Source organism: Pagrus pagrus (genome assembly GCF_965226575.1).
Source record: "Pagrus pagrus genome assembly, chromosome: 15".
NCBI lineage: Eukaryota > Metazoa > Chordata > Actinopteri > Spariformes > Sparidae > Pagrus > Pagrus pagrus.
The window spans coordinates 28910296-28981370 of record NC_140199.1 but is presented as its reverse complement, the minus strand read 5'-3'; the positions used below and the strand labels follow the sequence as shown (position 1 = coordinate 28981370).

Sequence of the window (71075 nt, the reverse complement as noted above, 5' to 3'; positions counted from 1 at the left end):
TGTTTTGTGTGTCTTGCCTTGTACATTTGTGTATCCTATGGCTGCTGTCCTCATGAGGATTCACCCATTGCTATAACATTTGAAAACAGGGTTTTCAATGAAAATCATATATTCAAATAGATAACTTATTTGTCACTCCTAAATTTCTTTTAACTATCAAATAGGGTTAGAATACACAACTAGAGGAATGGTGGTCTGCATGAGAAGAGTGGCCTGGAATGGCATCAAATTCCCGGCCTGAATTATTGTCCCAGTCCGCCACTGCCAATAGTCACTGCCGGGTGGAAAACTGGCAGTTGATTAGCATTGTGGACATATGTGAAATCGGCAAACTTGTTTATTTCTGTTGTCATTTTCAGCTGTAATGTGTAAAGATATACAGTAAAACAAGGCAGTTGGACCCATCTGATGTTTCTGTTGTGCTTATTCTATGTGCTATATTGCTTTACAGGTGGCTTACACAACACCTGACATCTCATTCCAACTGCTAGTTTGGTTAGAGGTGCATTTTGTAAGATCTGGACATAATTTTAGTTTAAAACATTCAAAAAATGAACCCACCCTATCATCAGAGTGTGAAGAAGTAACAATTCTGGCGCTATTTGAGGATATAAAATTGTTGGATTTGTATTCAACTGTTCCTTGCTTTCTTCCTGAAAGAGGGCAGATGACACTCTCATGTATGTATTTTGAGTACTGACATGATCTGAATGAAATAATGAATAAATCCTGTCAGTAATATTAAAATTGAAGATCTTACTAATCATATCTTACTTGTACAGAGGGCTTTACAGAAAACATTCAAAACACCATATAGATCAATTCCAGTCCAACCACCCCCAGTGATTAATTACAACCCTGCCCTTTATTCTCATCTGCAGCTGGTCTCATCAACAAGGCTCCCCAAAGGACATCTATCTCTATACATTACATCAGCTGACATCTTTGACCATCATCCCATGACATATATTCTCTATACTGTGAACTTTTGCACATCCCATGATAGAGGTTTGCACAAGACTGTGTGGCTTTGTGAGTCTTAAACATATATACCTGCTATAGTATTTCCTTTTGTTTTTACTATAATTTTTATGTTCTATATTTTTGTAAAAAAAAATGACAACTAGTTAGTGGTCCATTACGTCCATGGCACACCAGACATTCTCACACAACAGCAAACATTCTAATGTTGGCAGTTGTCTCAGAATGTCTGTTAAAGGTGCGTTCACACCGGACCTTTTATTTTTGTCGCTGGCGACAAGTTTACATATTAAGTTAATGCAAACGAGCGACTGAGCGATTAATCGCTCAGGCGAAATGTCGCTGGGGCTCTGAGCGACAGCGTCCGAGCGACGGAGCGAAAAAACGCTCTGTCGCTCGAGTTGAGAAACCCCAACTCTCTGGCCGTCAGTCGCTTGTCGCTCAGCGCTGACTGGCTGCCGTAATCTATATGTAGGCCTAATTATGACAACTACTGAAACCATGTAAACGTAATACAACTCCACCGGTCCGGAAGAGCAAAGCCGGCTTTACGTTGACACACACACACCAGAGACAAATGGCCAGGCGCTCTGGGATGGAGCGCCTGTAGTTGGTGTCCAACCGGGCAATTCCTGCCTCCGATTCTCGCCAACAGCTCGTCAAACTGGGCCGTTGTCAGCCGCGTATACCGTTGAAAACGGGAAGAAATGAGCGCCTCCGAGCGACGTGAAATTCACTGGAATCGCTTGAATGACGTTATCAGAGCGATCTGTTGAATTGTGCCGACGAGCGACTGCAGCTGAGCAACAGAGCGATTTTTTTGGAGCGACATGAGCGACAGCGACAAAAATAAAAGGTCCGGTGTGAACGCACCTTAAGAATGCCTTTCAAGACCAACTGCCACGGCACACTGGTCAAACAAATCAAAACAAAACAGTTGTCTTCAAAATGACCTCAAGGAGTGAAGAAAAAATGTACTGAAAGAATCATTCCCTGTATTATTGTTTAAAAGTGGCAAACAGGCAAGAATTATTGGAAATATCATAAAATCTGGTGGTTATCAACCCTCATTGTTAGTGATAGCTTCGAGTGTTTTGGCGACTCTCTTAATCAGTTCTAGGGCTGCACAATATTATAAAAAAATGCTTTTTTTGACAGATATTACAATTGCAATATAATGTTTTGTGGCAATGTTTTATTGCATCACAATTTAAATTTTCTGTCATGGCCAGAGTTGTTGCTTTATTTCTTTCCTGTTTTATTTTGAAATTCTCTTGTCATCGTGTCTTGCTTTTTACTTCCTTCCTATGTCCTTTTCCCTCCTTTTTTCCTGTTCACCTGTGTTTCACATGTAAATTAGTCCCTGTCTATCTAAGCCTGTATTTTCCTCTTACTCTTGGTCAGTGCGTCTGTTCTGTTATCCCCACTTCAGTCCTGTGTCTCCTGTGTTTCTTGTGTACCTCGGCTTCCTGCCTGTGTTCCCAGTGTTTCTTTGGTTCGTACTTTATTTTTGGTTTTTGAATTTTTGTAGTTCTTCTTATTCTCAGATTGTTCAATTTACCCCTTTTGTTTTTGCTGCCTTTAGTGGCCAGCTTTTTGTGCTTGGACTTTGTATTTTGTGTTTATTGGACTTTGGTTTGCAGCTTTATTTTAAGCTTTGTTCTTTACCCTGCCTGCCTCCTGAGCGTCATGCGTTTGGTTTTCTGCATCTCTACATCTGGAAAACAACATTAGTACTGCAGTACTTTATTATAATGCTGTTTTACACACATTTTACCCTCATCAAAGAATTGCAGCTTCTAGGATTTTCAATACTGCACTTGCCATATTGAAAATATTATTTTTGATCAATTGTGTAGCCTTAATACGGTCACAGTCCAAATATGACCCACAATGGTATTTAGGCAGTGTGAATTAATTTAAAACTAATAATGGCCATGTGTGAGCTGTGTTGCTATAGATATGCATACTTTATGCCTACTGTTTCGGTTACTGTCTGTGTGAAAGCATGGCACACTGACCAAACTTCATCAAACATAGACAGAGATTTACATGTCAAAACATTCTAAAACAAACACAGACAGCTATGGCACACCAAACAAACATCTCTGTTTGTTGGAGAATGTTTGATTTGTATGCTATGGGCTTTAAGCTCATCTGGTAACATGTCAGACATGATGGGGTGCTCCTGCTTTTGTAGCCTTTGATGTTCTAGATTGCCTGCCACATACTGTTTTGTTTTTGGTGTTGTTGGCGTTGAGGTCCCTCCAGTCTCTGCTGATGTCTCCTCTTTGCCTTCTTGATTTCCACTTTCAGTCTAGTTCTGGCAGTGTTGTGTGCTTCTCTGTCACTTGAGTAGAAGGCAGCTTTTTTGGCTCTGGATAGTGCCCCCACTGCTCCATTCAGCCAAGCTTTCCAGTAGGGGAAGGATTTTATACTCTTTGCGATTACCACATGTTCTGATGTATGATGTCATTGTTGATGTACAGTATGTTCCTCAAGAGTGATTTGGTTCTCCTCGGTGTCAGCATTTCTGAACACGTGCCAGCCTACAGTATGCACTCTAAACAGTCACGTAGCTTTATTTGTCTGCACTTTTTAAAAAACATTTTAACTGATGGATTGACCCTTTTACAATCTGAGTAAGCAGGCAGAAGAAGCAGGAATATATGGTCAAGGGTTTTTCTTCCCCTGCCATGGAATTTTGACATGCTGGTGGAATTTAGGTAAAACCATTCAGAATCCTGATTTAAATCACTAGCTACAACAAAAATGGCCTCATATGATTTCTGTGAGTTTTTTGAATATGCATCTAGAGAATGTGAACAGCAATGACAAACACACTGGTGAATTCTCTAAGCAGATAATACAGTAGACATCTTACCATTAAAAACTATTAATGATCTAAACACAGAGGCGGTCGCCCTTCGTCTCACTGCAGTTTTGTGTTCTCTTGGCTCGGAACACAGTCTGTCCGGAACGTTGTGATTGGAACCAGGTCGCCTGGGCACAACCGTTTCATGAATCTCCATTCCTGAGTGATCCCAGGGCTTATTTCATCCATCTTATTTAGCTAAAACTGGACATTACCCAAGAGGTACAGTGTAGTGGAAGAGCCTTAGGTCCAAGCTGGGTTAGCTTAGCTTTTTTCCCAGCTCTCCTCTTGGGTTGATCACACAACTTCCGGTGACATTTGGTCTGGCTGGTCTCACTGGCAGCTCGAAAGAGGCTGTGGGCAGTGATCATCCCAAGGTCCTCTGCACTTAATCCAATCCCTGTACTTCCTTTTCTAATGCTGAGTGTATTTTTTGTTTTGAGTAATGCAAGCTTCAGTGAGGGCAAACAATGACAAATTGAAAAGAAAAATGCTGTGAAATTTGAGGGAGCATTGTTGCGCTGCACAGATCTGTTGAATGGAATCTGATTCCAATCTGGAACTGCCTTTGTGACCTGACTTCCAAGTAAAAGGCTCACAGGCTTTTTCCGAGAAGTAGAAAGAGGCTTTCCAATGTGCCACAATTCAGTGGTTCCTACACAGCTACTGTACATTATAACACGATGCTATGTGGTTGTCAGAGAAACTTGAAGGTTATGACACCACATATAATAGGAAAAACAGCACCACTCACCTTGTGCTAAATAACTTACAAATGTCTCGGTATGAGGGTCAATTACACTGAATAATGACTTACAGTGTGTTCAAAAGACAACAGGAAAGCAACAAGTGAGAGATGTAATGAGGCACCACTTTTAACAGTACATGCAAACATTCTCTCTCTCTCAACCCTACTGGTCGAGGCGGATGGCCTCCCACCACTGAGTCCAGTTCTGCTCGAGGTTTCTGCCTATGCCTAAAAGGCAGTTTTGTCTCACCACTGTTGCCAAGTGCTTGCTCATGGGGAAATTAGTAAATTAATTAAAAAGTGTGGTCTAGAACTGCTCAATTTGGAAAGTGTTGTGAGATGACTTTTGTTGTGAATTGGCGCTATACAAATAAAGATGATTGATTGATGGTTTGGTTGGTTGGTTGGTTGATTGATTGATTGATTGATTGATTAGCCCTTTTCACATAGGGACGCATTATCGCCGCAAAGAAGGCTCGCCTCTACACCGTCTTGTTTGTTCACACTGAACCAGGCAGTCCCGGCTTAAAGCCACTCCAGTGTGTCATTTCATACCAAAAGAGGCGTGAAGGTACACATCATAACGTTGAGATCTGTGTGGGTTTTTTTGTAGCATGTTTGCCCCGTTTTCCACCTGTTAATCTAAACATGTATCTGCTGACTGACTGTCGCTGTGATTTTTTTCAACACAAGGAAGGTGACAAAGACATTGTTAGTTAAAGTTTATTGCTTTGAATGATGTCACATAATCACCACCATTCAACTGCAGGAGCTGCCTGGTTCTGCTGCTGGCGACAGATGCTGTTTTTTGGGCAGAAAAAAATAAATAAAATAAAGCTTTTTTTTGGGTAAACTGTGTGAATATTATTTCTTGTATAGTCATTTATATCTAGCTATTAATTTACACATCATGATAAGCTGGATGCTTTTCCATAATGATTGTCCAACTAAAAAGCACTTGGAGACTGATCGGAAGAAAAGGGTTGGTGGGACAGACAAGATGACACTTTTCCACATATAAATGTGTTTTTTTCCTCATATAAGTTGCCAAAGACACTACCATTTACCACATTACTGTTGTTTGGTCCTGTAACGTTGCTTTGTGGGTTGAAGTGTGGTACATTTCTCTTTTATTTGATGAGTGAAGGATCTGTTTAGTCTGTTTGGATCTGGATTTTCCATTCACACTGATGCTATCTTGCCTCAACACAAATGGTGACTCGGAGTATTGGTGCATGATTCCTGAAAGGGCAGTGTGAATGGGACTATTGATTCACTATAAAATTACATCTGCAGACTTTGAGCAGACAGACCAAAGTGAACTGCAGTGAGGGAATAGGAACAAAAGAAGAAATTTTGTACTAGGTAGAAATGATCTGGCTGTTTAATGTTCCACTCTGTTCACCTGCTAGTCTCTAAATGTGTCCGCCTGCTGTTTGGTGCAGGTCATGTAGTGCTGCTACTGGAAATGAAGCTGATGAGCACGGTAAGATTGAGCCAAAATGTAAAGTTGAAGGCCAGAAAAACCAAAATAATGACCTCAATTAAATGAGGCTAAAATGCTCCATTGAGTTGATAGGAACTGCAGTCGGATTGATAATTCACTTTAGGTTCATCGATGAAACAACCCCCTTCACAAAGTCATTTAATCCTTTGTTGAAATGAAAATATTGCCAGTGCAGCTTTGAAAAGGATTATTCCATTGGAAATAAATTTACTTACATGCACCACTGACTAGCTCCCCTGCAAGAAATGTTGCATCTTATTTTACTATGCAGTAGTATTTTATATTTCTTTTGTTTAGCCAATGATAATATTGATGAAATTGAAAAAGTGACATGAACCGATCCTGGTATTCAAATCTGCAAACTACTGGGCAATACAGTAGCTTGGGTGCTGAAGTTGTAACATAACATTATAGTAATTCAAAGCATGTGGCTGGTTGGAGCCAGGCCCACAGAATCAGGAGCTTCTGAAGTAATAAGCACCCGGAGTCACATCAGATTCTGCTCTGATCAGGAGCCATTTACTGACAGAGGAGAGCTCAGATATTTTATCAATTTTTGGGATTAAAAGGTGGATTTGTCTTCCATCCATTTATCAACCTGGACCCAACAGTCTCTTATCTCCTGTTGCTGAGTGACCCTGAGTCTTATTTCATTAATTTGATTTTCCTATGACGCAAACTGTGTTAGCTTAGCTCTGGTCCCAGCTCTCTTTGCTCTCCCTGGGGTGATTGTAACGCCTGTGCCGACATTTAGTCCTGCTGGTCTGGCTGGCCGGTACAGAGATGAGATTGGCAGAGATCATCTCAAGGTCTGCAGCAGTGGCGGGGAGGGGGCGCAGTATGTAAAACTCATTTGTCAGATGCGCTAGTCTATTTAAATAAGTTAAAATAAAAATACTCTGCTTGGAACAGTAATATTTGTCTGATATGGTTACCATGTTAAAATGACCCTCATAAAAACTCAACACAGAGCCCTGCTTATCCAACCATCAGTCAGAAACCTAAGCATTCTTCATTTACTACCATAAATGACAAGAAGAACAGCAGCAAAAAATGACATTCAAGAAGTTGAAAAACAGCAAATGTTTGACATTTTTGCTTGAGAAATGATTAAAATGACTTAAAACAAAGTCAGCACTCCTGATTTTTTCAACGATGTGCTACCTCAAAACTGAGAGTTCATTCTGTCCTGTCTTAGATGTTCCTTTAGACAAAGCAGCACTCTGCAGATGTTCTTGTACTGCTGCATGCTACAAAATCGAACAGTCTTCTGAAAACACTCATATTTTCTGAGCATTCACTTTCATCATGTCCATGCAGGGCTAGCTCAAACGTACTTTACAGTCTATTATTTCAGACAAGATGTAGCTGTTTTTACCAACCATCTCTTTGTCTTCAGATCCCTATCCTGTAGCCTCCTTCAAGCTGAGCAGCAATGTTTACTTTGCCAAACGTGCCAAGACGCACAGCACTTCCCATGTGGCTCTTAGATTGTTCATGCCTTTTCACTTTTTCTGCAAAGTGCTTTAAATCAGTCAAACTTGACTGGGTCCATGCTGGATCTGTTCCTGCTGTTTGAAAAAGGAGGCAGGGAAAGCAAAATAAAGTGTTGACCTCACTGAATGCAGTTAGCCACGATTTCTTAGCAAACCAGCCTCATGAAAAAGACCGGGTGAACTGTCTTCCTCTGTCTTGTGCTTGTTGTTTTATCACGATGTCCGGCTGGTCATGTCCGAGCTCTTTCACTCCGAGCTTTCCCTGCAGTGTTCTCTTCTCAGACGGCGTTGTTTCAGTGACTTAACTGAACTTTCTTTCTCCATTTCGATCTATTCTCCGCATCTCACTGTATCATAAAAGGCTCCTCCAACTATACGAACTTTTACGTTATCTGCTCCTTCGTCAACTCCTTTTCATGCTTTTTAACACGGCCTTGGGGCGGTGATGGTCAGTGCCCAGCAAGCTCCTGTCTCTTGTATTACAGCGAGTGAAAAGCGCACTTATGACGAGAATATGGCCAAAGATCTTTGCGCCCGAGGCCGGAAATATGCCCCCCTTTCAGTAACTTTACACAACATAGAACATTTTAATCTACGTTTTTATTGCAGATTATACATGTGACTCATTAACTGTATAATATTTAGGCTGCTCATTTAAAAATATTAAGTCTTAATCAATGAAGGTCTATATGATTCTTCTTCATGTAGGACGGTTGGGGCGGCGCCCTAGTGCCCCCTATTGATGAGCTACCACTGGTCTACAGCATTAAATCCAATCTGTACACTTCCTTTTGTGACTGTGACAAGTGTATTTCTGTCACAAGTAATGCGTACTTCAACAGTAAATGCGAAAAAAATAGCAGATTAAAATGAAAATGTTGCACACTTGAGGAGCTAATGTTACCTACACATATTCCTGCACCACAGTCAATATGATAAATACACAGGTGGAACCCTTGTTTTGGAGGGGTTTCCACTCTGCTCACATCCCAATTACTGAATACTGGAATTAATTGTTCATTGAGGGAACAGTTTTCCACAGGCCTGGGATGCCTAGAGGATGAATTCTGATGATTCGTAGCACTATGGGGCTTAAAGTTGCTGGATCAGTGTGCTAGAAGAGGGTTGCTTCTTTATTGAGACTTGTTAACACACTCATCCCCAGATCCACTGTATGGCACAAAAAGAACAAGGCCAAAATACACATTAATAACAAGACAGGATATAGCCTTTCATTCACCTCCAAAGAGCTTAAAAACTGGACTGTGTGATGAGAGAAAATGTGTTGGTGGTCCACAGCTATGACACCCCTGCATGTCCATACACACACAGACATACACACACTCCCACCAAAGCCCCTTACTTACAAAAACCCTGACCTTCCATCTAATTGGGCAGAGGATGAAGGCAGAGAATGGGTGAGGGTGGATGTGGGGGTGGAGAGGGGGCAGGAGGCGTAAATGTGGCCCTTTTTTTCTTTATGGGGGGATTCCCAAGACACAGTGGGGAGGATTGGGTTCTTTGGGTCTGCTACCAAAGAAGCCTCAGTTTTCTGTTACTGGCAAGTCCCTGCATTTCTGCTGTGATTAGTCTGCCAGAAGAGGCAGAACAGACCACAAAATTGTTTGATTCTTTACAAATCTTTACTCTGTGCCACAATGGTATATGTTTTCTTTTGATCATTTTCTATATGTTGGATTTAGTTCCATTTCTTCTTTTTACAGCAAAAACCAGGAGGGGACAAAGTAGTTTGATCCTTTACATAAGTAAAAGTTGCAGTGCTAAACTGTAGGGCTTCCAACTTTTACTGTTGTAAACATACAAAGTATTTTCAGAAAAAAATATATTTCAATCAATTTCATTAATACTGTAAGTATTGACAGTGCAAGTATTCATTATACTTTGTTTGACTGGTTACAGTGGAGCAGGCTAATTCTGCAAATACTGTATCTATTTTGTATCTATGCATCATATTTTATAAGCTGATCATGTAAGTAAAATCTTGATCTGCAAATTAAGTAGGGCAGATAATTGTGATGGATAAAACACCTTGAATTGTAATGGAAGTGCACTCTAAGAAATAAAACATCACATTTACTTAATATAGTTATGTCAACCGGTCCCACGAAAGTAGGTTGAATAAATGGGAAGAATACTAGAAAACTAATCATTACTACATGCTTTTAAGCAAATCTCACCAAACCGTCTTAATTAAATGCTACATGCTGACTTTACTAAACACAATTATGTTGAATTTACTATACACACTTATGTTGAATATATTTGACACAAATGAGTTGTATTTATGTTGTAGGGTTTTGTTGATTGTACTTGTCAATGTGAGCAATTCAAATAAAAACCACTTCAGTCAATTCACTTCACCTGACTTTAATAACACTGGGCAAAAGCCCCAAGAAGTAAAGCTTGACATTTACTGACTTTTCTGAACAGCCTTGCAACCTAGTGAGGCATTTCCAGGATGACAGGAAAAAAAATTGTAAACAAAACTGTACACTATACTATGTGGTGCTTAGCACAATTTAGAGCCCGAGGTGATGTCGCCAAATTGTTTTTTTTGCAACCAACCATCTAAAACCCTAAAGATATTACATCAACAAAGAAAAACAGAACATCGCCAAATTCTCACAACTGAGAAATAGCAAATATTTGGCACATTTGAGAGATGACTGACTTCTCTGCCGCAACTTTGATTTACTTAACTATTAGAGGTAAAAAGAAAACAAAAAAAAGCCCTATCAAATGATAATGCTCAAGATAATAACCACACAACTTTGCAAGTACTAGTAACCCCCATTGCACCAGTTGTTTCTATGATAACAGCTTCCAAGTGTTGAACTGCAGTCCACGTGCACTCCTCCAGCAGTCACTCTTCTGAGCTCGGCCAGGTCATCTCCTGGGGGAGAGACAGGCAGGGGAGGGAATAAACTCCCTGCTTAGTAAAATACACTTGCGATGAAAGGTCCAGAAAAACTGCATCCCAACGGGCTGGAATCCCGTTGCAAGGTGAAGACACTAATGGTGCCAGTTAAGTATAAAGTTTAACAGTCATTTCAGAAAAAAGAACAGTTTCATCAAGTAAACCACATATCACACATCACCCATCAATGGGTGACTGAGGGCTGACCTGTTCTGTATTAATCTATACATGTTGGATCCATGTCACCTGCTCGTGTAAGAGCCTTATTCTTTGGGTCCTGCATGAAATGTCTTGTAACAGTTCTTTGCCTCTCTCTTGTAATACATCTATTGATATGCAATGAAATGGTGAATGGTAGAAGCACACAATTTAGTAAGTTTGTAATAAATGTATAAAAAAGGACTTGGTCAAGTGATTTGGCCAGGTGTTTGATGATTATCAATATTGTTGAAAAGTCCAAATGTACCTAACCCAAGGTTCACATTCTTGTGAACTGCAGGTGGGATTACTCATGTGATCTGTTTTTAAGGACCTGCACCTTTGTGGAAAATCTGTTGCCATCCAACTCCATCAACACTTTCTGAAGAAATTCAAATGTGTCCTTGGGGTAGCTCAGGTTTAAACTGTAGATCAGGCCAAGCAGGACTGCACACCCATTTGCCACATCTCTCAGATCTTGCAGTACTTCAACTCCCTCGATTATGGCGCCAACATCCTCAGGCAGGTTTGTGGGCTCTGCTCCCTCATGTCGGATAACGTAGATTCCCACGACCATTTCCTCCATTCCTCTCCTTGCATCAGGATCAACATCCTCAAAATGGGATTAGAACATAGTATTAATTAATATCTGTTTGAGAACTGGGCCTACCACATGTCATGTTCAGTATCAATTAATCTTATTTTCAATTCATCTGATTTTCTCAATCGATTGTCTATTAATTGTCACACAATAGTAAAAGATACCCATAACAATTTCCCAAAGTGTCTTGAGGATTTTTGTTTTGTCCAACTAACAGTCCAAAACCCAAAGATGCTCAATAAGCACGATTTAAAAGTAAAAAATCCTTATATTTGAGAGGCTGGAACTAAATAATTGTTTGGCATTTTGGTTAAAAAATAACTAAACAATATTACCAAAATAGTATCCAATTACTTTGACCAATTAACAAATTCAATGAAGTCATTGTTTCAGCGCTTAATTAGAAAACTAACTACTAACTATTAAACTTGCATTGTCATCATTGGCCAAATCAATCAGCACAACATGCAAATACACTTGATGTTAAGTGATGAGTAAGTGACCAAAAAAGTGGCAAGACCACAATACCAGTAAGAAATCCCATTACAGAAACTCCAAAGATATATTTGTGCTAATTCAGACACAGTGACACCATTACATAGATTGTCAACCAGAAAACACTGACAAGTTCTTTTTCACATGGCAAATGTCCCATTCAGAACACATCTTGGTCAAAATTCATTGTAATAAGGTATATTTGTCAATAATGTTTGGTTATGTTATGATTTATGTAAAGAAATATATGTAAGTATTGGCTGACATTGCCAGATTTAAAAAAGTATTTGTTGAGATATGGTTCATACTGTATGTTGCAACTTACCAAGTAGTCCTTTATGAAGCTTTCAGGATTTTCATTTAGGTACACACAAAGTGCTTTGAGTGACACATTCTCGTCGTGTTTCAACAGTGGGATTCTGTGGGAGACAAACAAACTTTCACAATCCACACATAATACAAAGTATGCCATGTTCCCATTACCCATACACAATTTTTGGCGAGGTAAAGAAACAGGATCAGGGAGGAAAAGCCAAACGGGGCAGAGAGGTAAAACAGTGAGAGACGGGCAGAGATTGATAGAGATACGCATGACAGAAAGAGTAATAAATATTGTGACACAGGGGCAAGTGTCCAAACTACACCATTTAATATAACTACCTTCCTTGTCCATGGCTGCCATGATCAGGCGTATTTTGTGCCCTGCTGTTCCCCCCTTCTGTCCGAACACCTTCATCAACTGGTCCAAGTAGTGATCCAGTTGGGACATGAATGTAGACAGCAGCGGAACAGTGGTGATGCGGGTGAATTCTGCATTTACCTTAAACACATTGAGTGATGCAAAATTTAATTTCAAGATGAAAAGCAGTGTTACACAGAACTGTTGCACCTGTAATTATACCCATCAGTGGTGTCATAATCTACTGACACACCCTACATCACTGCAGCAAGAAAAGGACTTCATCCATTGGGGTAAACAAAACAAGACTTTCAGCTGAGGTTATTCGTTGATAAATGTACAACTATCGCAATCTAAATACACAGAAAGGATCAATACTACATTACCTCACTCTCAGAAAACAGAGCTGGCCATCTGTTTCGGAACTCTGTGAAGGGCATGTCCTGAATGATTTCCTGTCTTCTATAGGCAAAGGTTCTTTCCATTTTCGTTTTGATCAGTTGATGGTTCTTCTTCTTCACCTCCAATAAAAGTGCTTGACGTTCTTCCTCAACACTTTCTTTAGTTTCGCCTGTAGGATAATCAGGACAGTAATTGACTTCAGCTTTCTGTGGCTTCTTCAACTGGTTCGGACCTATGTTCGTGGTACCATGCTTTTCTTTCATAGCATTTATGCTCAACTCTGGGCAGCCAATGTTCCTCAGTCTAGTGCGGTAGTTGGCCATTTTGTACTTCAAGCTTATTTTCCAACCATAGTAACCAGAGACTGATCCTTGCTCATGACTGGCCTTCTGTAACTGAACCTCTACCTCATAACTGAACTGAGGTATTGGGAAGTTTGGGGCCATGGCTGTGATCTAAGGGATGAGACTGAAGATGTAGATTCGGGGGAGGAAAGTATTTCTGTGTCTGCTGTTGATGAAAAGGAAGAACCATCATCAGATTCTGAAGTGGAGCAGTATGGTGAGGGCTAGTGCCTGACCCATTTGGTAAGTAAATTACTTTAATTGTGCTCTTGTCTTTGAGTTCTGAAGTACAAGACAAGTTCACAAAATCATTGTCAAATTCAATGTCTCTGTACTGCAGTCTGAAATTTCCTGACAAGCCAAGGTGTCTTGTAATCTCTCCTTTAAGGTCCTCTACTGAATTTGGTATTCCAGTTGGAAGAGTCAATTTGGATGCGTTGTCTATTCCAAGTATGACTCTTAGGGTTGCAGTCATCTTGTATTCAATATGAGGTACGGTGTACATGTAACACAGACTGAACAGGACGAAAGTGAGTAACCAATAATCTGTGCATTGTCTCAAAAAGGTAGAGAGAACCTATTTTCTCAACCAGTTTCTTACTGCAAGTAATGTGACTCTACATAGGCCTAAACCTTTTTCTGCCAAAGTTAGAACAGTTTTAATTATTTAGTCAAATTTCTTTTATCTGTGTTCTTCTCGCTGGTCTGAAATAGGCAGGAATCAGGTGGAAAAATGTGATGAGACATACTTCCTGGCACCAAGCAATATCTGAATTAACATCTGCTGACAGTTGTTGGGTTGTTTGTGGACGTGATTTGACAGTGACCAGGCAACATCAGCACATTCCTGATGAAGCAGATTGATGAGTTTCAGCGCTAAATGCATTATGATTAATAACAGAATGTTTTTTCCCAAACTTAACATTTGATTGTTTATTTAGTCATGAAAATATAACGTCAGAATTACTTTTGATTTAAAACCAAGCTTTCAGGGACTTTAAAACCAAATTTGTGATCATTTTGTTAGTAATTTCTTTCAATTCCAAGTTTTGGTTTATTTGGGTTTCAGATTAAGCAATTTCAGCATTAGCAATAGTGTTTGTTTACACACTTATTGAGTATTGATAATTGACAAATAACAAAACTGTCATTTTTAGGTTAAGAATTTACAAATTACCAGTCACATGTACAAATCTTTTTAAGGACACCATTCGTATGGCTCCAACTTTGTAGTCAGCCAAAGGGTACTGGTCAGCAAGCTCCTTCAAATCAACCAATGCCAGCTCTCGTGTTGGATGCAACTCGTAGGCTCTGTAGTGCTCCCTATACCATGAGCACGATTTTGATGAGACTCAAACCATCTTGTAGAATACATAGCTGAATTATTTCTGAGAATTCTGGCAGACCCCCACATGATCCATGCACAACTATCATGCCCTTTTTGTAGTTAATGCCATTAATGGTGACACTATGGGCAAGGTTTACAGCAGTGACTTCAGGGTACTTCTGAGTGAGGATATTCACAACATCCTCGTTTAGGACATCAATGGGGACCTTTGAGACTTGTACTACCTCCAATGAAGATTCTTCACTGTCAGGTATGAGCATATTATAGCCCACCATCAACTGATGTTGTTTTGCCATGACAAAGTTATGTTTCTGAAGTTCTTTGTATGCCTAACAATCTACTTAAAAAAGCTGTGTTTGGCCTTGAATCGCATGGTCCATAATGCTAGAAGAGGACCAAAGCATTTAATAATTTCTGGGTAATGTTCCAGAAAATGATGTTTTGGCAACAACGTTTTATCAGGAAAGACTGGTGCTCTGTGATTTTGCACTCCAAATATGCAATAGACTCTGCACTATGAATGGGGGCAACGACTAATTCCACAATATCCTTTAAATCCAAAATCACCTGCCATGCAGGTTCATCATTAGGAACAAGTTTTCCTACCATCAAAGGAAGTAATCTAAGGAGACACCAGTTTTCTTGAGCGTTGCCACCTATTGTTTGTTTCCTTTGGAAGGTTTGCGGTAACAAATGAGGGTGGTTTGTCTTATCCCTCCACTTGTATGGAAACAAACAAATGAGATTATTGATGTGATCAAGAGTGAATAACTTTTTAGACAGAAGCACAGCAAGGCACCGCGCTACTTCAACCGGAACTATGCCCTCGAAAAGATCATGCACAATGTCTGGGGGGTAACCACTAATGACATTAAAGTGAGATAGACTGTCAAAACACATTCTCTTAAAGCAGTTTACCCCTTCTTCCTGAGCTGTTGTGATGTGTAGCTGATGACCTTCTTTGTTTCTGCGCTGAAATGCTCCTGATTTCACTTCTTGCTCCTGAATGTCACTTCGCTGAGCTGTACAAAATCAACAGAAATACTTGCCTGAGAAACTCTCTACAAACCCGTTTAGTCCATGAGCCCCAAGGTTATCAGCAATAACACACTGTACTGTACTGTACTGTCTTGTAGCCAAATGCTTTGACATAATCACTTTTGCGCAACAATGCTAGGTAAATTGAGGACAAGACTGAGCTACTACCAGGATGTAAATTACCTAAAATCCAGTAAACTGCACAAAGTTTGTGATTCTTCCTTGACATTCCCAAGGGATTATACACTTCACTGTCGTCTATATACAGGCACAGGGAGATTCTTAAATCGTCAACTGAAAGAAACAGATTGTTCTTGTAATGTTCACCATCCTGAAAAGACAAATACTGCTGTTGATTTACAGAACAGGCTGTATGACTATCAACAACCTTATCAACTACATCATTACGCCTGAGTAGTTGTTGTAGAGACTTGAGTAAGAGGACATATTGAAAGGTTTTGTTGGACCTTGCATCAAGTACATATTCAACAGGTTCCACAACCTTAAAATGCTCCTTGTAGTATTGTTTAAGTTTGAAAGCTGAAGCTAGTGGACCATCCTTGGCTATTGCTTTTACCAAGGGATTATGAGTAGAAATAGCAATGCTCAGCTCATCAATTATTAACTGATCAACATGAAGGTCATGCTTTTTGAAAATATCAATCGCTGTACTGTTTGATATGGGCACTACAGCAGAGGTGAAAATAAAGTGAAATTATTCTAGGAACTCATCAATTGTTGAGCTTGGTACATGTGAGTAAATCTCCAATTTGAGAAGAACAGATGCCAATTTTGGAATAATTGATTCTTGCAGGTTCTCATTTTCTACATCTGTTTCAATTAAATTGCGAGAATCTAGACCTGAACCAATTTCTACAAGATCAGTGGGAAGTTCTTCAGATGAGTGATCGTCATTTATAGCACTACTTTTCAGTACTCCAACTTTAAAGTCTTTTACTGTGCAAGTGCCATGCTTCCTGCTCTTATGAGATTTGAAAGTAGCATATATATTAGTTTGAAAAGAACAATTCTTAAACACACAAGTGACAGTTTCATAGCGCTTCAAGTGGGTGTTGATATGAGAAAATCTACTAGATGATATGAGACTTCCTGGACACAAAAAGCATGTAAATGTTACAAGCTCTGCACTTATGGCAGGTAAAACATCAACATGACATCTACTTAAATGAGTTTTAAGAGCATTCCACGTTTTGAATGAGCATGGGCAGTCATAGGCTGTGTCTCAATTCAGCCGTTGTTAAATGGGATGGTCTAGCCTTCGGAGCATTTCCTGGTTACGTCACCAGATGTTCCCGCCCCTTACCCTCATGTCACGATTTCTGCTGCCCAGGCCCGCGAAAGTGACGATCTACACCACTTGATGTCGCCATTTTCCTTCTCTCTTTCTTCTTTTTCGAGTGCGCAAAGGATCTTGGGAGGCCGCGAAGGATAGTAGTGGTGCATCCTCCAAAAAGAGGGAAAAGAAGTAATGGTAATTGGCCTTCAAATGCGCCCTTCGAAGGCTGCAGACCCTGATTTGAGACACAGCCACTGACCAAAATGGCCGTATTTAAATTTATAGTGCTTCAGTAACTGGTACCTTGTAGATATATTTTCAGCACACTGTTTGCATCTCCACATTCATGACCTAAAGAAAGAGGTAAGTGTAAATGATCAACATTGATTGCTAGTTCTAAATTACAGCTATTGTTGCATTTGTACATTTCTGAGGCAATTGTTACTCTGTGTCCCAACATGTCTAAAGCAATCACAAGTAATGAACTTAATTAGACAAGTGAGAGATACTTACCACTACTGTTGAGCCGCTGGCTTTGCATACATTAACTGAGCCAGTCCCTGACACCACTTGGAAATCTGGAATTCACAGTTGATCACACAATGGCAAAAATATTTTTCCTAGAATGTAAGACCAGAATATGGAATTTTAGTGTTACAGTAATAAGATATAGCTTATAAACTTGCCAGTAAACAATACTACTTCCTTACACCATTTTCACCTGATGCAATTGTTGAATTTTAAAATTGAATCTTTATTAAAATTCTATTTAAGTTTTTTATTCCACTATCTTCACATGTCTGCTTTATCTTATTCCATCTCCCAATGAATTTGATTCCTACTTTAATGTTTAGGCTACTGTTTCTTTTTCATACACCTTGTAAACGAGAGGGCAACTATGTGGTATTTAAGAATACAGGTTGTTTTTTTTGTTTTGTTTTATTTAATAAAAACATGACAAATCACCAGAAGACCAACAAACGATAAATACATTACAAACACAACACACCATGTCACACTAAAAACAAACCAAAATAATAAAAGCAAAAACATAACCTATATCATCACAACATATATCAGCAGGCCTAACAACCTAAATAAGTAACACAGCATTAAAGGATATAAAGAAAGGAAATGCTTGATCCTACTTCATGTATTCAAATTAATGCAATTATTTTATGATAAACTTGACAAAACAACACAAATATTTCGAATTCAATACTTAATTTTTATTTTTTTTGCTTAAATACAAACTTATTACCAGCTTTCCACTTCAATAAACCTTTCCCACCTTTCTAAATGTTTTAATGTCACCATTTGTATTTGCAATATATCCTTCCAGAATAAAGTGACAGATAGTTAAATGCACAGCTTCATTGCATTACACATATTTTGATATTTTCTAACTGCCAGCCACATCAGCAAACACCATGCATTTCGTATGATATGTCGGGCCCGACGTAGATCACGGTAGTCTGAACCAAATTGGCAAACTTTATTACTCTTCACAGCATTGACAAAGGTTGCCTAGCCGCAAACTTTCTCATTTTACAGCTAAAAAAAAATAACGTTACATGAACTAGTGAAGTACAAGTACCTCAAATTAGTAATGTTTCTTAAATACAGTACTTGAGTAAATGTACGTAGTTACATTCCACCACTGGACATGCCTGCCTCTGCAACCAGGCTCCACTTTGGCCATGCTGGTTAGTGTTACAACAGTCAAAAATACTCATCACCTGATATAGTACATGGACCATTTTGATTAATATCATTTAATAATTCATGTACTTACTAGAAAATCGAAGAATGCTAATGATTGAAGAGAAAGCATTCATAAGGCAGTTGCAGTCAGAACTCCTCAAAATCGCGCATCTTCCAAGGCGTCCTCAGCCACACTGTGCATGTGCAAGAAAGTACGGCGTTTGGACAATCTTTATTCAATTCAACGCCTGCAGTGCGTTTTAAATAGCTTGATTCAATTCAGCACAATTTTGTAATCCCAATAACCTTAAAAAAATTATGAAATGCAAACAACATCCATGTTTCACATCTTAGAGTGGAATGTGTACCTCTAAATTATGCTTAAGACAAATCTCACAATTTCAGACGAATCCAATCGTGGATTTGGACAATCGTGACACCCCTGTGGACTACAGATAACAACTTTTGCCATTCATTATTCATGTCAAAATATTAAATCAGTCTAGAGACTGTATTTTAGCAAGTTGTTTTGAGATACAGTGATTTTATGTGTCTGAAGGAGGACTTGGGTCTTTTCATGGTCCATGGTAGGTGTATTCTTATGGTGAAACCAGTAAAGCTTTCCTGCAGCAAGCTACAACACACTGGGCACACCCAGCATCTCTTACTGACAGTACAAGAGGGATTGTCCAATGACAGCCTCTTACCTCACCTGTGCATAACATAGCTCCAAATCTCAGAAACAGTAAGACACAGTTGTTGACAAAAAAAATATCCTTTTCTGCTAACTGGATGATTAGATTGGAACGGACAGGTATCGTCTGTTCCAGAGTTTCTCCTGAAACGTAATGGCTTGAAATTTTAGGTAATACCCTTATAGCAAGAAGGTGTCGCCATCTGCTGGACAAAAGTTGGAACTTCTTTCTATCTAGTTTTAACTGTAGCAAGCACATGAAGAAATTGAATATTAATTATATTGATCCAGGAAAAAAAAAAATCGATTCTTGGATCATGAAAAAAATAGATATAGTTAAGCGAATCAGATGTTTTTTCGCGCCCCTACTTATGTGATTGGCCTCTGCAACGTGACACCTGGCTGCGTTTCTCCAAAAGCTGAGTCAGTTTCAACTTTTTTGCCGCAGCCGGCTGCAGTTTTTCTTGGAGCCCCCTGCAGCCAGCACAGCTGCAGCTAAACGGACTACGCTCATTAAAATGAATGAAAAAACCTGCATTTTCGCCGCACCTCCAGATTTCATCTGAATCCAGCCTAACTGGTACCACTATTTAATGGGTATAAACAGGTAAATTAAAAATGCTTTGCTTTGCATAGACAGATGGACAGGTATAAACTGTACTAGATGGTGCAACAATAAGAATATAGGCATCATCAATGTGATAGTGTATATTTAATAAACAAATGATTATGATGACATTTCGATGTAGAGTTCGAGTGTAGACCCTATAGTTACTAAACTAGGGATTATGATTGCTCACATTTGTTCAGCAAACAGCGTTGCCAACACAGTCAGAGATGGGAAAATGTGGATAAGGATCACAGAGACCACTCACTAACTAGTCTGGACCACTAGCTTGAGCATGGTCAGTGGACAGAACCTGAATTGGCTAGAACCCTTGTTGAATTAAAGGGACCCTACTGGGAGAAACTCAATAGCAATGGCAAGCAGCATTATTAAGATAAACTAAGCACAATAAACACCATAGACAGCTCGAGATTGGATGCCGATGTTTTACTTTCACTCACATTCCTGAACATTTTAAATCATTTTTGTACTGAATGTATACACTCTGTGTAAGTTTAAAAGTTAAAAATCCCGAAAAGGTCATGAACAGCTTTCTGTAGTTGGATGCAAGATCTACTATAAGCCAGCAAACTGCAGTCATACTCACACATTTAAGGTGGCACTCTTCTGTTTGCCCCAATTGTTAAAGCAAACAAAATACAAACCTTTCAGCCATGTGAGTGTTTCACAATCCTAGGCTGTGTTTACCAGTAATGGAAGAAGTACTTACTCTTACTCTTTTACTTAATAAAAGTAGCAGTAACACAGTGTAGAAATACTCTGTTACAAGTCAAAGTCCTGCATTCAAAATTTTACTAATGCTAAATTGCATTACAAAAGTATTTGCTTCAAAATGTACTTAAAGTACAAAAAAAAGTACTCATGATGTAGAATGACCCATTTCGGAATGATATAAAACGTAAATATATGGATTACATTAATCGATCAGTGAGCATCACTGGTGGAGCTAATTTAAACTACGTCATGCGCAGTCAGGAGGCTTTGTCCATAATTATACTCTATAATGTTTTTATTTGGTTACATTTTGTTTTAAAACTCTGAATCTGTCAGGTAAATGTAGTGGGGAAAACAGTACAGTAAACTCTGCTGAATTTGTAGTGGACTAACACTAAACTTCAAAATTTCACTGTACACTACTTGAGTAAGTGCATTTAGTGACATTTGCCCATTGTTACATACCTTTAGTATGTAACAACACAAATTACATTCAAAGTCAAATGTTCCCTAATCAATTTCTTTTGTCATGAAATGATAGAATAAATGATTTATTATCATTATTGAACTGTGTGGAGATGTTGCCATACCAACACTTTTGAGATGATGATGGCGACTTAACACAAAGACATACTGTTGGACTCTTCAGGTTTGTAACCTGACAATAAGGAATACTTTGAGCTACACACTTTGAGCTGTTTAATCGTTGTACTTATACTGTGAGTATGGTCTAGACCTACTCAAAGTGGAAAATGTCATGAGATGACTTTTGTTGTGAATTGGTGCTATACAAGTAAAGATTGATTGATTGATATATTTGTATTTGTCTCACAAGATGCACTGAATCTGCCTTGTTTTATAAATTGTCTGCATCCACAAAAGATAGGAAATGATGACTGAAAGCAACACAAGACATTTCACAGTCAAAAATTATTATCGTGTTAACATATCACAATACAAGTTACAAATATTAAACAGGCCCACCCATTATACGTACTTAAAATGAATAGTTTTACCATACACACACACACACACACACACACACACACACACACACACACAAACTTTTTCTATGTGAAAACGAGAAAATATTTTCTCCATAAGAATAGACCCAATTTCACCCAAATGACTGAAATAAAGTTATATGGTTGTGTTTTTGTACAGTAATCCGTGAGGTCCGGTGACCTTCTTCTTTTAACACATCCATGGCAGCGTCATAAAATAAAGGAAGTGCTTACTGAATGAAAAATTAACATCCGCCCTGAGTGCAGGATGTGTCATCACCATTTTTAACACAACGAAGTTACAAACCCTAAAAAAAAATACAAAAAGGCGTTTTTGACACTGTTGGGCCTAATACTGGCGTATAGGTGAGAAATGAAGCAAAACGACAGTTATTTTGACGTCACAGGACTTTAAAAAGTTCGGGCATAAATATAAACCTAACTTTATGTGATAAAGAGATATACAGCAGGCAGCTCGGGCGCTCATTCTCCCTGTCTGTTGATCTTTATTATGTCAGCCAAGGACGTTGTGTTTTAACGCATGTCCATTTGTTTGTTGATTGGTTTGTAAGCAGGATTACACAAAAACTACTAAACAAATTTTCACCAAACTTAGATGTAAGATGTATCTGGGGTCAGAATAGACCCCATTACTTTTGGTGCGAGCTGGATAAAGGGACAGATCCAGAAATGTTTCTTTCTTTCATTATGAGAGCATTATAGGGCGTTTTTCAATTATTTTTTCTCAGGGTATAATGCAAGGATCTTGATGAAAGAAATCAGGCGTATTTAGGTATCTATGAGTAAGTACTGTTTAATGCGGATGCAGATCCAAATAAAAACCCAAATAAAAATTTAGCAGATTTTTATATGCTTTATTTGATGTGGATCAGGCTTGATTGTATTAAATCGGACTGCTGGGCCTTGGCGGAGCTAAGCGCTCTACTGAGTGCCATAGTTTGATACTTTAGACAATATCACGTTATCTTAAACACACTTCAAACTTGGCCACTGTTGTCAAATTACTGTTAAAATTTCCAGCATTTGCTACAGGTATTTAATTAACTTTAATTAACTTACCTTCATAATCATAGATACAATTGAAGACATACATCTTGAAGCCCTTCTCTCACCTTCTCCTTGGTGCTGTCACAGCTTGAACAATGCATCATCATAGTTTGTTAGCTTTTTAAGGTCTTGAAGACATTGCTTGTGTCATATGTTGTCTGCAAACTGACTGGTGTCAGAAACTGGAAATGCACATGCTTACCGTCCTTAAACAGCTGTTGCTGTGACATTAGATTTTGTGTCTTATGGAACCCTTTCCCTAACCCTAACTTTTCTGCCATGACAGCATAACTTAACTTCTCATTTGGATCGCAGACTCTGATGGGTTACAGAATTTGATGTGAAATTGTACAACTTATGCAGCTAGCCAATTATATTTAGGTACACAATGGCGCCTGGGTCCGCCCACTTACTGCAGAAACAAAAAATGGCTCTCGAGCAAGCAGCAAGGAGAGCAATGATAGCAGTTGTGCACACGAGGATCACAGTCACTTGTTCGTATTCTATGTGTACTCAGTGCGTGGTTTTCTCCTCACAGGCTGCCATATTGCAAAAAAATTTGCATGTATGTCTGTTCTATAACGTAATGTTTGATACCTCTCATTTCAATTTGTTATGCTGCTATTTTTAGTTTGACATTTGACCAGAAGTTTTATGTATCGTTCCACACAATTGCCTCAAAAGTCATATTGCCAAAAATAGTGAAAAACAACTTTCAGGAGCATACACATCAGGCCGTGGTTTATGAGGTATAACAGTCATGAAATTTATCACAACTTGATTCATAGCAACATGTATGGAAAAAAATTAAAAACACACTTGTCTTTGTCTGTAGCCTTATACATAATATATATGCACATTTGTACCACACATTTCACAAATTTCAAGATATTTCACAACAACAGCACCAAAGAGCTTGATTGATTGATCCCTCAACCCCACTAATACATTCATTCATTCATTATTTTCCAGATATACTAATAATCTATTAATTACAGAAGTGAATAATTTACAATAAAATAACAATTTTAAAGTACATTTTTTTTCTTTCATACTACAACAATTCCATTCAGTCTCCACATCCATCTGTCACCTAAATCTTTTATGCAGGCTGTGGATTTCAGAAATTTCACACAGGAAGGAAAGGTTGTTATATTGTCTTCATGACTGAAAAACCTGTTACCTTGTAGTGTTCAACAAAGCAAGCAGCTTACTACGGCTGAAAAGCTTTTCTTCAGAAGCCCCCACCCCCCCATCCCCAACACGCACACACACACACACACTTTCAGCAAGTAATTCCTGCGCTTAGCTACAGCGTGTAAAAGAAACTGTACACCCAAACTCTGAGAACTCACAGTGGTATTAAAATCACAGACAAATAAAATCAGGTACTGCATCTCGAAGACCAAAAATGACGCAAAGTAAAGACTTGTGTTGTAAAACTAAACAATGTTAAAAAACCTCAACCAAAAAAATTGAGAAACCAGCACTGAACAATGCAACCATCTCACTGTATGACAACACCTTCTCAGATTGTGTTTTGGTTTGGTCCAAATTTAATACAAACAGATATACAAAGACCTTTTTGTAAGCTGAATTTTTCCTCGGCATCTGCATAAGCAAATTGCATCCACGCGTCATATGTGCCGACACTGGCCTTGCAGTGACCTTCAAACAGAGGCTTTTTTTTTTTTTTTTTAGCCCAATTCTATGTAGAAAAATTGGTTTTGCTTGTTCATTCATCATGCTGAATTTTATTCTTTTTTTACATTCTTTTTTTTTCTCTTTTTTTTGCTGATTGGATCTCACAAACTGCTGCTGTGTTTGACAGCTCACTTTCTTTCCCTCCATCTACTCAATGCAGTGACATGCACCTACCCCACACTATCAAATAATAAAACACATTTAAGAAAGTTATCATCACTTTACATTTTCTGTCACCAATTCTATATTTGCCTACCTGCTATACACTATGTACCACTCTCTTGCAGCAGTAGAGCTTATGTGGTATGAAGCAACCATTTTTTATTGGCCCCTATGTAGATTGTTATTTTGGAGTAACAGAAAGGACATTTGTTTCACAGAAACATGAAAGATATCAGCAATCTCCTCAGTGTCTCTCTAAATCTCTGTAACAAAATCCTATATGAACATTGTGTGCAAAATCTTTCCACTGCCACCCTGTCTTTGTTAGAGGAGCTTCTATAGGTCTTTGTTTTCTTCCTGGTACAAGGCGCCACATGTGCAACTGGAACACATGAACTGCTACAGAACGACACGGACTGAAGAAACAGAATGAGCCAAACCCAACATAGACAGTAAAAGCCAAGAAAACAACCAGAACATATCCAGATGAAATAGGAATCCATCTAAGGCATCATTCCAGAATTTTCTTGTCCATGGATTCTTTGCCATTGGTCCGCGAGTAAGGCTCAAAAGCAGAGGAGCTCAGGTAGCGGGCTGAAAGTTCCTGCAGGTTGCCAGCGAGCGAGCCAGCCATGGACAGGGGGTTGGAGGAAATGCGGGTGGCAACGCCACTGAGTAAGGAGGGCATGGGAAAGCTGAAGAGGCTGTGAGCTGCGGGTGAGCTCTGCAGGCCCGCAACTGTTCCTGAGCTTGTGACGATGGGTAGAGGAGGGCTGCTGCCTGCAGTGCCAGTGCTGCCGCCACTGCTGCTGCTGCTACTGCTGCCATTGCTAGCCATGGCTATGGAGGGAGGGCGGAGGGCAGAACCCAGCGTGCCACTGCCACAGTGGGGCAGGAGGCCTGGCAGGCCCGGAGGTGTCAGCAGCCGACCCTGCTCCAGCAGCCTTAGGACACTGCAGGTCGCTGCTGTTTCTGAAACCACTGAACGCAGCTCAGAGTCCTTCCCCTGGTCCTTCTTTTGCTTAGTTCGGCGGTTCTGGAACCAGACCTTCACCTGGAGGGGAACAAAGATATGAGATAGAGCCTAGAGACACGTGTGAAAACGTAATGTGTAATATATAGTTCATGTATCTTTGCCTGTAAGGGATATAAAATCTGAATTTAAAAAATATTACTTTGAGAAAATTATAGAATTATAGAAATAAGAAATTCACGTTAACTGAAGGTATGAGATTATAACCTGATATTCTTGGACATAACTGCACCATGACATATAGATCTATGATCTGATTGATTGCCTCCATAAGGATTTTGTTCTCAAATCAAAAGTAGCAATGCATCAGATCAGACTAATGCGTAGTAGTTATTTGTGCAGAGAAAGTATAAGGGTATAAAATCATGCATCTGTATGGGGAAATAAATGTTTACAAAGTACTGATATTGTATGGTACTGACATTAAAAACTCATTTGTTACCTGTTGAATAGTTGCATATTGCAATGATAATTTAAGGTTGTGACAAAATCCCACAGCACACTTTTTGTGAACCAGTGCCTTACACTACAATAGGTTCATGCATGGACCAAATAATAATATCTGTATTGTTTATTTGTTTGATTGCTTCTTGATTGTTATTGATATGTGGCAAACTTGTGGTAAGATATTTTTATTTAATGCTGAAAGTCTTAGTTGAGACTGACAAAAAATTAATCCCCCAATTAATTCTGATAAGTATTTGATTGTCTGAGTCAATTATAAATCAAAATTGTCGCATTTGCATTCCCTCAAAGTACAGTGATATTTTTTTTTCCGCCAACACAAAGAAGTCACCTTGGGCTCTGAGAGCTTGTGACAGTTTAGCATTTTTGCCCTATTTTCTGAAATTTTAGAGACTAAACTATAAATTATTTGTTTGGAAATCAAATGACAGCCTGAGATCTTCAGTCTACAGTAACTACACACATGAAAGGCACTAACACCCTGATTAACATTCACCTAAAGTTTGTTTCAGTGTTTCTGCAAATTTTCATTATCTCTACCTCAAAATACAAAATGGCCACCATTAGCCGTGCCTTTTATAACATACATCTTCCTTTAATGATCAACATTGTGTTGTCTGGCCCTGAAAATGTGGATTTAGCTTCCAGAATTTCACAGAATAGATAATAGAAATTTGGAAACCCAAAATTTGAAGTTGCCATTTTTAAAAGTGTAAGAAGCCTGTCACATTAATGTCTGGGAAAATAATGACTCTGATTGGTTATTTGTGTAGTTTCTGAAAATATCAAGATTTTCAATTCTGCTCTGTATTTGAATTAAAGATATTATTATTGCAACATATGTTTCAGAAATGTTGCTAAAGTTTCCGACCGTTATGAGATTTTGTGGGAAATGTCTACAGAATAATATTCAAGATGAAGAGGGATTGTCATTCCCTGTATTCGCATAATTAAGGATAGAAAAATAATCAGTCCTTAGTTTACTGTAGCAATAGCACTAACCTTGTTATTTAGTCATTCCAGTCATTTATCAACAGACCCATTTAGTTATACCTTCATATCCATTATTCTGTTTCAAAATCTTTTTTTTGGATTGAAATAATGTTAAAACGGAAACAAATACAGGCTTTTCTCTGAATTACCTGTAAGTCTCCTGTAATCACACCGGATTGCTTTCATATAGGACAAAATGTAGATTTACCAATCAACAACAAGCCTCCAGCTCTTTCCTATGGCTAGTCCAATCACATTTGAATTTTTTTTTCTCCGCTTCAGTAGGTGGTTTAACTCTTCACCAGCTGTTAACAACCATTTCATGCCCAGAGAAGAAGCCCTGCTGCTCAAGCCAATATTTTCTGTTTGCCGTGTAGAGACTGCTCAGAAGGAACATCTTGTTCATTTTAGAGGTTACATTTTCAGTGCAATGAAAGAACCAGGCCTACATGAAGCTGGTAGCTCAGACAAAGATGACTGGGTGTGCACACAGCAAATGGCCTTAATGTAACAACCTGTGAGTGCCAGGGAACAAAATGTTAATTTCACCATAATGTCATTAAAAGGACTTTCATCAGGACAAGAAGCAGATACTAGAAGAAAATCCTGAAGCCTTTGTCCTCTCTAAATAGGGAGCAAAGGTTGTTTTGTATGTTACATTTATGTGAGTAAAATAACATCTTCAGACACTTAATTAACTTGTTTTGAATTTATGTGAAAAAGAAAAGCTGCATTTGTGTTGCTCAAATGAAAAAGAGAAATATTAAAACATTTCAAATGCAAGAAGTTAAAGCAAATAAACAAGTCAGATTTACATAGCCGTTGACAAAAGAAGAGTGACCTTGTCGTACATCAACAAACAGATCAAAGTTGTCAGCTGTGTTGTTTTGTAAGAAAAGGTTGACCTTGAGTGGAGGTGTGCAAGAGTCCCATTGAAAGCTACAACACATTAGCACCGAAGACCAAGCCGATGGCACCGTTAGCTGTGTTGCACATTTTCAGAAATAAATAAATAGATGAATGAAACTTGAGCTGAAAATACACACAGTCAGATCACACGGTGACTTGCTTTTGAATGTGGTGTCAAACACAAATTTCCGATGCAGTTCACCCTGAGCGGACACTACATGACCTACTGCTGACCCCACACATACGACATGAGGAGGGAGTCTGCACTCTAATAGCAGCTTAAATTCTTGCAGCTTCAGGCAATAACATGGAACTCTATATAAGACACAACACTACATTGGATTTGCTCAAAAGGCCAACTGATTCAATCTTTAAAGGCATATATACAGTTAGAAATATTTCTGCTGGAAATTCCAGGTACAATCCTGATTAAATGTAAACCAGCGGACCACCCCAGCACTCATATTCAATTTACTGAATGAAAACCAGTCAGCACTCCTAAATTAATGGACTGGTCTCTGAATACTAACACTACAACAAGTATACGTTTTAATAATTAATGGTACCATGTTAACAGACCTATGTTTTTCATAATGACAAACACATAATTGTTTTTTCCATCTCAACTGACTCTGTAATTATATGAGTATGTGTCTCTAAATTATATGGACAAAAAAATTATTGTACTTTCAAAGTAAAAAAAAAATCTTTTTTTGTCTAAAACAGACTGTATTTGTGTCTGGTCTTACAAATGAATTATTAGATTAGTTTGATCATATTATCAAATTAATCTAATAATTAATTTGGGTATATCCACCTGTTGTAAAAAAGATGGTAACATGATTATCTGGAGTCAAAATATTTTAACACTTTGACACTAAAAGGGAATTACATTAAATTCACACTGCACATTATTCCTGTTTCCGTTTAAAATAACAATGTCCATTCTGTCTTCTTTTTTTTTTATCTAGCAAATACAAGTTCAATGCACACATACCTGAGTTTCAGACAGATTGAGCTGGCGGGCCAGTTCTGTCCGTTCCCTCCCCACTACATACTGGCATCTCTGAAACTCCATCTCTAACCGGTAGAGTTGTTCTGCAGTGAAAGAGGTGCGGGTTCGCTTGGGCCGGTCCAAATCCAAACCCTTTGGCAGGATGATTTCTCGGATAGAGCCTTTAGCATCTGCAACAATGAGCACTTTATATTAACAATGCTGAGGCTAAATCACAATTAGGACAGATTAACGTAATTTTATCATAGACTGGTATTACATGAGTAATTGCATTAACTATTATTATTATTATTACACATAGCACAGTCCTAAGGATTTTATTCACTATTTTTGTGTACATGGTGTACATTCACCATGTTGTACTTAGAGACAAATACTCTTAGTTTAAGTGATAGATTACATCTATGAGTTAACAACACGCTGCATTTCAGATCGTGAATTAGAAAAATATCAGTCCAGATTAAATCTCATGAAAAAAGATGGAGATGTCTTTAAATAGACATTTAAACATTTATATGCAAAGCGTTAACAAATGTTACACCTGATAAGTGAAAATTACATAACATATTAAATAAATATTGACCGAAATAATTTTTTGATTCCATATCGGTTAACTCATGTAATCCAAACCTATGTTACCACAATAGAAATAACAACAATGGATATCACTGTCAAATTATATTAAAATAAAAATTATATCGACATTATGTTTTAGGTAGTGAGGCTGCTGTGTCTCATTACCTCAGCATAACTAATCTTTTATATTCATGGTTTGTTTTCATACACTCTCAGTGTTGGACCAACATTGCATTAAGGAAATTACGGGCAACTGACACCCATACACACAATTTCACATGATTTCTTTTTACATGAAATATCTGTAAAACCAAACTCTACTTTTCACTGTTCAAATATTTATAATTTTAATTATGACTCATAAAGTTTAATGCATTATATAAAATATAAACCCTTCAGATGTTTCCTCCTTAAATGCATGACCTTGGGCACATTAAAATTTACCCAAGGACATTAAACATGTTTGAATAATTTAGTGCGATCAAATTTAATATTAACATTATGCAAGTGTGTAATCTGAAGAAAGATTTAGCTTGTCATAGTGTTTACAAACTAAAGACATCCCTGTGGTTATACAATATTATTTGATAACAATTAGCTATTTTTCAGAACCAATAACTTAGTTCTCTTACATTTTTATTGTCCTATACTATATTGTACTGAAGTCACAAAAATTCCCAGAGGTGATCGTCTTTTCTATAAATGGACTCCATAAATGAAAATTAAGCAATCAAATGAAAATTAATTAATTTTGAACTTTAACTTTAAAGTGTAAGCCTCCTAATTTAAAAATAAAATAGATGAACTGTTACCTTTTCTCTATGTATCATCTACCTCTGTCTGTCTGATGTTTCAAAGGCTTCATTTTTCAACTTTTGTTCTTAAAGACACACATTCATATTCCTGATTCTAAAATGCATCTAACAGATATTTCCACTCAAACGGATCTCAAGCAAAACAAACAAAAAGAAAAAAACGAGCCTTACCTCGGACTAGTATTCTCCGACAGTAGTCCGGGTCCCCCGTGCTCCCTCTGTTCTTCTCGCAGTTTTCCACGGTCCCAGAGGGGGAAAAGGAGTCCTGTTGCTCCTTGAGGAAGCTTTTGGACAAGCTGTCCTGGGAGTCCTTGTCATCTTTCCCCTTCTTAAGTCCGTTCTTCAGCCCCATCCCTTCCGTCTCTTGGTTGTACCTGACCTCCATGCTCAGTTTATCCTCTTGGACCTGCAGCTTGTCCGCCTCTTTTTTTCCTTTGTCAGGTGAAAAAAAAAAGAGATTGCGGAGAACACGACGCACCAGATTGTGTGGACAGTGTCGGTTTTACTTTCAAAACAGCACGTTTCAGCAAGCAAGGGTCAGCTATCTAATGTTTGGTGAAATACTTCTGTCGCCCAACCAAGGATCCCTATTACCACTGACCAAACTCCCTTGCCCAATGATCATGGACTTCTCAGTGAAACTCAACAGTAATTCAATACCCCCCTTTCCTCGTTACATAGACATCAGGCTGATAGATGATCTCCAAATAATCAGAGCCATGGATGTGCACTCGCTGTTTCAATTGATTACGGTAATTTTACTGCCTCCACATTTGCGTAACCTCATGAATACACTAAATTGTTTGGGGAAATAGATCAGGTTTTGATAAAGGGGTTTGCTCATCCCGTCCCCCTCAGTTTGCCTGCTCGCAGCCCTGAGAATCAAGACAAATGATTGGTTTTGTCTCGCAACCAAGCCTCCCTGAACCCCACATGAACGCACACAATCACAGGGGTACGACTCCTCCAGACCTCAAAAAAGTTCCCAGTTGCTTCATTCTTCTGTCCGCAGAAGAGAGCCAGACACTTCCCCCCCGCCCTCCTCCCCCACCCCCCCCGCCCCCCGACTTTTCACAGCGCATCTGATTGCTGCTGCATGTTAGTAAACTTTGATTCCATTTTTCCATTTGGCTGTCTCACCAATCAACAGAATTCTGCAATGTGCAAATCTAACCACTATGCTATTGTAGGCAAGAACCACTGGGAAAGAGTCAGAGAGAGGGAGCGAGAGAGACCAGATAAAAGAATAATGAACAAATCCATGTCGATCAGAATTTATGAAGGCAATGACCCAGCCAGTTTGAGCCCTGCAGCAACGCCGTGCTCTGCTTTAACTGGAATCGTGTCAAAGTTTCCTGTGTCGTCCTTTGTTCATTCAGAGAGCTACGCAGAGCAGCCCAGTGAGGTCCTGGCTGCTAATGCCACATTCTTCAGTATTCAAATGATTGCACCCCAGAAGCCACCTTCAACTCTCATAATCTTAACCTGCACATTTGAAAAAGACAAAAAAGGGGAACAAAACTTGTCATTAGTGCTTAGGCTACCTACACTCTCTCACTCACACATACCTCTGGAATGGCCCCCTACCTCTCTCCACCACTCGCCTTCAAGCCCACTACCCACCCACCCAACCACCAACTCTAAGCTATTTTCATTGTCAGTGCAACAATATCTCTGAACACAGCAGTGGCCAGTAATCCAATAAGACCATTGATTAGGTCACAATGATTCAATTCAAACCTGTGGCCTAGTGCAAGGAGCATTCTCTTGCCCTTCTTGTCACCTTAGCTGGCCAGAAGCCCTCTTCAAGCTGCCCCCCTCCCTGAGTGCCATTCATGCCTTTATGGGAAACAGAGAGGAAAAGGAATGAAAGATGGCAATTATCTAATTGGACTATTAACAAACAATTCTGCGAGTGTGGCTGCCCGGCAGCAGTCTGGGGGTGGGTTTAAGGGCTGCATGTTGGACTAACTTTATTCACTAAATGTTTGGGGGGCTGCTGCTGCTTAGAGTGCGGCGGAATCCATTGTTTGAGGAAGGTAAAAAGGAGGCTAAAAAGGGAACAACTAAAGGGACTCTGGACTTCTCAAGCTGTGGTGCAGAGCCCCAGCCTGGGAAATACATTGAGGATGCAGCGTCTTGGCCTCTCAGCTGCACACAATGGTTGAGTCACAACGGACTGTGCAAAGAATACTGCATGTATACTGTAAAGCAGCACGTAACACACATTTTCCCATGGTTACCCACTCACACTGTTCCAAGTGATGAGAATCAAAGTATTTATGGAATTTGAGTTTGTAGCCCAGTTAAATTAAAGTGCACATTCCTAATTACACCAGCCCTGTTAATGATGCACTCCAACCTATACTACATTGCAGTGAAAGGCATGTGGAAAATGTGAACTGTATATCAAACAGAAGAAACACCCACCTTATTTCTATTTCAGGCTTCACTTATATGATACTGTACATATAGGGAAGATCGGTTTCTGAGTTCTCACTTGTAGATGAGGGTCTCCTGCAGGAAGTGACCTGTTCCAGATGAGATCTGGTACACGCATAACAAAAGGTTCCATCATAGTCCCAGAAAGTGATCCTTTAGGCTCTTATCACAGCTGAAACAATTGTGCTGCTTTAAACACTATCTGAAATTGAAATTAGCAGTATTAAAATGGAGACATCCCAACACTAATTTGTTGGCTAACACCATAAGCAGCCATTATGCTGAACAGTCTTGAGGAAGATGTGCTGATGAGTGTTTTCCAGTGATTTCACAAGACAGACTGAATATGAAAAAGACAGCCTTTAGCTGGTGTCACTGAAGGCTGCTACACTTGTTTTTTGTGACCTTGTTCATTGTGTTCACTTGAAATAGCTGTCTTTGGAGAAACTGTAAAGACAGTAACTTAAAAATCAGTAAAATATAAATCAGGTGAATGCAACGGGTGATGATACAATGTGTTCTGTTGTCATCACATTATACAGGACATACTGGGTAGCATGTGAAACACAGGCATAATGTCAGCGAGTTACAGCAGGCCAGGAAGATGTCTACAATGGACCCAGCTTATGGCAGCTTCAGTAACAGCACAAAGTATGAGTTCACCATTTGCTAGTGTAGCCTAGCAGCTAACAGTAGCTACTCAGAACAGGTTTTTTTGGTTTTTTTTGACTGACCCCTTTTACATTTAAACAAGCAGGCTTTTCATGTGTTCCAACACTCATGTATAATTAGTGATGGTGTAATGCTCATTTGCTGATAAAAAAGCTCTACCATTGGCTCAAGCAAGCCAGCGTCATGATGTAAGACTGCAGTGGTCCCAGTAAATGTAGTGAAGGATATTCTTTGAAGATAATAACAGTTGGCTCTTAATTTCTTAATGGAAAGGATGGATTACTAATAATATGGCCACATCAGGGGACCTTTATTAAGATTTGCAATAATGCCATTTGAAAGTCTGACTCAAAAGTGAGTATGAATAGTTTTGACATCTTTTATATTAAGTCTTGGGCCACCGAGATGGATTTTTTCTTTTTTCTTTAAGATTCTGCAGTGGTCTGCAAAGGGCTCTAATACATTGTCAGCATAAAGTTATTTTTGGCCTAAGTTGCACATAATAAGCGACTTTTTCTTGTGTCTGTTTTTGCAAAGCTGTTCTGTAAATTACGTGTCATGTCCGTGCCTGCTTGTGTTTGCTTCTTATTGTATTGTTTGTCTTTGCTGCACTGTGATTTGTGCTGCTTTTGTTGCTGTCCATGTCTTTGTCCTGCTTTAAGTGTAATTTATATGCTGTACAAAGCTTTACACCTGGCCAGTGACCACAGACGAACACCACTGTGGTAAATACAATTCCCAGGTGTGTAACAGTTTTCAGGTGCTGACTACAACAGAACTCATGACATCATAACAATGTGATGTGTTGAAAACTTGTATGTTGAAATAAACATGTATGTAACGCCGTGATCCTCCCCTCTCACTGAAGTTAGAACACAGAGCAGAAACAAGAGACAGAGACAACATTCACCCTGTTACAACACACTGTACCATCAACAGACAAAGAACTAAAAACATTATATATATATATATATATATATATATATACATATATATATATATATATATATACATATATATATATATATATACGTATGCCTATTTTTTTTAAATTATCCTCATTATTAATTCGTAACTTCTGTATTTGCATTGTCTTTCTTTTTTTCTTTAAATAATCAGCAGAATCATCACCATCATCATCACCATCATCATTTCCACAGCAGTGGAAAACTGTTAGTTTAAGGTTAAAAAGTTACATCATGTTGCATCAAGTATGATCTTTTCCTAAAGCGAATCAAACAGTCCAAAAGTCATAATATGTGAACTGTTTGTCAGCAAGCTTTATTTTGAAAGTCAATTGAAATTCATTTATATATGTTCTATGTTTGTGCAGCAGGAAGGAGTTACACTTTCTTGTCATCATGCAACCCTGTGTTGTATAATGACAAATAAATCACATTGACCCTTGAAACTAGTAAGTAATGCATGGAACTAGATGTGAACAGTTTATGATGAAAGCCAATATAAGACATCTTTTTTTTTTTTTTTTTAAACCCATTTTTTTCCCCAGTGTTACTTAATTCATCATAAGTTTGTTTTGTGAATTTTGTGAGCTGTAGATTGTTAAAATCAAACCAATTCTTGAAGTTTCAGGTTTCAAGTTTCTGTTCCTTTTCCATCCAAATGTTGTCTCCAGTTCTTACCACAGCAAAATAAATTTGTGTCATCTGCAAATAAAGCTGTTTAGTATTTTTAAAAGCAAATATCAGCTGTGCCCAAAATAAACAACAATGGGCCTAACACAGAGCCTTTGGGAACCCCAGTGGTAACCAAAATATTTTGGATTCAAGTTATTGATCTGAACATACTGATAGAAATTCTTTAGTTAGCTACTGTACTCAACCAGGAGTGTTTAATGACTCTAAGATTCTCCAATATTAAACCATTGCCAGTAGTATGAAATATTTTTCAAGATATCACCCCCACTGTATGTTCATAATTTTTTGTTGCAGTTGATATTTCCTCCATCATTCCTCCAAGTAATTATGCAAGTTCTGAAATATCACAACAGTACATTAACGTTCACAATGAATTACCCATTGAAAACATTACACACAGACAGATCAGTATACAGATTTTTTTTGTCTAGAATTTCTTCTCTAATCAAAGAGTTTGCTTTTCTTCTGTTGGAAGTTGGAGTATTGCTGCTTCAGATTGTGTTCCAGCCACTCAAAAAGGATAATTACATATCAGCTGAGCATTATTTAATAGAGTTTCGCAATGGCCAAATCATCACAGGCCGGCGGTAAATCACCACCATTATCATCACTATTACAGTCATCATTTTAACACAACAAGGCTTCAGTGACATTCTTTAAATGCAGAACAGTGTGCTGTGCTGTAATGTGACCCCGCTCTGCCCAGTTTTTAGTATTTGAACACCGGAAATTAGAGTTGGTCTCTGAACACATTTAATGTCTGGTTGGAGATAAATGTGTATCAGGACATCAAATCAAACCTAAACTGCTCATGCCTGCTGAACAGAATGATGGGGTGAAACTTCAAGTCATTTCAGGGGAGGAAATGGTTACAGTTTTTGTTACAGCACCTGCTCAGATGCCAGCATGTTTTATTTATACTGCATTCTCTTCTGCTATGACTGTGGCACAGATACAAAGTCAATTAACACAGTCAAAGCAAACTGGAGAAATGACTATTAATGCCTACTGCAATTGCTATAAGTTTGCTCTTTGTGGTCCTATTATCAGGACCCAGGGCTACTTGGCATTTTGTGGCAAAGCCTTTTTGGTTCTCTAATAGAAGGTAGGTTGCTGTGGAGAGTGCAGGCCTTGGAGAGCCTTGATGTCTGAGCCACAACATGGTAACTCAAGATGAATGGTTACATTCAAAGCCCTGCTTTACGTTTACAAATGTGGTGATTATATTTCACAGTAAGAGCGCAAGCTGTTCTTGAACCCTCTAAATAAAGAGCCTGCTTCCATCTACAGCGGGGAGCTACACTTGCAGCTGAGCTCAAAAATTGTTGAGCAATGATGGTTTTCAGTACAAATGTGGAATTTTTATCCTGATTTTTTCCCTTTAGTTAAAAATTCTTGGTGCCTTGTAAAATTCGAGTACTTGTAATTACAAATGATGTTGTGAAAACAAGCAATCATAGCTGTTAGTCTTATTCTGCTGCTTAGGTTTAGGTTTTAACTCTTAGGTTGGACGATTAAGATAATAATTGGTTGATTAATTGTTTTATTTATTGTTAATAAATGCACTATTTCCTGCTGTCTGAGTAATGTAATGAGTAGGACAGGTGCATGTCATGCAATGTAAAATTAATATAATATTACTGTATTTTCAAACATGCCACCCACTCAACCCCTCCAGCCCTTTACTTTGAAAGTCCATAAAGCTACAAGTTCAACACACAACGATATTCATCTGGTTTACGGTTTATTGTGAGAATTTTTTCAATTATTCAAGTTTTTGAAAAGACGAAAGTACAGCATCTCAACAAAAGATTACAAAAACCTGAAAAAAATGTTCAGGTTATTTAGAAATGTAAGCGTTTCAGTTTGACTTCCCTCCAGATGTATTGGTGTATCAAATGCAGATGTAGTTTTTGTGCTGACTGATGGGTGTCTAGACTATGAAGAAAGGTGTCCATGTCCGTGGAGTTCTAATTGATACAGAGAATGGAAGAAATAAATCGGAGGGGTTAGATGGTAAATTACAAGATAAACTTTGTGTTTTCTGAAAAGTAAATCACACACACAGACACCCACACACACACACACACACACACACACACACACACACATCCCTTCACATTGGCTCTTGGACTGCCGGGATACAGATACTACAGTGGCTAAAGCCTCTATTTTTCTACCTGGTTTCTGCTAAAATGGACGGAAACTAATCCTAACGTTTTCACGCAAGGAACAGTGACTTAGTTGCAATTTAACACTTGACAAATTCCTGGAACTTTATTCTTCACTCATTTAGGTTTGGTAAGGCTCAACATTGTTTTTTTAATAGGTGTTAATTTTAATGGCTGTCCACCAGATGACAGACCAGTGGTTCGCTTCACTGCACTTTTTTGGCGTATCCAGAAATGCCTGATTTCCTGGACAAGCTCCACCAAAATCAGTTAATTTTTGCAAATCTTCCAGCTAGGTTGACAAGATTTTGTTCTTGTTAGAAGTAGTAACATCATCATTTAGCTTTAAGAGACCTGGCTATCGGCGCCTGAGCTCTACCACATCAGTGATTTTTTTCCAGGTTTAAAACTTTTTTAGTTTTTAGTTTAGACTAAAGCACATTGTCTTATTACATTATGATGTGCAGTAAAGACATTTAATCAATGATTAAGCTTGAATATATAACTCATCATTTATTCTGATGGACATCACATGATGATTTTAGCCTTTATAGCCCTCTCCAGGCAAAACAGTAGAGAAGAATGTTTGAGCATAATGATGTGTGTGCAGAGATAGAAGGCTGTTTTTACAGGTATTCCTCAAAGTGCAAATTTTCTCTGTGCTTATTGAAAGTCTGATGAAGGCAGGCCTTCCAGCATGATTTGTGACATCACAAAAAGTTTGGAAGCCAGTCCTGGCCCAGTATTCAGCATACATAAGTGTGATGAGGAAACTTGGAGCCTCCAGCGCACACCCCGGAGAATAGACCTTACAGTGAAATAGGAGACATCTTGTGTCCAGCAGTTAAACTTGTAAAATGAAAAATATTTACATTTTCATAAATTCTGGAAAGAAAAATATACCATTTTAAGGATTTTAATGAGATGATTATACGTTTTTTCCCTGTAAAAGCCATGTCAGACACAAATTAGAGGATTTTCTGTACACCTTATGTGTGGAGGGGGTGTTCAAAGACAGAAAATTGTACTAATTTGCTGTTGATAATACAATATTTTAAGTTTGACACACCAGACAGACTGAAACTTGCAACAAAGCCTCAGCAGTATTTGATTTTTTTTCTCTACATTCTCCATGAGTAGTTTAAGATAACACTCCTTTGTCCTGCAGACAGCAGATTGCTGAAGTAATTGTCACAGGTGTAATTTGAGCAGTTCCTTTGTGTCTCTGCAACAGTTACGTCTCCACTGGCAGTCGTAGTGTGCATCGAGACTAAAGCGTGAGGGAACAATGGAAAGCGTCATAAAAGGTTTGAAAATAAATCATGGCTTTCTCTTCTTCTTCTTCTTCTTCTCTCTCTCTCTCTCTCTCTCTCTCTCTCTCTCACACACGCACACACTCTCTCTGTCTCAGTCCACCATTTGTCAGAACACAGATGGACATTTTTTTTATCAGGGCAAATCTTTAGGAGTGTTTGGAAACACGGCTTGCTTGACTGCGAGGCTGCTGCTCTCTGTTTAACCTCATCTTAACTGTATTGGGAACTGAAAAATTGCAGCAGATTATTCCCGTAGTCGGGAGCTGTAGTGATTAAGTGTACAGCTGTTGAACAGTAACCTTTAAGAAGCTAGCCTGTTGGGAGTGAGGAATATGTACTGGCCCTTCACCTTCCATCTCTCTCTCAAATGATATATCTGATGAAGACAGTTGGTGTGCTCCTGTCCTTTTTGTCTGTGGATGACTTAATAGCATTAGATGGATTAGTTATGGTTTGGAGTACAGAGGAATTACAGTTCAGAAACATGAATTAAGTTTGATGTACCAGTTTTAAATTGGTCGTTCAGTTAAAGATTGACACAAAATTAACCTTGTCCATTATAATAATTTGAAAAGTCAATAGTTTAACAGGCGCTGTTGCATGAGGCAAAGTTTATTTAGTTTATTTAATTTATTACTCTCGAATCACACATTTTTCACAAACGTGCAAATTTGCAACACACAGATAAGGATAATGTTGTTTGCACAGTGTAGACAGAAATAACAGCAGTAAAGCTATGTCATGGAGGACAACAGTGAAAATATTACTTAATGAACAAGCATGCATTAGGAATATCCACGAAGACTTCCAGGTGCCGACAAGAAAGTAAAGACCACAACCTGTAAAACCTCCTCTCAACCACACAGACCTACAAGGAGAACAGACTCCACACAGTAAACAGGCAAAGCCGAGGGAACAAGATTCTGAGGAGACAGAACACTGAAAGGAGGTTCAAGCAGTTAATTGCAGACGACACATGATGAGAGAACAGTTATAAGCAAAGATGGATAAAACACTGGCAAAGTCTCCTAGTGGATAAGAACCCGGATCAGAGACGTCTGGATGAAGCACTGACAAGGTTTTTTTATTTGCGAGCTCTATGCTGTTCCATTGAATCAAGATTTTCTGTCTGCATTTGTTGGATGGCTGATCTTTGTTAGGCAGTAGGCCTATAGTAGCGTCTAGAACATCTACTGTAAGTCAGTAAATGAGGAGGTGTTGTATGGCTTTAGTGAACAGAGCTGCACTGGAAATCTAGAGCAAAAGGCAAATACAATGACTGACAGGACTCCAGTGATCATTTAAACACATGCAATCAATCATATCGTCTCATATTTTATTCCAATGTGTTGAAATCTGTGGTCAAGAAAAAGAGATTCATCACATAAATGATGCCACAATATCTCAACAATTATAAAAGCTTTGAGGATGCACAGGTGCATGAAAACATATTCATGATCGTATATTTGACATCATACAATTGGTGGTCAATCATTTTCTTGCAGATATCAAAGCAGGATAATTGATAATGGTATAGAGCGGCTTGTTATCCTGAACAAAAACAGAGCAATCACATATAGTACAAGCAACAATGAACACCTTGATGAATAAATGAGGCATGACATGATTTTAGCCCTTCATCTCTAATGATTTTGTATATTTTAGTTGCAGCAACATCACTGACAAGTATTTTACAAGATGGCTTTCATCAGTTAGTGGGACTCTTAATAACTATCTTTCTGTCAGGTTGCATGGATCAAAGCAAAATTAAAAAAAAAAAAACAGCGTTACTGAGAGATGAAAAGGAATCATACATGAAGAAAAGATGGAAGCAGTCACAGTCAATGGTTGTAACTGACTTTGACTGAGGGACCAAAAATATCACTTTTATAATCCGTTATACCAATGCATCATTTACCTAAAAGCGAAAGTGTTCACACATTCTCATACATCCTGAACAAAGGAAAGTGATTTAGTCTAGTATCGTCTCGTCTCATCAAAACACCCTTTTCATTTCACTTCTCCCACATAAAAGATGTCCTTGGTGCTTCATTAACTTTCAGTATTTTAGAAAAAAACATTTATTTTGCAGATGTGATAAAGCAAAGTTTGTCTAAGGTCTAAGTACCTCCATTAGACTAAACTGGTGTAAATACATATTTAATTCAGAGTTGAGTCCATACATTGCGTGTTTAAGGACAACAATAAAATCCGAATGACTATTTTGTAGAAAAGCACAAAATTACATATACAACTGAAACGATTTTTGATGAAAAATCTGCAACAGCAGCGGATAATTGATTAATCATCAAAATAAAGGATCAAGCAATTATGCTGTTTTTTGTAGCTTCTCAAATCTGAGAAATTGCAGATTTTCTTTATTTTATATCATTGTACATTGAATATGGTTGGGGTTTTGACTGTTGGTAGGACAAGACAACTGATTTGAAGACATCATCAGGCAGACATTTTTCAAATGTTTTCGATGTTTGAAAGACTAATCTATAGATTGATCAATGAGGATATTAATCAGAAGTTGTTGCCCTAATTTCAAAATAATAGATTACCAACTCAAATCCACTTTATCCACAGTATATTTGTAGAAAGTTCCAAGATAACCTCATAAAGCATAGCAATGTTGCCATTCAAACAATTGCATACATTTTACTTGTGATGTGGCAGTACACAGGAAATTATGTCACATATTCGTTTTAGTAATGAGTCAGCGTCTCAGTTTTTACTGATGTGCAACTTATGTTCATAGGGATGATATCGAGGACCCCATTTTATTTTTATTTTTTACATGTACATGGAAATTGGGTGTCAAAATCACACTTTAGCATTTCATTCTCTTTGCTCTTCTAATAAATTTCCCCTTGTCAAGACTTCAGAAACACTGAGGTCATCCAAATCCCCTCACTAGCCACCAAAGAAACTCCACCATGTAACTGTTCAGTTATAAATGTTATCCCCCAAAATACTGTGTCAAAGCCTTCTCAACACAGCCTAGATATAAATCCGTGGGGTGGGTGGATGGTTGGGGATATCAAAACATTATATTATATATTAATTTCACTATTTTTTAATCTGAAACCAATGTCATTTTAAGATATTTTGTCGAAAGAAAGTATCAGAATCAGCAGGATTATTAACCCCCCCAAATTCTCAGACACAATTCTGAGGACATGAAATCTGTGTTGTAGCTTGCAGCTACAGCTCGGACCCTAACAGCCCTGATGTGTCCACAAGGTATTTCAAATTGCCTAGCAGACTTATATTTACAGTTATATTTACTCACCTGTAACAAAAACGTGAACTTTGTTAAAGGATGAAACCTATGCCCTCTGCTCCATTTAATTTGCTATTTCTACAATGAATGACCAAACATGTTGTTTGATTTACATGTAATCATATTCTTATTTGCAATTCTTCCAGCCTATAATCAAAAGGCCCATTCACCACTATAAATTATGATGCTGGAAAACATGTCATCTACAGATTTGCATATGAAGGCAGGGTTTCTTTGCCAAGGGCCATTAAATAGACGTCTGTAGGATACAGAATCAGATAGGTGGACAGTTCCGTAATGCTTCAGTATATCAGTTGAGATGTCTGACAACTAAGCTTCTGGGGCCCTCATGTGGCCCTTCAAGATAATGCTCCCCAGGTAATGCTCCCCCAGCCAAAGGCTCAGAACATCAATATCATTATTAGTCATTGGTTCAAAAGTGAACCTTCAGTCAGAAAATTCAGGCAAATCAGTTAACCAGGTAATGATTGTTTTAATGAAAGCCTGCACACATGTCCTGGTGGGAAATGCTTGGAGAGAGCAGCAGCATAGTTCTTAGTGTGATTATGAATGCATAGTTACTATACTCACTTATCAAGGTTTGAAACAGCTCTATGGCTTAATGGTAAATGGACTTGCATTTCCATAGCGCTTGTTTTCCATTCTACTGACCACAGCTTTACAACCCTTGTCACATTCACACACTGATAGCTGAGGCTGCCACACAAGGTGCTGACCAACTCATCAGCAGCAATTTTGGGCTCTGTATCTTCCTCAAGGATAGTTTGACATGCATCAAACCAGCAGCCTTCAGTCACAGCTGACTACAGATACTTAATGTATCTATTACATCCAAGCATTGTAGTTGGAATCCTTGTGTTATGAAGAACTAATCATGATAAATATTTGTCTTTTGTCCTTTATTCCTCTCTTTTTTTTTCTTTTTTACTTTTATTAGTGTATAAACACAGAAAAGAGACAGTTTGAACACATGGCAAGACTAGACTCGACATTACCTGACAAAATAACAACCAAACAAGTAATAATAGTAGTACAACAACAACAGTGTTGGGGAAGCTACTTTGCAAGCGTAGCTTGTAAAACTACATGTAGTTCAGCCTGGCAGTAGTTTGACCAAACTACATTTCTACCCCTGTAGTTTGTAAAACTACTGCTAAAAAAAAAGTAGCTTTAGCAACTACTTATGCTCATTATACTCATTTAACTCAGCGTTAAATAAATCAACATATGGTATATATGAAACTAAATATAATAGCCTACAAAAAATCACATGCCAGCAGAAATATGCATCTCAACTCAAGTTTTATTTTTTATTTTTTAAGAACAAAAGCTGACATTTTTGGTCAACATCTCAGGAACTTCAGAGGCACTAACACTTAGGCACTAGAACTAGATGCCAGGGCAGAATCGCTTGTTGACACGACACATGAACAGTCTCTCAAAGTTTTTATCAGACAGCCAGTTCTGTTTGGCACTAAAAACATCTTTACCAACACTAAAAAGCCATCTATATCCAACATGTACAAGCTCAAATATGGCCATGGTTGGGCTGGCGCATTCGGGGGCGCATTGGGGGTAGCGGGAGGGGTGTCCATGACGTGCTTGTGCCATATGAGCACCGCCTTCCTTGGCATAAAGACCCACCCACTCTGTGAAGCATTTGAGTGCTGCCAGGGCAAGCCAATCAGAGGCAGCGTTGGCTTAGCATGTCATTACGTGTTTCATGCCTTTTATCAATGAAAAATACAATAAAATTTATATTATATAGGTCTTTATTTTATAAAAAAATATTTCATGTTATTGGGCCAAAATTGTAGTTTGTAAATTGAGTAGTTAAACTACAAAAAATAACCCAAAAAGTAGTTGAAATACTTGACGCAGCACAAAATATGAAAGTAGTAACTACCAGCAAGTTACAGCAAATTGTAGTTAAGCTATGTAGTTCAACTACATGTAGTTTAAGTCTCCCCAACACTGAACAACAACAACAACAGTAAATGCAAGGGAGATTAAGATGTGATGTTATTGTATTTTTATTATGATTCACAAATTAAAATGAAAAAAAAATACAGAAAGATAAAACAAAAAAAGGGGGAGTAGAACGGAAATATGAATAATTAAATAAGTACCACAGAGAGAAAAGGGAAGAGACAAATAGAGTAAATAAATAACTAGAACTGCAAGCAGGTTTAAATTTAATGCAATGCAATTCATTTATTTATTAACTATCATATAATATATGAACCCTAGGGTTATTAGTTAACCCTAACCCTAACTACTATTAGTTAATTTTTTTAATCCATTACCTAATGTAATTAATGTAACATTTCCATGATTATTTTGTCATGTCTCACTCTATGTTAGTTATTTTTCACTGTCTGTGTTTTGTAGTATTTGCCTTTCCTCTCGTTTCAGATCCCCTCTCCCTGCCCTTGTGGGTTCTCCTTCCTCCGTGATTGTCTTCCCCCGCCCTGATTACCTTCACCTGTTCCCTATTACCTGTTCCCTCTGTGTATATATAGTCCCTGTGTTTCCTCTGTCCGTTGCCAGTTCATCTTGTCTTTGTGCTAAGCGTTCCAGCCTTTTCCTAGTGACTCAGTATTTACGTTTTTTTGGACCTTTGCCTGTTTTTCCTCGACCCTGTCTCTCTGCCTAACCCCTGCCGGATTTGTTTGCCTTCGCTGACTGACCACCTGTGTACCGAACCTGAATAAAGTGAAGACTTTAACTTTATCCGTGCTGTGTCTTGTCGTGCTTTTGAGTCCATACTAACTGTTGTCACCCAGTCGTGTCAGAACGAACTGGCCAAACATGGACTCAGCCGACCCTGATACTGTGCGCGCTGCGCTCCGATCTCAAGGAAGTCGGATCCACAACCAGGAGGAGCGACTTACCTCAGATGTCCAGGAGATCCAGAGGATTTCCAGTCCACAACAAGGCTTCCAGTCCTCCGTCTGTGAGCAGCTCCACTTCTTGGGTGAACAAGGTCAGCAGCTGACCCTCCAGATCGGGAATCGGGGTGTCACTCTGGTCATCATTCCGGCCCCTCCGCCTGTTCCACCGCCTGCTCCGCCTCTCCCTTCAGTTCCGGCTCCTCACCTCTCCAGCCCGGCGAGGTTTTCCTGGGACTCCAGAAGTTGCAGGTCCTTCCTGGTCCAGTGTGGGCTGCATTTCGAGCTCCAAGCTTCCTCGTTCCCGACTGACCACGCCAAGGTGGCGTATATAATCACTCACCTCTCCGGCAGAGCCGAGGCCTGGGCAACGGCAGAATGGGCGAGAAATTCTCTAGTCTGCAACTCGCTGAACGATTTTAAGGACACTCTCCAAGATCTTTGGTCATACCACCCCCGGCCGTGAGGTGGCCATGGCGCTCATGGTGCTCCACCAAGGCAGACGCCGGGTCGCGGATTACGCCATTGAATTCCGCACGCTGGCGGTAGACAGTGGCTGGAATTCCTCTGCTCTGTGTGATGCTTTTCTCCATGGTCTGGCAGACCTGCTCAAAGACCAGTTGGCTCCGCTGGAGCTTCCTGAGGACCTTGACTCTTTAATCTCACTCTCAATTAAGATAGATAAACGTCTTTTTGAGAGGAAGAGACAGATCCAGCTTGGTTATTATCCCGCCCGGCCACAGGGGGCAGTCCAAGGTGGGCTCTTCTTCGTGGCGTTTTCCTCATTTCCTCCTGGTGGACATCTCGTCAGCGCCCCCTGCTGTTCCGGAGGAGCCCATGCAGCTGGGAAGGATGAGACTCGAACCTGAGGAGAGACAGCGTTGGCTACAGGAGGGACGCTGCATCTACTGTTCTCAGCTGGGTCACTTCATCGCTTCATGCCCGGTAAAAGACCGGGCTCACCCGTGATAAAGAGGGCACTGGTGAGCCGTACTTTTTCCTCTGCTGTCCTCTCTCGCTGTCTGGTTCAGGCTAAATTGGTGTGTCCGTCCCAGACGTCCTGTCAGCCGGTGCTGGTGGACTCCGGGGCTGATGAAAACTTTATGCACTGGCAACTGGCTAAGAGACTTGGACTAAGCCTGTTACCCCTGCCCAAGCCTCTGGAGGCGAGCGCCTTAGATGGATGGTTATTATGTAAAGTCACACACCGCACTCAACCCATTAAGCACATTATGGCTAAAGGACATACTGAATCTCTGAGCTTTCACCTCTTTGACTTTCCCTCTCATCTTCTCCCGCTGGGCCTTCCCTGGCTTTCCAAGCACAACCCACAGATCAACTGGTAGTCAGGAGAGATTTTGGGTTGGAGTGGGGGTTGTTCGCCTGCCTGCTTCTCATCAGAGCCTGTTCCGGTTCCGACTACTCCTGAGGGTCCTGAGCCTGCTGCTGGTTCCGTGTCCCCTCCTTCCTCATCTCCTCCGGCTTCGTCAGACGCAGATTTCCCGGACCTCTCTGGTGTCCCTACATGTTACCTGGATCTAAAGGAGGTTTTCAACAAGGCCCGAGCTACTTCTTTGCCTCCCCACCGGCCATACGACTGCTGCATAGATCTGCTTCCCGGGTCGTCTCCTCCAAGAGGTCGTCCTCTATTCACTGTCTGCTCCGGAGAGGGAGGCTATGCAGACATACATCTCTTCATCTCTGAAGGCTGGGATCATCCGGCCATCCTCCTCTCCTGCTGAAGCAGGATTTTTCTTTGTGGACAAAAAGGATAAGACTCTCCGTCCCTGCATAGACTACCGAGGCCTGAACAACATCACCATTCGTAACAGGTATCCCTTTCCTCTTATTTAATCTGCATTTGAACTGTTACAAGATGCCAAGTTTTTTACTAAGCTAGATCTTCGCAATGCATATCATCTGGTGAGAATAAGAGAGGGGGATGAGTGGAAGACTGCCTTTAACACTCCCAGTGGACATTATGAATATCTTGTGATGCCTTTTGGACTAACTAATGCTCCAGCTGTGTTCCAGGCCCTGGTTAACAATGTTCTCCGAGATATGCTGGACCAGTTTGTTTTTGTATATTTAGACGACATTCTCATCTTCTCACCTGATGAGCAGACTCACGTTCAGCATGTGCGTCAGGTGTTGCAGCGCCTCCTCGAACACCAGCTGTTCGTGAAAGCAGAGAAATGTGAGTTTCATGTCCCCTCAGTTTCTTTTTTGGGGTTTGTGGTTTCTGGGGACAGCATCCAGATGGACCCTGCCAAGGTCAGTGCCGTTGTGGATTGGCCTACGCCCACTAGCTGCAAGTTAGTCCAACGATTCCTGGGGTTTCCTAACTTCTACAGGCGCTTTATTCATAATTTCAGTGCCATTGCTGCTCCTCTGCATGCCTTAACCTCCCCCAGGTCAAGTTCCAGTGGAATCCCGAGACTGATCTTGCCTTCCGGAAGCTGAGGGAGAGCTTCACCTCAGCACCCATCCTCACACTACCCAACCCAAGTCGTCAGTTCATGGTGGAGGTGGATGCTTCAGACCTGGGTCGGGGCGGTTCTGTGTCAGCGGTCACAGACGGACAACAAGCTTCACCCATGCACCTTCTTTTCCAGAAAACTCTTGTCGGCTGAAAAGAACTATGATGTCGGTAAAAAGGAGCTCTTGGCAGTTAAGGTGGCGCTGGAAGACTGGCGCCACTGGCTGGAAGGAGCGGAACACCCTTTCCTGGTGTGGACGGACCATAAGAACCTGGAGTATATTCGGTCCGCTAAGCGGCTCAACTCCAGGCAAGCCAGGTGGGCACTTTTTTTTAACCGTTTTGACTTTTACCGTCCCGGCTCTAGGAATGTTAAGCCTGATGCTCTGTCCCGCCTGTTTGACCCGGATCCAACTCCCAGATCCCCGAGCTACATCCTGCCCCCTTCCTGCATGGTTGGGGCAGTCACATGGGGAATCGAGGAGAGGGTCAGAAAGGCAAACCTTAACTCTGATATACCGGATGGTTGCCCCCAGAACCGGTTGTTTGTTCCTGCCTCTCTCCGTTCTCAGGTGATCCACTGGGCTCACACTTCCCTCCTGTCCGGCCATCCTGGTATTAAGAGAACATGCTACGTCATCAAGCAATGATTCTGGTGGTCAGCCATGGAAAAGGAGGTGGGCGAGTATGTGGCCACCTGTCCAGTGTGTGCCAGGAATAAGGTTTCTCATCGCCCTCCACCGGGTCTCCTTTGCCCTCTCCCAGTGCCCCACCGTCCCTGGTCTGACATCTCCCTGGACTTCGTCACGGGATTGCCTCCCTCTGAAGGTAACACCACCAACGGTGGTGGATAGATTTTCTAAAATGGTCCATTTTGTCCCCTCCCCAAGTTGCCCTCCGCCAAGGAAACGGCGGAGGTTATGTTACTGCATGTTTTTCGTTTACATGGTTTCCCTAAGGATGTGGTGTCAGATCGGGGGCCACAGTTTGCTTCACGATTTTGGAAGGCCTTCTGTTTTCTCCTGGGCGCTACGGTCAGTCTCACCTCCGGATACCATCCACAGTCCAACGGCCAGACCGAGCGCCTTAACCAGGAGTTGGAGACCGGACTATGTTGCCTTGTCTCCCAGAACCCTGCTACATGGAGCAAGCACCTCATCCGGATTGAGTATGCCCACAACACCCTGCCTTGTTCTGCCTCTGGTCTCTCCCCCTTCCAGTGTGCCTATGGTTATCAGCTGCCATTGTTTCCAGTCCTGGAGGAAGAGGTCACCGTCCCTTCAGCCGAGGCCCTCATCCGTCGATGCCGCCGGATATGGAATGGGGCTCGTCAGGTGCTGCTACGAAGTTCGGCCAGGACCAAGAGGGCAGCTGACCATCGGCGGATCCCAGCTCCTTCTTATAGGCCTGGGCAGAAGGTGTGGCTGTCCTCCAAGGATCTTCCCTTGCGAGTGGAATCCCGCAAGTTGGCTCCTCGCTTTGTGGGTCCCTTCCCCATCTCAAAGTAGCTCATGTAGTTCAGCCTGGCAGTAGTTTGGACAAACTACATTTCTACCCCCTGGAGAAATGTAGTTTGTAAAACTACTTTTTCTTACTGCTAAAAAAAGTAGCTTTAGCAACTACTATGCTCATTATACTCATTTAACTCTGCGTTAAATAAATCAACATATGGTATATATGAAACAAAATATAATAGCCTACAAAAAATTCACATGCCAGCAGAAATATGCATCTCAACTCAAGTTTTATTTTTTAAAGAACAAAAGCTGACATTTTTGGTCAACATCACAGGAACTTCAGAGGCACTAACACTTAGGCACTAGAACTAGATGCCAGGGCAGAATCTCTTGTTGACACGACACATGAACAGTCTCTCAAAGTTTTTATCAGACAGCCAGTTTTGTTTGGCTCTAAAAACATCTTTACCAACACTAAAAAGCCATCTATATCCAACATGTACAAGCTCAAATATGGCCATGGTTGGGCTGGCGCATTCGGGGGCGCATTTGGGGTAGCGGGAGGGGTATCCATGATGTGCTTGTGCCATATGAGCACTGCCTTCCTTGGCATAAAGACCCACCCACTCTGTGAAGCATTTGAGTGCTGCCAGGGCAAGCCAATCAGAGGCAGCATTGGCTTAGCATGTCATGACATGTTTCATGCCTTTTTTCAAAGAAAAATACAATAAAATTTATATTATGTAGGTCTTTATTTTATAAAAAAATATTTCATGTTATTGGGCCAAAATTGTAGTTTGTAAATTGAGTAGTTAAACTACAAAAAATAACCCAAAAAGTAGTTGAAATACTTGACGCAGCACAAAATATGAAAGTAGTAACTACCAGCAAGTTATAGATGGGTTCCTTTACTCCTCTTTCAAACCATCTGTCTTCTCTGGACATCCTTAGGATGGACAAGTTTCTGCCTCAGTGTGTTGGTAGATTTAAAGTGAACCGGGATGTTTATTAAAGGTCCTCCTGAGTTTCTCAGATATTCCCGCGACATAAGGAATGACAATGTTATTACATTTTCCATCTCTTCCTCTCTGTCTGCTCTGGATCTTTTAGAGGTTTTGACAAAGGTCCATTTTGGGTTGCCACAGGTTTTCAGTGCTCCCCTGATGTGCTTTTTTTTCCCCTGATGTGCTTCCCCTCTGACTTAGTGGGCACAGTCTCAGCCCGATGGTTTAGGGTTCTGATGACCCCTAGCTTGTGGTCAAGTGGGTGGTGAGAATTGAACAGCAAGTATTGATCTTTTATGTGGGTTTTCACCTCAATGTTGAGGCTTCTGTCTTCTTCAGTGTGTACTGGACAGTCCAAGAAGGGCAGACTGTCTCCTCAGTCAGTCCTTGTCCACAGCATTTATATGTTCTGTGAAGGCTTCCATTTCTCTTGTTCTGATTTTGACCCAGGTGTTGTCCACATAGCTGAACCAGTGGCTGGGAGCTGTTCCTGTGAAGGTAATAAAGGCTCTGCTCTCAACTTCTTCCATGTAGAGGTTGGCCACTATTTTTTCATAGGTTACAATAGGCTATTGCGTAGTTATTATAAAGAGTATAGTTATGGGTCATTATATTCACAGGACATTTATTCTAAAGGCAGTGTATGAGTCAGTTTTTTATTACTAATTTTGTAGCTTACTGTTGCTGGTTAGGGTCATCCCCAAGCCCTCAAATACTGTTTGTTTTTTCCTCTTTCAAAATAAAGGAAAACTTACTGTTCTTTTTATTTCAGATGACAAACCACTGGACTATTGATAATATATGCAAATGGCTCTAAAGCATACATTTAATTGATGCAAAAGAGCTCTTCACAGGTGACAAATGTCCAGTTTGTCATGTTGAAAAGTTTTATCTGTCAAAATATTTGCAACACCTACAGCTATTGCATCATCAGCAGCCTGCTTTTAGCATTGTCTGTAGTATAGAGTAATGCAAGAGGAGTTATAAAACTGTTTCTAGTTTTAGAACCCACATCTATAGAAAACATAGTGCTGATCTCAAGAGGCCTAAAGATGATCTTTATTTTTTGATTCTTTTCAAAGTGCCAGTGAGAGTCCCAAATGCACCTTTAGAAGACTTTTCATAACCTGCGCCACTTTTTGGAGCTCTGGAGTATTCTGCATATACATTTGTACACAAGTGAATTTGAAGTTGTGAACCCATTAGGATCTCGTACGGCACGAGCTATTTCAGAGGTACTCTTTGAGGGAAATTCTACATCCTCTCATTCTTGACCTCAAAGAACTATACACACAGGGATTGAGATTTCTGTGGATCAAAGAATTCATCATCTAAAGGGGGGCCTGGCCACCATTTCAGCTGACATTTATCTGCCGACAACTTGGCTGGATTTTGTTTGCTGTCAGAAATCCAGGTCGGGGCCAGAGGAAAAGTCTTAATCCTGTTCCAACACTTTGTCAAAAACACCCTTTTCAGTAGGTATTGGAGTCACAAAAATACTCAAAGGAATCCAAAGGAGATGAGCGGAATCTGTTGCAATAGAGTTTATTGGACTTTCCCAGTCACCAACCTCAACAAACTCGAGCTGACCCTGGGACCAGACTGAAGTGGAGCTCTCAAGGCTCCCGGTTTTTTACTCTCGGAGATCTCAACCTAATTTACTGAGATGTTTTTGTATTGGTGTATTTTCTAGATTGGGGTTTTAGGGCCTTTTCTAATGGTGTCGTGCAGGGCCGGCTCTAGCTCATTTGGTGCCTTAGGCGAGATTACTCCCCTGAACACTCACAACAGTTTTGGTAGGTGTCAGGGTGTCATCAGGCTGTTGAACAGTGCAAGCTGTGCTTGTTCCTTCACCTGCAAGCAAATCAAACACACATGCAAATATAGATATTAATCCTTCAGTAAGGTCACACAGTGATTTACAAATAACAGCACATCAGGCAATAAACACATCTGAAGAATAAATTATGAATAACCATAGTATTGTTCAGTAATGTGACTGCAGCTGTAACATGCAATTACATAACTCACCTGCTTCAAGCTGACTTTCAGAGGTGGGTGGTGTGGTTGATGTAGTAGTGCTGCTGCTGCATGACGCCTGACTTGTAGCTGTATTCAAACATAGAGTACATCCATACTGTTAAGTTTGTTGTGTCATTCTACTTCATTTAATGAATTAATTAATAAGGTTTGATATAAAGTAGGTACTGTACAAATAAACTTTATTTCATTTGCCTAAAACCTAAATTTACTGTAATTGCTAACAAGCTTGTACCATTCAGTCACAACAACAACAACAACAACAACAATAATGATAATAATAATCATAACAACAACAACAACATAGCAGTGTGTAAGAGACCACAAACAATTGGCTAAACTTACATGCTTCAGAGAGTGGTGTGGATGTTGCATCAGAAGGCCCCTCTCCAGCAGCTGTTAGGGGCGTCTGGAAATATGTTTGGAGCGCATCTAGACAGATATAGAGTAGATTCACTTATTGCTGTACAAGCAAAAAAAAAAAAAAAATACAGCAGACAGAATAGAAGATGCAGCTTGCAGCAGTTATTTGCATAAGTGGTGTGTTCAACATAACATTTATAATTACCTTATAATAAAAGATTCACTACCATTTCACAATAAACAACACAGAGTACAACCGGCATTGTCGGCGCATCCGGACGGATTGGCCTCTACTTTTCATGATTCATGATTCATTTATCCTTCTTAGTAGCTATCAGTGTCATTGTCTAGCGTATTAAGCCAGCGTTGCTTTATTTCAACCTAGCTAGCAAGCTAATACAAATGAAACGTCTTCACACAAAACGGCGTTTAAAAAAAGATGACATAATGTTACCTTTATATTTGGACTTCTTCTTCTCCTCCTCTTTTCTTCTCTTTCGGCACTGTGCACCCGAGGGCTTTGACGGCCATTTCATCTTGCAAAATATCAAAACATAACTGTCTGTCACTTGACATGACCTGACCTGACCTCTGTGACACCTATCTGACCCTCTGAGGTGCGCAGCCAATGACCATACGGGCGCCAATGGGCATCGAAAAGTATTATTGTTTTATTTTTTTCTCCCTCGAGGGTGACTGGTGGCGCTCCTCCAGCAGATGGCGCTCTAGGCGACCGCCTATATCGCCTATGCCCCTGGTGTCATGCCTTGGCATGTCTGCACCTGGCCAGGCCTGATTTCATCCAACCTCTGATCCCATTATTTCCAGGGCAGTGGGTATTTTTTTCCAAGAATGTGGGAGATTTTGCACAGAAGTACATATGGGTACTAATATCGTCCCTTTACATAGATTTAGCATGCTTTTCTTCACACAGGATTTATAATTCATCAAAACCTGATTACACTAGGTTAAACTAAGTTTTTCACAACAATTTACATGCAGTTTCAACAGTGATGAAGTGTGCAGGTTTTGTATGACCACATTATGAGCACATGTTAATGAAGACAATGTACATATTAGGTCCTCAAATGCAGATACAGATACCATCTGAATGCACTCAGTGAGAATAGTCAGCTGTCAAACCCTACAGCATGGTTAAGCAGTGTCCATTTACTGAGCTGAATGCTTAGACGTCACCAGAGCATCTCCCCCAAGCCTAATGCATGATTTCTTGGAGGGCATTGTCCCAATTGTTATCTGTAAAGTTGTCACTGCGCTTCGCTAGCTGAAAGTTGTAACACTGAGTGACATCAATTCAGAGTTGTAAGCCTTTAACATTCTTGTTCAGCAACATCCTGCAGATATCGTCACCAAGTACCTCTTCTTATTGGACACTACATTCCAGGAAGTGAGATACACTGGTACTTTTATCTCTAGTGCAGAGATTGGTGATATCATCCTCTCACTCTCCATCAGAAAAAGACCTTTACACCTTAATTACACGATCTCATTCACTATACAAATCTGACTTTGGGATTTGGCCCATTTACAACGACTATGGTGCATGCAATTTGAGGGGAAGCATCAGTACTTCAAGAGGTTATCCCAACACCTCTGACTTCAAGAATCCTTGTTACACCCTCTCTAAGAGACACCAATTGCAGCAGTGTTAAGAGCTACGTCTCTGGATATCCTTTACCAGCACTCTTACACTGAAGGTGAAGGGTAAGGCCCATTCAGGTCTCTTCCCAACCCATGATATTCAGAAAGGTATTACTCTCAAAAATGGGGTTGAGGACATGAGGTAGTCACCTGGAATGGTTTTCAATTAACAGGTGTGCCTTGTCAAGAGTTACTTTGTGGAATTTCTTCCCTTCTTAATGTGTTTGAGACCATCAGTTGTGTTGTGCAGAGCTAGGGTTGGTACACAGTTCAATACAGTAAATAGCGCTTTTCGACTACTGTTCTAATCCATATCATGGCAAGAACCACTCAGCTAAGTAAAGAGAAATGACAGTCCATCATAACTTTAAAGGTATAGTTGGTAATGTTGGAGAGCTAGCAAGATTTGAAAGTGGCACCTCCTCTAAGCTCCACCCCCTTCTCCCCCTCCCGTCAGTGCTCCGTCCAAAGCCCCGCCCCCACAAACGTAAACGCGCATCAGACAGCCCGTCAGCAGTGCAGAGGAGAGCCGTTAGCATTGGGCTAATACAAGCTACAAAAGTAGCTAAGTTGGCTAACGTTACATATTTCATGAAAATAACAAATCCCCCCGAAGCAAAACAACTAATTACCTGTCCAACAGAAAGACAGCAACCTCTGTATCACTTCTGGAAGTGCTACTTTTGGCTGCATTTTCTCTGCCATTGTTCTCTCCTGCTAACTGTGCTATCTCTTCTTCTTCTGTTGTTTTATGGCTGTTGGCAAACAACTGCTAGGTGTGCATGACCGCCACCTTCTGACCTGGAGTGTGTATCTCCTGCTAACTCCATATGGAGTGTGCTGAATATATCCGGCAACGGTGACACGTGATGAGTGCACGCAGGGAGGAGGGGGGGACAGAGGGGGGTGCAGGCAGGACGAGACATGAAGGCATCTGATTGGTTCTTTCAACTCGGACCGAGAGGGAGGGATTGGTCAGAGTTTTTACAGGCCTGCAGCTGCCACAGAGGTCTGATTTATTTCCTTCCTTTTTCTGAACACATTATGTATGGACTACTCTCAGGATGGAAAGACCATTTCACCCAGTATAACAAAAAGTGTTGCTGAACAGGATTACCAACTATACCGTTAAATCAAAGCCGAGATGAGCTGAGGTGATAAAAACCTGGGTCTACTGCAGAGTAAATTGACCAGGGTGCAAATGTAGAGTTTACACATTCCCATTGCACACAAAAGCCCGATCTTAGCAGGTTTAAGTAGGATTTTTGACTAGTGGAAAAGGGGTATTATTGTGCGCTCACCCAGCGGCAAAGCTAATACTTCACAGCTTGTGATGAGCACAAAGGAAGGGCAAACAGCAAGCATACAATTTTACAGTGGTATCAGCAAAAAGGACTTGATGGTCCACAAACTCACAAAACAATGTAGCTTAAAAGCATACAATATGTCATGATTATGGACTGTTCTCAGAGTTGCTTTGCAGAGGCTGGGTGTGGCATTCCTGATGGCTGGAGCTCCTGCCTCTCACATACCTGCAGCTCATCTGATCATCAGCACCGGCGCGGATACTCTGGTCTTCTCTTCACTCGCTGCAAGGTTGTTTTCACTCATCGACATGGTATATGGCTACACTTCTAGTGCTACTCATGGAAACTTTTTGCTCTTGTGTACCTTTGTTCTCCTACGTGACTGATTTTGTATTTCTTCTTCTTCACCAGGGCCTGTGCGACCTCCGAGCTCCAACTCCACAGCCACCCTTACACCCAGCCTCCACCTGCTGAGCCACCAGCATTAGCCTGAGCCCAAGCCTACGTCCACTGCCCACTACCAGAGCAACCTAAATAAATGCCTTTTCCCTTTTTTTGGGTCCAACTAACAACCACCTACAAATTCTAACACAATACATGTTATTAATCTCTAGTATCTGCCCAGACACTAAATAAGCCTTACAGTAGGTACTACTTTGTTGTGGCCGAGTTCACGCGTGATTCACGCGAGAATCACGCACCTTTTTAGTGGAGGATCAATTGTGTTTTCATGAGAAGCGGCAATGTGCCCAAACAACCACCAGGTGGCATCTGTGAGACAACATGCAGCAGCAGGGAGCAGGGGCCATGAACGGGAATGGACAGAGTTGCCTGATTTATGTTTCTGTTCGTTGTTGCTTAAATACAAGAATGTAGCTAATAATACCTCACCCACTCCACACCTCATTCCAACTCCTTCCTTCAGCCTGTCGCTACAGGGTCCCTCTAGCAAGGACAAACTTAGTGAAAAAAATCATTCATCCGCCATCATCATCATCAACAACTCACTATGAAGCCTTTTAAATGTCTTTTAAGGTCTTATTCTTTGTATTTTGTATTTATCTGTGATATTCCCATTTTATGTTTAACTGTGGTCTTTTTTTGTGCACACGTCAAAGACCCTAAAGACATCTGAGGTTGTGATTTTACTCGCTCGCTCGCTGCAGCCACGGCTAATAAGCGGAGGCAGAAACAATTACGCACAGCCTACAGAAGTTTCAACGTCCATATAAGCATTTAAGAAATGATTCTTATCAGTTCCATAATTCAGAGAGGATTTTTACTCAACGAAAAAATGTATAAAGATCAGCTTTTAGGTTGAAGACACGACAGCAGCACGTATGTCCAGACGCTGATGTGTGTTATGACTGATGTATAGCTCCCCTGGCAGGGCATCTCCCTCAGTAAGCAGAATCTTCTGCTAGTATGAGTTCGAATCTCAGTATAAGCAGTACCACATAGTTAATGTGTTTTCTTTTCTCATCATCATTACAACTGTAGTGTACGGAAATATCAATAGATGATAACCAGAAAAAAAACGTTCTATTGATCTGATTCACCGGCTTCATGGACGTCGAAGCTATTTTCTGAGAGGGGGGGGCGGGGGAAGCACGCACTTTTATCAATGATTAAGGATTTGATTTGAAGTTATTTTATAATGGCGTGCAGTTATAAGAGAACTAGATGGATGAACACGTCATCTTTATTGTTAAGAAAATGAAACTTTGATCACTAAATCAAGCCATTTAAGGAACATAACAGCATTGGCGGCGTTTCCCAGATTCGATCGTTTTAAGGACTTAAGAAGGGTTCGGCTAAGAAGGAGCGCTAAGATACGGGTGTTTCCCAGACGCGTTCTTAACTGCCTTCTTAGGAGAACCTTAAGATCAAGCCAAAGAAGCTTCTTAAGAAGCTCTTAGTGGGAGCTGTCCACCGCGGTGCTGCTGAAACTGAATCAAGCGATGACAGGCAAGTCGATCACCCACCTCTTTATCAGCGCATAAGTCACACACAGCGCACCGTGGTCCCCCACCCCCCACAGGTGCAATTAGGCTACGCATGTATCGTGTGAATGTGTGTGTGTGGGTGCGGGTGTGTGTGTGGGTGTGTTGACGGCCGCGTAGTGCTTTCTACCGATCCAGCACGGATCCACCAGGGAGGGATTGTGGATTGGAATGAGGGTGCCATCCATGGCATGGCGCAGGAGAATCGGTGTCACAGCTGCCACACTCTGTGACACCGATGCCTTGCTGAGGCCAGTGCCATCCCCCACCACCTCCAGGAAGCTCCCCACTGCGTAAAAACGCAGCGCATCCGGGAGCTGCACCTCCGGGCTGAGGGCAAAATTGCAGCGGGTTGCTCTCTGGATGTGTGGAGAGTGATCAGCCGTTGGATCTCCGCACGGGGCAGCCGGTACTTTGCCTGGACAGCCCGGTCTGACAGCACGTCCAGTGGGGAGAAGTGCTGACGCACGTATGCATTTATGTAAACCGTCTGGCTTCGCGCACGGCGACGCTGTTGGTTCGCAGCCAGAATGTGCTGTATTGCAGCCATGGTTTATCACACGCACGGACTTTGGCAACGCATTTATATAGTGTAGCAGGTGAAGCCTCTCTGGATGAGGTTCAGCTGAGTTTAATTACATCTGTTTCCTTGATATCTGTGAAATGCCACAGGGTTGTTGTTTTTTTATGTGTAGTACTATAAACTCATATGCAGATGTGTGTGGAAAACTTAAACGTGTAATTCAATAGAAGTTTTTTTTTTCCTTCTATTAACCTATGTTTCTTGCGCCAGTGGCCCGCAGCTATGAGCGCATTACAACATTGAGCATTGTTTTATTATTTCGAAAAGTGGAGGATGTAAATTTCCCTGACGCGGCTTGATCACTGAGCATTTGGTCACTAAGAAGGCTGTTAAGAGTGGGTCAGCTCGATCTTACATTTCCTTCTTAGTGAAAGATCTTCTTAAGCTAAGAACGACTCTGGGAAACACATCCTTCTTTCACAGCGTTCTTAAGAGCGCTCCTAAGAAGATCTTAGCACTTAAGAGCTTCTTAACGAATCTGAGAAATGCGGCCATTGGCAGGGCCAGACACAGTAATGAGCTTCTCCACCTCCGAATGCAGGATGGACACATCCTGGATGGTGCTTACTTCTCGTCCCCTATACACATTCCTCAGTATGGGGGAATGCAAATGTTAAGGCATCTGGAACAAGTTCGCTTAACTGGAAAGACCACATCCATCCCCCACACTTTTGAAAAGCTTGCTACGCCAGCGCCCCCACCCCCACCCCCGCGCACTGAGGACAGCAAAGAGGTCTGCAACAAATACATTGATCACTTGGCCAAGGGATCTCCTCCTGCAGGGAGACGGCTTCAGGGACTCACTCCGCTTTAAATAACCTTCTGTATATCCGACTACTGTGAAGCTGCTGATTATGTATTTTAATAAAGCTAGAGAAAACTGTCTGACATGACGTGGCGTCGTTCTTCTTTCTATAAGCCTGTTGTAGAAAATATAAGGAATAGAAAGCACAAATATTTGTGTTAAATTCTGACAACACAACTGAAAGAAAGAAAGCAGCCGGTGAATCAGATCAATAGAACATTTTTTTTCTGGTTATCATCTATTGATATTCGGTACGCTACAGTTGTGGTGTCAGAATTTTATGTATTTTATGTACACAAGCAGGAAAGCTGGTGCCGCGGCCCGGCGGAGAATTAATGCTCATTTGCTCATTTATTTGCTCAAACTTGGAGCTATATGTGATCATAATGATGATGAGAAAAGAAAACACATTAACTAAAGTTACTGCCTATACGGAGATTCGAACTCATACTAGCAGAAGATTCTGCTTACTTACGGAGCTGCTCTACCAGGGGAGCTATACGTCTGTTATAACACACATCAGCGTCTGGACATACGTGCTGCTGTCGTGTCTTCAACCTAAAAGCTGATCTTTATAAATTTTTTCGTTGAGTAAAAATCCTCTCTGAATTATGGAAATGATAAGAATCATTTCTTAAATGCTTGTATGGACGTAGAAACTTCTATAGGCTGTGCGTAATTGTTTCTGCCTCCGCTTATTAGCCGTGGCTGCAGCGAGCGAGCAAGCGAAATTACAACCTCAGATGTCTTGAGGGTATCAGATATTATTATAGGCTATTCTCATATTTAAGCAACATCCAGTCAGGCCGTGATATAGGCTCACGGGGGCGGACTGGGACAATAATTCAGGTCGGCAATTTTACCAGTAAACAAATGTTCCTTAAAAAAACAACTAATGTCCATATTGTAGCTCTACTGTAAAACAAAGAAAGCACAAGTGATTATCCAAGGTCACCCAGATAATTGAGGTGTCCCACCGCTGTGAAACAATCAATCTGAATCAATCTGATACGGTTTAGTAGTCCCCCTCTCCATTCACTCTACCTGTAGCCTAAAACAGCGCCACTCTCCATTGCAGCTACATTGTGGTCAAATGTGGAATTGTCCCAAAATCGTTTGAGCTGCAATTCAGTACTATGCTTCCACCTAGTGGCTACAGTTGTCACTGACATTTCACGCGTTGCGTGAATCTCGCTCCCCGCGAGTGAAATGGCCACTTTGAAGTAGTACCTACTGTACTTGTGACTGCACTGGTGGCAGTAAGCATGTGTCCATGTGCCTTGTTAATCCAGCTCATTTCCTCAGCGTGGAGGAATGGTGTTGGCGACCAAGGCGAAGAAAATATGATGAACAGCAGGCCACTTCTTGCTGATGGGAAAATCCTAACTCCTACAGGGATGAGAGGCTGGATTGTGTAGCATCTCCTCTGGATCAGGACCATGTTTAGTAAACATGAGGCAGTAGGGCGCCAGGACTGCGCAGATTTGTACATTGGGGAGGCAAAACAACCTCTCCATAAACGAATGGCACAACACAGGAGGGCCAACTCCTCAGGTCAAGACTCTGCTGTCCACTTACATCTGAAGGAGAAACATCATTCCTTTGAGGACAACAATGTGAACATCTTGGCCAGAGAAGACAGATGGTTTAAAAGAGGAATAAAGGAAACCATCCATGTCAAACTTAAACAACTGTCTTTGAACAGAGGAGGTGACCTACGACATTACTTATCACCCACCTACAATGCAGTACTGAGTTCCCTCCCTAGACAGCTTAACAACCATTCACACCTGGGCTCACCTAGCCCTAGCAACCCACATGAAGGCCAGTTCAGCCACAGGTCGTGTCAAGTCTAGTCGCAGATTGTGTCAAGTCAAGTCACAGGTTGTGTCAAGTCACAGGTTGTGTCAAGTCAAGTTGCAGATTGTGTCAAGTCAAGTCACAGGTTGTGTCAAGTCACAGGTTGTGTCAAGTCAAGTTGCAGATTGTGTCAAGGCAAAGGTTGTGTCAATTCAAGTCACAGGTTGTGTCAAGTCACAGGTTGTGCCATGTCAATTCAAGTCACACATTGTGTCAAGTCACAGGTTGTGTCAAGACACAGGTTGCGTCAAGTCAAGACACAGGTTGTGTCAAGACACAGGTTGCGTCAAGTCAAGACACAGGTTGCGTCAAGTCACAGGTTGTGTCAAGTCAAGTCACAGGTTGTGTCAAGTAACAGGTTGTGCCATGTCAATTCAAGTCACACATTGTGTCAAGTCACAGGTTGTGTCAAGACACAGGTTGCGTCAAGTCAAGACACAGGTTGTGTCAAGTCACAGAATGTGTCAAGTCACAGGCTGCGTCAAGTCAAGTTACAGGTTTTTTCTTTCTTTTTCATGTCTCTTGCTTTTCTATCTTCTTCATCTCCTCCCGTTTTTTCCTTTTCCTTTTCACCTCCGTCTGTCCAGTCTTAAACCAAGTCTGTAAACCACCAGAAGCATCTGTTCTTCTTCTCCTTCTCTTCCTCATTTTCATACAGAGGTCCTCTAGCTCTGTCCTCTATACCTCCACCTGACTTACTGTTACCTCCAGGCTATGTTCATTCTCAAAGTTTTATTTATTTCAACTAAATTAAACTTAAAGTTTCTCAATTTCTGACCACTACAGAACTTATAAATATGAGTTGTTCTGACTTGACAACTGTTGAGTAGACATGATGGCCCTCATTTATCAAACGAGCGTACGGCCAGAAAAACGTGCGTACGATCAAATCTCACGTCAGGTCTGAGCTTGTATACGCAAATCTGAGTCTGTGGATTTGCGGTGCAGCACAGCAGAGTATTGAAAATAATTATTAAACAAACCTTAGCTGTCATTAAGCATAAGCAGTCACATATTTAGGACAGATCAAAACGGATTCTTAAAACGAATAAACAAAATGTTTTTTTTTTTTTTTAAAGCCCACGTTTTTACTGATGCCACTTTTTTGTAAAATAAAACAATATGATAGGCTAAATAGCCTAACATGACAACTAATTATTGCACATTAAAATTTGAAATAATGATACAAAAAGGCAATTTCATGAGATTGCTGGGTTTCCGAATGTGGTTGGAGCAATTGATTGCACTCATGTGCGTCTGAAGGCACCATCCATGAATGATTACGCATTCATCAATCTCGAAAACTACCACTCGTTAAATGTACAGGTGATTTGTGATGCCAAGCTATCACTTTTAAACGTGGTGGCCAGGTGGCCGGGGGGGACACATAATTTTTTTATATTTCAAAATAGCTGTGTTGGCGCGCGGCTGCAGGAGGGCGCACGAAGTCATCTCCTCGCTAAATAGCTACCCTAGATAAATTGCATTAAACTAAACAAGGTATCAGATGATTAACATTTTGGTATGGTTCTTCTAGGTGACAAGGGTTATCCTCTAACGGAATACCCAATAACACCGCTGGCAAACCCTGCTACAGAGCAGGAACGCAGATTCAATAGTGCGCACACAAACACACGGGTCACAGTGGAGCGCTGCTTCGGGTTGCTGAAGGGCAGGTGGCTCTGTCTCGGACCAGCAGGGGGAACGCTGCTGATACCCCAAAGAAAGTGTGCGATATTATTTTGGCCTGTTCAGTTTTGCACAACATTGCATGAGTGAATGGAGTGCCTTCTGATGTGCCGGCGAAGCCAGATGAGCCAATGCCCATGGAACCGTGGCCAGCACAGCCTCCACTTGGGGATATACGGAGGAGACAGGACCTCATTCATCGCTTTTAGAACGTAAAGTATACCTTAAACTCTTGCAAATGCTCTGCAGTATTTAATCAGTAATTTGACGTATTCTAGGTGAAATTTGCTAACAAACAGACAATGGACAACATTTAGTCATTTAAACATTTTATTAAGGCTTTTTTAGAGTTTCATTAATTTCTTTTAATGTGTTATTTATTGCCTCAAGTGCGCCGACAACTGAGGCCAATAAACTGCATATTTCTATTTGTCTCTCCATCTCGGAAAAGTTTCTCTTCTTGCCAGTGTTTCTTCTCTCCATGTTTGACCTCAGTGGGCGAGGCCTCCGAACCAGCAATATTTAATGACGATCGAATTCAGCCGCCGCATTTATCAAGACCCGATCATTCGTATGCTGGGATTTGTCAGATACGAATGTTTCATAAATCACAAGTGTGTCCTGTCGTAAGACCAATTCTGCCCTCAGATCTGCACCCGTTTTCACGCAAGATTGATAAATGAGGGCCGATGAGTTCTGTGAACACACTGTACATAAGTTCAATCAACTCATTAAAATGCAAATGACCAGATCTGATTTTTATGTTCTGACATCACCAACATATCTGCATGGTTTGCTGCAGTGTGCAAAATACCCGTCAATATTCGTGGGGGTCCCCATCTCCCGATTGTTGCGCAATACCAATCTAAATTTTCTCAATATGCAGTAGGCCTATAACATTACAATATTTCATGGATGCAAGCCAAGACAATCAGTCTATAGCCTACATGACAAAACACACACGCACACACTTAACATTTTTGATAATCCGATATGCTATAGTATTCGTAAAGCAACACTGACATAGGAGGTTGCATTGGCTAAAGTTGTTTGGATACACGTTTTATAACAAGGAGAGGCAAAGTTGTGCATTAGCTACAATACAGACACGACAATAAATGGCACCAATCTGGCGCACTTAAAAGAGCAATCAACTGAATAAATCAGAATCAGAATCAGAATCAGAAAGGACTTTATTGCCAGGTACGATTTCACACATACGAGGAATTTGTTGTGGTGATGCTGGTGCATGCAGTCAAATGACTGTTAAACATTAAAATATGACAATATAAACTATTAAAAAGTAGAAAATATAACAATATAAATTATTACGAAGTAGAAAATATAACAATATAGTATATACACAGACGGGTGACAAGAGCAGTCCAGCTGACAGTTAGCGATTGCTAAAAACAATGTGCAATGGAATGTGCAGAATAAGAAGAAGTCCAGACTGAGCGTTAATGTGACGCATAGAGTTATGGTACTGTCAGTGTGACAGTAGAGTCAGAGGCGGAGGTGGAGTGTGAAGAGTGTCAGGGGGGGTCATGACTGACAGCATGCCAGGTATAGCCTATCGGAGACTGGCACGCAATCAGTGAACTTGCAAATGAGAGCCTGCAGTATGACCGATCGTGTGACATTATTTAACCATCCATCTACAACAAATACCTCTTCATTTCTGAGTGCTGCCTTTTTGGATGTGAACCCAAAGTGTGTGAGTGATACACTCTAGTTTAGCTTTCGCTTGCTAGCTATTTTTAGTATGACTTCTCAACGTTAAGTCTTTCTTCTGTTCGGCGCACATGGCTAATTTGCATACGTGCGCAGGACCGGCTGGCTCCGCTTGGCAACAAATGCAACATATTTGTGAATAAATGTTTTGAATTCTGAATACTGGACATTGTGAGCTTAAAAACATTTTAATGACCATTAGTGACATTTTTTTATATTTTATGCTGTGGTAACTGACTGGACTGAGACGCATCTGCAAAAATCTGATTTGAATGACATCGTAAACAACCTCAAAATGTAGTTTGGATCACATTTACTTTTATTTATTTTTGCTGTCCAGCCTTCCTAACAGTGTCAGTTTTGTTTTGTCTTGATTTTGTTTCCCTTGATTTTGTGTTTTTCTCTACCTGTTTTCCCCTCCTTTGTTCCTCACGTGCTCCTTCTCAGTGTGTGTGTTCGTGGGCGTGGCTTTCTGATTCCTGCTGCAGCAGAGCACCTGACATTCATCAGCTCATCACCTCCTGCTACATTACCTTGATCTCTCCACCACTCCAGTGCCAGATTGCTCTATCTCGACCGAAACATCTGGTGTCGCTGTTCAAGAATTTACTCCATTGCCTTCACCTGTGTCCTGCGCCTTCCCGGAATCCCAGTGAGATCATTCAACCCTGGATCTCGTCTCTACCAGCTCACCTGCCTGCCTTGTCATTCCATTCATTGTGGTAATAACCCTTTTTTCTCAACAACAAACCTTGTGTCTCTGCATTTGGGTCCGCCAACTTTATTTCTATAGCACCTTTCAAAACCAAAGTAACAAGGTGCCTTACAGAATGTAGTACCATACAGTACAAGACAAATTAAGCAAATAAAATGCAATAAAATCAGATGCTTCACAAAATACAAGAAGGTGCAACAAATACAAACTAAACAAAAGTCACCTGTGGGACCCCACATGACATCAGAGCAGTTGAGGAAGTGCAGTTGTCGATAGTGACCCTGAATACTGTGTCTGAAAAGTAGGATGAAAACCAAGTGTTAAGAGCAGTCCCATCTAGGCCAATGTGTTTAGTGGGATTGCATGATTGACCGTACCAATAGCTGTGCTCAAATCCAGCAAAATAAGGACAGTGGTATTTCCAGAGTCTGCAGTCATTAATATATCATTCAACAATTGTTGAGAGTGAGGGCAGTTTAGATATGTGACGGTAATTATGGGGGAGTGCTGGGTCTAAACCAGATTTCTTAAGGAGCGGCTGGATACCAGCCTGTTTAAAATATTCTGGGACCAAGCCAGATAAAAGTGATGCATTTACAATGTTGAGAAGCCAGGGGGCGATCACTCCAAAAGTCTCTTTGAAAAGGGTGGAAGGAAGACTGACAAGTTTGCAGTTAATGATATTAATACTGGAAAAAATGTCATCCAAATCATTAGGGGTTATGGGTGTGAACTTATCCAACAGTGTGGTGGTGGTGAACATTTTCTATCTCTTAAACCAAATAATTTAAAAAACCCTCACACTTGGCTGCAGAGGTAGTAGAAACAGCAGTTGGGGGTGGGATTTACTAGGCTGTTATTGGCATTGAATACAAATCTTGGGTTATGCTAACCCGCAGATTCCACTGGATACGGTACAACTACGGTATGGCTGCGTTACAGCTCCGTCGTTCTCATCCGGCAACCCCACCAGCTGCGTTTTGAGTCCGCCACGGTGCAGCTCCGCCAATCAGCTGGAGTTACGAAACCAAGGAATTCCCGCGATAATTACATAATCACAATCAGTTATATGTATGTATTATAAACACAACAACACGAAGTGTTCCCGTCCAACGGATTAGAAGAAGAGCTCGTATTTGTCTCTTTTTTGAGGTTTTTGTGTTTGTATCAACACGGAGTGTTTTATTTTGAAAATCAACCGGATGTCTTGTTGTTGTTTCGTGTCTGACTTCCTGTCTGCTCTGTGCTAAATTCGGCTGAATTGCTGCGTTGTGTTGCGGCGTCCGCCAGAATAGAAGTCCTCCGTACTGCCGGAGCTGGCACGCAGCAGACACGCAGCACAACAGACCTGGTGCAAGTTAACACATAGACTAGAGTGCTACGGATCAGCTCCGCCGCCATGGCGGAGCCGTAACGCAGCCGTACCGTATCCAGTGGAATCTGCGGGTAAGAGTTTCTCTCTCTTTACCAGAGAATTAAATAAAGATAAAAATTCCCTTATATGTATTCCAGAGTTGGGAATTGTGGAGTCATCTCCATGCCATGTATTTGTTCTGCTCAGTCACTGAACCAGGTGCATTCACTTATTAGCTCACCTTCCTGGCTGAAGAGATGTGCTGATTGGACTCAGCTGGTTTAGTGCATGAACAGAACAAATACATGGCATGGAGGTGACTTGATGACTCCACAATTCCCACCTCTGATGTATTCTGTGAACTTCGAGTTTTGTGTTATTCCATCTACGTCCAACTTCTCTCTTCTACATTCTCTTTTTAGATTTCTAATATTTTAATTTATCCAGGGTCTTGGGTTGGAGGTTCGGCATGGCCTAGCTTTTATGGGTGCTATTTGGTCCAAGGTTTTTAAGCACATAGTATTGAACTGATTAACCATGAAATTTACATCGTTGCACTGGGCAATGCAACTATGTGCAGTGAAAGCAGCAGCAGTCTGCAGCTGTGTTGCTATTTAAAACACGTGTGTAAACGATTTGCCTAGACTGGCATAGATGCATTTTATATCAAACAGAACCATTTATGGTCTGAAACAAAATCCTGCAAAGAGCAACTCATTTCTAACCCAACGTAAAACTAAATCAAGTGTATGGCCCTGTTCATGTGTAGGAGATCACACATGCTGTTTCAGATTAAAAGATTCACATGTAGTTAAAAATTCAGATGCAAAGGAGTTATTTCGGTTATCAACATGGATATTAAAATCGAATGATGAGCCAATAAAAATGTGATCATAACTGAGAACAAAGAGAGAAATAAAATCTGAAAATTCAGATAAAAAACTAGGTGGTTTAGACCGATAGACAATAATACAGCACACAGGGATATCAAGAGTGATTTTGGACATCATTACTTCGAAGCTGGGGGGTTTCTCCACCGAGATGAGGATACTGTTCAGATGTACAGCTCAGATTTTTGTAATGGAAAGAGATTTGCAACATTTCCCCCACCACTTGAGGTTTTTGCTTTTGTAGGGGGACAGTGATGTGACCAGTTAGAGTAATGATGCGTGCTGGTAATAAGAACAGGGAGAGAGAGGGGTTGGACAGCAGTAGTAGCACAAGGGAGAGCTTGGGGAAAGTGTAGTAGATAGGGGATGATGGCAGGTGGCGCCAATATGCAGGTCAGTAGATTGATTAGGAACTGTAGAAGAAGAGGAGGGGCTATCAGGTCGGTATGAGAGAGACGTAAACAGTCAATCACGTGGTTGAGTTTGTACCGCATGCTGCATATTAGCAGCCAGTGTCAATTGCCTACTTTGTTTGGGTGAAGACCATCCTTGTTAAAAAAGGACACATGATTTCAGAATAGATTAAAATTATCAATAAAACCCATATTTTTGCATTCTGCAAGCAGACAGCAATGAAGAGAGAAGATTAACAAGTCTGCTGAAATGACCAGTGCAACGGTTGGACCTGTCTTCCAACAGTGTTTGAGGACATTAAAAAGACTGTTAAAATCAGCTTTTGTCACCTCTGAGCGAAGAAGCTAGATGGACCTTGGGACTGTGCAATGGGGGCGACAACCTTCCCAGCAGCATGGCCTTCAGCTGGAGAGCTGGTCTCAGGATGATGAGTGAACTATATGCGATCTGGACATGAAGAGGGGCCCCGGGGGGAGCCTTAGAGGGTGGGAGCAACAGATGACCAACCTCTCCATAGAGGGGGGGCCGCAGCGACCATTGTTTTGTCTCCAAACACACTTGAGGACCTCAAGTAGTCTGGGGCACTGAGCTCTCATTCTGGACTAACATTGGCTGAAAATGAAGAGTTTTCAGCCCACTGAATTAATTAATTCTGATTCTTGCAGACAAATCCCTGTCATGTACTGGCTGCAGCATTAAAAACCTTCAGTGTGCTCCGAAAAATGATTTCTCATTGCAGTACCAATATAGTACAATAGACTGTTAAGCAAGCTGGTCCCCAGTGTTGCCAGATTGGTTTGAAGTTTTTTAACTCAATAATTGCTCAAAGTACACCCAAATGAATATTAACAAAAAGCTCAAATATTTTCAATAGTAATCAAGAAGTAAGCAAGCAGTTTGTGTTAAATGAAAATTAGTGATTAAGGTAAGCTGCAGATAGCCGAAAATATGGTAACTCATATCTACTCAGCAAAATGACTAAAAATTATGTCATATACAGGTTGTGCTGAGTGACTGGATGTGTTTGCATAATTAATTTATACAATTTACAAATAGATTTTTAATATACAGAATGTTTAATGTATTTAAAAACCAGCCCAAGTCATGGTAGAACTACCCAACCAGGCAACACTACTACTCCCACTTGCCATTGCTTCTGGCATCACCACACATATGTGCAATGTAATTTTGCCTAGTCAAAACTCAAATTCAGGATATAAAATTTTTTTAATTACATTTTGACTTGACAGAATGAAAGTTAAAGATATGTCCAACTTGAGACACTCAACTCAACACACAACTTGAGACAAAAATTTTATTCAACATATCTATAATTTGATAATAGATATCTACAATTAAATAATGACTTAATTCCACCTGAAGATATCTACAATGTCACTGACTAGTCAAAGCTTAATTTAAAGGAGACATATTATGCTCATTTCTGCTTGTTGACATGGGTCCTTGATGTCTAAATGGACTGATAGTAACATGCTTTGGTCGAAAAAACCGAAGGATTGAGCACAGCAGGGTTGTTTACACACCAGTTTCACAGCCCTGCTCTCAGCGGCCGGATTCTGACTTTTTTTTCATTATGTTAATGAGCTACTGCGTGCGCCGCCCACTTCTTCCTGCCGACCGGAAGACGTGAGGACGGCATCGCGGGACCATGGCAACGAGCGACACACAGCAACTTTCAATAAAGTTGAGAAAAAAAAAACGAAAAAAACAAAACAAAACAACAACAACAACGAGCAAAACACAGCGCGGCGCAGCTTTTCAGTGTCCGTGCCTGCATATAACTGATAGTAGCACAGCAGACATGTAGCAGGTAGCCCCTGTCTCCGGCTCCAAAACAAAGTAGTGATTGCTTTACTGCAGAAAACGTTTTGGTGCTCCCAGGTCTCTCATGCCAGCAGCTAACGCTACAGGCTGTAGCATTAGCTGTACCGCTAGCTGTAGCCTACAGCTAACGCTACGGCTAACGCTACACACGTATTACATGTATACCAACACACAGAAAAACAGTCAGAGGACAGTCTCCCAGAGCCATGACATCTGCCAAACTACAGCAGCTCCTCGGGCTGTCACACAGTCAGCAGTGCATTCAGACAAGACACGCTTCTAGAAGTTTGCTTACACACTGTGCTTTAGCACAACATGCTAATGAATGAACGTAGCTCACTGGCTGTGAATAACAGACCAGTTCATACCGTTTCCTCTGCGCGTTCACCGCGGAACAGCAGCTAAACGTCCGCGAACAACTGACACACACAACTGAGACGATGTCGCACCGTCTCCTCTGTTTGTTCACCGCCGAGCAGCAGCTCACTGTCCGCGAACAACTGAGACATTTCACCCCGTCTCCTCCCCATGTTCACGGCCGAGCAGTGGTTCACCGGCCGGTTAGAAGCGATAAAATCTCAATATCCTAATTCATTGTCTCAATTCACCTTCATGTTTTAAAAGAGTGCTGATATGACACATTAACGTTTTCGTATTATACATTATCATGAATCCTCCGGCCAGTAAGCCCACCGTTGATAACTTCACATGTAATGTTGGTTCAGCCTCATATTTACATCCACGGTTAGCGTTAGCTCATGTGCTAAACGGCTAAAGTAACACAAACTACACTGTTTTTTAAATACTTACAGTTCCATCATTGACAGTGGGTATGGATCCATCTTTTAAGGGACAATCTCGTTGCCAGTCCAGCGTTGTACTGACCCTGGTTGTTGAAACAGTCCGGGGTGAAGTGACTGGCACAGACCATAACGCTTCTGCTCACTGAAGCTGGGACCCTGATAAATAAAAAGTAGCCTCTTCGCTCTGATATCCTCTTTGGTAGGAGCGATGTAGCGAAACATGAGGATCCGTGCATCCGACGACAGAGCAGCAGTGCTTGGCTTTCGGGTTGTACATGGCAGCGGTCAGGCTGTCGCGTACAAGTTAGCGAGGGAAAAAAAATGGCGGATCCTCGTTCAGGTAGCTGGCGTAATGTGGGAGGAGATACGCAAAGAGTATGCAAATCACCCGGACTGTTACGTCACAATCCGGGTGAAATCCAAACGGCTCGTTTAGAGACTCAATTCCTGACTCTGCCAGGTACAAAATATTGACTTAGTTGTCAAAACTCATGCTTAGGGGGTGGGGAGGCACTCCGGATACGCAACTATACATACTAAAGCAAGGAAAAAGTCAGTTTTGCATAATATGTCCCCTTTAAGATATCTAAAAAGGACAATTATGGGGATAGAATACTGACATAAATCGCGCGCGAGCAATGAGACTTGCACATTTTTTTCCCCCCCGAGCGCTTTCAAAGCACTCGCAAGCTATTTTGTATCCTGCATCTCTGCCCCCTCGAGCAATATTGTAGCCTGCGAGGAGAAAAACAGCTCGAGCGTGCGCAGAGTTCGCTCGCAATATTTTTCCCTGCTCACGCGAGTGCAGACTGCGCGCTCGCGAATCTCTCCTCTGCTCGCACGGAAAAGTTTCCCCTGCTCTCGCTCGAGTGAGTTTTTTTAGTGGGCGGTTTTTGTCAGCAAGGAGGCGGGCCTGGGGGGCATGCCAATCCCCATTGTATCCCGAATATAATTGGTTGAGCGAATTCGCCATTAGACAGCAAGGTAAAGCAAAACACCACTAGGACAAAAAGGGACAAACCACAGCGTGTTGGCCGGAGCTGTCAGTTTAAGGAGAGCGAAATTAAATAAATACAACCTAACAACAAATAGCCTAAATAATTAAGATGATTCATAACTGTGACAATTGTGATAACTGTGACAACTGTTATACAGTGATATTTCCGCCACTTTCCCA

At 40.7% G+C, this 71075-nt stretch overlaps 1 protein-coding gene across 1 annotated transcript; it reads right to left on the bottom strand.

Moving 5' to 3' along the window:
• Positions 1–24029: 24029 nt before the first annotated feature.
• Positions 24030–54605, bottom strand: vax1 (ventral anterior homeobox 1). The gene is made up of 4 exons (XM_084375143.1): positions 54529–54605; positions 30603–30863; positions 29023–29210; positions 24030–25679 (listed from the first exon to the last, which is right to left on the bottom strand). Exons 1-4 carry the CDS (start codon positions 54599–54601, stop codon positions 25137–25139), a joined length of 1065 nt encoding a protein of 354 aa, XP_084231269.1. The 5' UTR covers positions 54602–54605; the 3' UTR covers positions 24030–25136.
• Positions 54606–71075: the final 16470 nt, after the last annotated feature.

Coding starts and splice junctions, on each gene's coding strand:
- vax1 (XM_084375143.1), bottom strand. CDS start 54,601: ATGGCAGAGAAAATGCAGCCAAAAGTAGCACTTCCAGAAGTGATACAG. Junction 29,211..30,602: donor TCGGAGAATACTAGTCCGAG/GTAAGGCTCGTT, acceptor TCATTGTTGCAG/ATGCTAAAGGCTCTATCCGA. Junction 25,680..29,022: donor TCAATCTGTCTGAAACTCAG/GTATGTGTGCAT, acceptor GTTCCCCTCCAG/GTGAAGGTCTGGTTCCAGAA.